The sequence below is a fragment of the Pristiophorus japonicus genome, chromosome 31, assembly GCF_044704955.1.
Source record: "Pristiophorus japonicus isolate sPriJap1 chromosome 31, sPriJap1.hap1, whole genome shotgun sequence".
Classification (NCBI taxonomy): Eukaryota; Metazoa; Chordata; class Chondrichthyes; family Pristiophoridae; genus Pristiophorus; species Pristiophorus japonicus.
In genome coordinates, this window is record NC_092007.1 from 11,758,979 (window position 1) to 11,830,641 (window position 71,663).

General features: G+C 48.6%; 3 protein-coding genes across 3 annotated transcripts; 1 reads left to right on the forward strand and 2 right to left on the reverse strand.

The window, feature by feature from the left end:
• The first annotated feature begins 642 nt into the window (after positions 1–642).
• LOC139240444 (lens fiber membrane intrinsic protein-like) lies at positions 643–60,077 on the forward strand. Its single transcript, XM_070868970.1, has 3 exons — positions 643–784; positions 1,423–1,557; positions 60,016–60,077. Exons 1-3 carry the CDS (start codon positions 661–663, stop codon positions 60,075–60,077), a joined length of 321 nt encoding a protein of 106 aa, XP_070725071.1. The 5' UTR covers positions 643–660.
• On the reverse strand, positions 16,590–17,594 carry LOC139240293 (chemerin-like receptor 1). The gene has a single exon (XM_070868756.1). It carries the CDS (start codon positions 17,592–17,594, stop codon positions 16,590–16,592), a length of 1,005 nt encoding a protein of 334 aa, XP_070724857.1.
• A 3,355-nt stretch (positions 60,078–63,432) lies between the features above and the next one.
• LOC139240349 (C3a anaphylatoxin chemotactic receptor-like) lies at positions 63,433–64,401 on the reverse strand. Its single transcript, XM_070868820.1, has one exon. It carries the CDS (start codon positions 64,399–64,401, stop codon positions 63,433–63,435), a length of 969 nt encoding a protein of 322 aa, XP_070724921.1.
• Between the last annotated feature and the right edge of the window lie 7,262 nt (positions 64,402–71,663).

Here is a 71,663-nt window from a genome sequence, read left to right on the forward strand (position 1 = left end):
AGAGTAAATTTCCCTCTATGCTGACCCATCAAACACTCCCAGGACCGGTGCAGCACGGGGTAAGATACAGAGTAAAGCTCCCTCTACACTGTCCCATCAAACACTCACAGGGCAAGTACAGCACTGGCAGATGGTGAAATGAATGAGTTATTTTGTTATATTTTGGTCTGTTCGCTGTCTACTCTCGTTTTCCTTTGCTCCTCTACTCACTATCTCACTCACCCTCTCTCAAATACATTGCCAGTCCCTTTCACTCTCTCTCTTTGTTTCTCTCTCTCTGTCTCTCTGCCTCCCTCTCTCTGAGACATTCTCTCCGTCTCTCCCTTTCTCTGTGTCTCTCTATCTTTCTCACTCTCTCTCTCTTACTCCCTCTTTCTCTTTTTCTATCTCTAGCTCTAACTATCTACCTTTCTCTCTATCTCTCTCTCTATCTCTCTCTGTATCTCTCTCTCTATTTCTCTCTGTCTGTATCTCTCTCTCTGCCTCTTTCTCTCGCTCTCCCTCCGTCTCTCTCTCTCTCTGTCTCTCTTTCTCTGTCTCCCTCCATCTCTCTCTCTGTATCTCTCTATCTGTCAGTCTCTCGCTCTGTCTCTCTCTGTTTCTCTCTCTATCTATCCCTCCCCCTCTCTTGCAGGTTACTGGAACGCTATCAGAGCCTTTATGATCCTGTCAGCGATGTCCTGTTTCTCGGGGCTGATCGCGGGAGTGCTCGCTTTCGCTCACTCCTACTTCTTCGAGAAGTTTAACCACACCTTCGCTGCAGGAATCCTCTTCTTCATCTCCAGTGAGTATCATTACTGGCGGGTCATCACTGGCTGCGGTGTGAGAGAGGGAGAGAGAAAGGGAGAGAGAGAGAGAGAGAGAAACAGACAGACAGAGAGAGTGAGACAGAGAGCGAGACAGAGAGAAAGAGATAGACAAGGCGAGAGAGAGGGAGAGAGAGAGAGGGAGACAGGGAGAGAGCGAGAGACAGAGAGACAGACACAGGAACAGACAGAGACAGAGAGAGCGAGCGAGACAAACAGAGCGAGAGATAGAGACAGTGAGAGAGAGAGAGAGAGACAGGGAGAGAGTGAGAGAGAGACAGAACGAGATAGACACAGACAGAGAGAGACAGAGAGAGACAGAGACAGAGAGATAGCGAGAGAGAGGAGACAGAGACAGACAGAGAGAGGGAGAGACAGAGACACAGAGAGGTATAGACGCAGAGAGAGAGAGAGACAGCGAGAGAGAGACATAGAGAGAGAGGGACAGCCCAGAGCAGCAGTGATTGATTGTATGGGTCGGTGGGGCGGTGTGTGTGAGCAAGTTGCACGGACTGGCACTGCGGTAACTTGTGGCGAATGGGGGGCCTGTGGGAGAAGGGATGCTGCGGGAAGTGTACGGGTTGTAACGCTCTGCTTTTCTCTCCATCCCGCCCAGCGTTCCTGGTGCTGTTGGCCATGGCTGTGTACACCGGGGTCACTGTCAACTTCCTGGGCAAGCGCTTTGGCGACTGGCGCTTCTCCTGGTCCTACATCCTGGGCTGGGTGGCCATGCTGCTCACCTTCTTCGCAGGTAAGGCGCGGGGCTCTGCCAGCACGGTGGGGAAGATCCCTCAGATCACTGCCCCATCAAATGTGAGCTTTTCCACTTTGGTCGGAAGGATTAAGAACATAAGCGCACAAGAAAAAAGAGCAGTAATAGGCCATGCTGCTCCTCGAGCCTGCTCCAACATTTAATACGATCATGGCTGATCCGGTCATGGACTCAGATCCACTTCTCTGCCCGCTCCCCATAATCTCTTAATTCCTTATCGGTCAATAAACTGTCTATCTCTGCCTTAAATCTAATCAATGTCCCAGCTTCCACAATTCTCTGGGGAAGCGAATTCCACAGATTTATTACCCTCTTAGAGTAGAAATTCCTCTTCATCTCAGTTGTAAATGGGGGGCACTGAGCACTGATCTGGTCTCCATATACCTGGGTTAGACCACACATGGAGCGTTCTGCACAGTCTGGTCTTTCTATATCTTGGTGAGACAACACTGGCAGCACTGTGCACGGTTCTGGTCTCCATATACGTGGGTTAGACCACACTTGCAGCACTGTGCACAGTTCTGGTCTCCATGTACCTGGATTAGACCAGACTAGGAGCACTGTGCACAGTTCTGGTCTCCATATACCTGGGTTAGCCCTCACTTGGAGCACTGTGCACAGTACTGGTCTCCATATACCTGGATTAGACCACACTTGGAGCACCGTGCACAGTTCTGGTCTCCAAATACCTGGGTTAGACCACATGTGGAGCACTGTGCACAGTTCTGGTCTCCATATACCTGGGTTAGACCACACTTGGAGCACCGTGCACAGTTCTGGTCTCCATATACTTGGGTTAGACCACACCTGGAGCACTGCGCACAGTTCTGGTCTCCACATACCTGGGTTAGACCACACTTAGAGAACCGTGCACAGTTCTGGTCTCCATATACCTTGGTTAATTTACATTTGGAGCACTGTGCACAGTTCTGGTCTCCACATACCTGGGTTAGACCAGACTTGGAGCACCGTGCACAGTTCTGGTCTCCATATACCTGGGTTAGACCGCACTTGGAGCACTGTGCACAGTTCTGGTCTCCATATACCTGGGTGAGACCACACTTGGAGCATCGTGCACAGTTCTGGTCTCCATATACTTGGGTTAGACCACACCTGGAGCACCGTGCACAGTTCTGGTCTCCATATACCTGGATTAGACCACACTTGCAGCACTGTGCACAGTTCTGGTCTCCACATACCTGGGTTAGACCACACTTAGAGCACCGTGCACAGTTCTGGTCTCCATATACCTTGGTTAATTTACATTTGGAGCACTGTGCACAGTTCTGGTCTCCGTATACCTGAGTTAAACCACACTTGGAGCACTGTGCACAGTTCTGGTCTCCATATACCTTGGTTAGACCGAACTTGGAGCACTGTGCACAGTTGTGGTCTCCATATACCTGGGTTAGACCACACTTGGAGCACCGTGCACATTTACGATATCCATATTACAAAAAGGAGAAAGTGCAAAAGAGGATTTACGAGGATGATACCTGAACTGAGAGGTTATAACTTTCAGGAAATGCAGCACAGGCTGGTGTTCGGTAAAAAGTGAAGGCTGTGGGCTGAGCTGATAGACATCTTATGAAAGAGATTATGAAAGGGTTAGATAGGGTAGGCGTAGAGAAGATGTTTCCACTTGTGGGGGAGACCAGAACTAGAGCCATCAATATACGACAGTCACTAATAAATCCAATGGGGAATTCAGGAGAAACTTCTTTACCCAGAGAGGGGTGAGAATGTAGAACTCGCTCCCACAGGGTAGGGTCGATTCGAATAGCAGAGATACATTTAAGGGGAAGCTGGATAAACACATGAGGGAGAAAGGAATAGAAGGATATGGTGATGGGGGAAATGGAGAGGGGAGGGAGGGGGCTGGTGTGGAGCATAAACCCCGGCACGGAGCGGTGGGGCCCAATGGCCTGCTTCTGTGCTGTAAATAATTTGTAGATCGACCTTTATCCCGAACTGGCCGAATGATCAGCAATGACATAAACCTCCTCTTTTCTGAGTGGAAACAACAGGTCTTGCAATGCTTCTGTACTTTGTAGAATTAAGACACTTGTGGCGAGAGAGGAGGATGTCACAACGCACAGCCAGCTCCGACAAATAGCAACGTGGTAAATGAGAAGATCATTTTTATTGTTGATGCAGTTTGAGGGATAAATATTGGAGAACTCACTTCTGCTCTTCTTCAAAATAATAGCCATGGGATCTTTTACATTCCACCTGAGAGGGCAGAAAAGGCCACATGTTTAATGTCTCATCTGAAAGACAGCACTTCGACGAGTGCAACGCTCCCTCAGTCCCGCCGCTCTGACAGTGTGGTGCTCGCTCTGCACTCGCCCTCCAACACAGCAGTCCTCCTTAGTACTGCGCCTCCGACAGTGTGGCACTCCCTCAGTACTGCCCCTCTGACAGTGCGGCACTCCCTCATAACTGCCCTCTGACACTGCAGTGCTCCTTCAGCACAACCCCTCCGACAGTGCAGAGCTCCTTCATGACTGCCCTTCCGATAGAGTAGCGCGCTCTCAGTACTGCCCCTCCTGAAGTGTGGTGATCTCTCAACACTGCCCTTTAGTTTTACCCTAGATTGTTGTGCACAAGTCACTGCAGTGGGAATCAAACCCACGACCTTCTGACTCGAAGGCGGGAGTGCTGCCCACCGAGCCAAGGTTGACAGGGGACAAGTAGCAGAATGGATCGCAAGCTGGCTGCAAAACAGGAAACAGAGAGTAGAGGTTAAGGGTAAGTTATTCAGACAGGCGGAAGGTGGAAAGTGTTGTTCCACAAGGATCGGTGCTGGGACCACTGCTGTTCACCATTTACACAAAGGATTTGGACTCGGGAATTGGAAGTACAATGTAACAATTTGTGGACAAAACCAAATTGGGGTTTGCAGATAACACAAGGGAAGAAGGAGACAACATACAAGAAGAGATTGATCAATTTGCTGAATGGGCGGGTAATTGGCAAATGAAGGTCAATAGCGATAAGTATGAGATCAGGAGGCCACATACTGTTTGGATTATAAGAGTCTAAATGGGATAGAGGGACTGAGGGGCCTGGGAGGTACAGATTCACAAATCACTAAAAGTAGCGACACAGTTTAATAGGACCACAAAAAGCAAACCAACAGTCGTGTTCAATTCTTGAGGGATAGAATTCAAAAGCAGACAGTTTATGTTAAGTTTGCAGCCAACCTCGTTAGACCACACTTGGAGCACTGTGCACAGTTCTGGTCTCCAAATACCTTGGTTAGACCACATTTAGAAACATAGAAACGTAGAAAATAGGTGCAGGAGTAGGCCATTCGACCCTTTGAGCCTGCACCGCCATTCAATGAGTTCATGGCTGAACATGCAACTTCAGTACCCCATTCCTGCTTTCTCACCATACCCCTTGATCCCTCTAGTAGTAAGGACTACATCGAACTCCTTTTTGAATATATTTAGTGAATTGGCCTCAACAACTTTTGTGGTAGAGAATTCCACAGGTTCACCACTCTCTGGGTGAAGATGTTTCTCCTCATCTCGGTCCTAAATGGCTTACCCCTTATCCTTAGACTGTGACCCCTGGTTCTGGACTTCCCCAACATTGGGAATATTCTTCCTGCATCTAACCTGTATAAACCCGTCAGAATTTTAAACGTTTCTATGAGATCCCCTCTCATTCTTCTGAACTCCAGTGAACACAAGCCCAGTTGATCCAGTTTTTCTTGATAGGTCAGTCCCGCCATCCCGGGAATCAGTCTGGTGAACATTCGCTGCTCTCCCTCAATAGCAAGAATGTCCTTCCTCAAGTTAGGAGACCAAAACTGTACACAATACTCCAGGTGTGGCCTCACCAAGGCCCTGTACAACTCTAGTAACATCTCCCTGACCCTGTACTCAAATCCCCTCGCTATGAAGGCCAACATGCCATTTGCTTTCTTAACCGCCTGCTGTACCTGCATGCCAACCTTCAATGACTGATGTACCATGACATCCAGGTCTCGTTGCATCTCCCCTTTTCCTAATCTGTCACCATTCAGATAATAGTCTGTCTCTCTGTTTTTACCAACGAAGTGGATAACCTCACATTTATCCACATTATACTTCATCTGCCATGCATATACCCACTCATCTAACCTATCCAAGTCACTCTGCAGCCTCATAGCATCCTCCTCGCAGCTCGCACTGCCACCCAACTTAGCGTCATCCGCAAATTTGGAGATACTACATTTAATCCCCTCGTCCAAATCATTAATATACAATGTAAACAGCTGGGGCCCCAGCACAGAAACTTGCGGTACCCCACTAGTCGCTGCCTGCCATTCTGAAAAGTACCCATTTACTCCTACTCTTTGCTTCCTGTCTGACAACCAGTTCTCAATCCATGTCAGCACACTACCCCCAATCCCATGTGCTTTAACTTAGCACATTAATCTCTTGTGTGGGACCTTGTCGAAAGCCTTCTGAAAGTCCAAATATACCACATCAACTGTTCTCCCTTGTCCACTCCACTGGAAACATCCTCAAAAAATTCCAGAAGATTTGTCAAGCATGATTTCTCTTTCACAAAACCATGCTGACTTGGACCTCTTTCCAAATGCACTGCTATGACATCCTTAATAATTGATTCCATCATTTTACCCACGACCGATGTCAGGCTGACCGGTCTATAATTCCCTGTTTTCTCTCTCCCTCCTTTTTTAAAAAGTGGGGTTACATTGGCTACCCTCCACTCGATAGGAACTGATCTAGAGTAAATGGAATGTTGGAAAATGACTGTCAATGCATTCGCTATTTCCAAGGCCACCTCTTAAGTATTCTGGGATGCAGTCCATCAGGCCCTGGGGATTTATCGGCCTTCAATCCCATCGATTTCCCCAACACAATTTCCCGACTAATAAGGATTTCCTTCAGTTCTTCCTTCTTACTAGACCCTCTGACCCCTTTTATATCCGGAAGGTTGTTTGTGTCCTCCTTAGTGAATACCGAACCAAAGTACTTGTTCAATTGGTCTGCCATTTCTTTGTTCCCCGTTATGACTTCCCCTGATTCTGACTGCAGGGGACCTACGTTTGTCTTTACTCACCTTTTTCTCTTTACATTTCTCAAGAAATGTTTGCAATCCGTCTTAATGTTCCCTGCATGCTTCCTCTCATACACTATTTTCCCTGCGCTAATCAAACCCTTTGTCCTCCTCTGCTGAGTTCTAAATTTCTCCCAGTCCCCAAGTTCACTGCTATTTCTGGCCAATTTGTATGCCACTTCCTTGGCTTTAATACTATCCCTGATTTCCCTTGATAGCCACGGTTGAGCTCCCTTCCATTTTTTATTTTTATGCCAGACAGGGATGTACAATTGTTGTAGTTCATCCATGCGGTCCCGAAATGCCTGCCATTGCTCATCAACAATCAACCCCTTAAGTATCATTCGCCAATCTATCCTAGCCAATTCACGCTTCATACCTTCAAAGTTACCCTTCTTTAAGTTCTGGACCATGGTCTCTGTATTAACTGTTTCATTCTCCATCTTAATGCAGAATTCCACCATATTATGGTCACTCTTCCCCAAGGGGCCTCGTACAACGAGATTGCTAATGAATCATCTCTCATTACACAACACCCAGTCTTAGATGGTCTCCCCCCAGTTGGTTCCTCGACATATTGGTCTAGAAAACCATCCCTTATGCACTCCAGGAAATCCTCCTCCACCGTATTGCTTCCAGTTTGGTTTGCCCAATCTATGTGCATATTAAAGTCACCCATTATAACTGCTGCACCTTTATTGCATGCACCCCTAATTCCCTGTTTGATGCCCTCCACAACATTACTACTACTGTTTGGAGGTCTGTACACAACTCCCACTAACGTTTTTTGCCCTTTGGTGTTCTGCAGCTCTACCCATATAGATTCTACATCATCCAAGCTAATGTCCTTCCTAACTATTGCATTAATCTCCTCTTTAACCAGCAATCCTACCCCACCTCCTTTTCCTTTTATTCTCTCCTTCCTGAATGTTGAATACCCATGGATGTTGAGTTCCCAGCCCTGATCATCCTGGAGCCATGTCTCTTCAATCCCAATCACATCATATCTGTTAACATCTATTTGCACAGTTAATTCATCGATCTTATTACGGATATTCCTTGCATTAAGACAAATCCTTCAGGCTTGTTTTTTTTAACACCCTTTGTCCTGTTAGAATTATGATGTAGTGTGCCCTTTTTGTTTCTTGCCTTTGTTTACTCGGCCTTCCCTATTGCTTTTTACCTTTCTACCATCTGTTTCTGACTCCATATTACTTCGCCCTATCTCGCTGCATAGGTTCCCATCCCCCTGCCATATTAGTTTAAACACTCCCGAACTGCATGAGCAAATGTTACCCCTAGGACATCAGTTCCAGTCCTGCCCAAGTGCAGACCGTCCCTTTTGTACAGGTCCCACTTCCCCCAGAACTGGTTCCAATGTCACAGGAATTTGAATCCCTCCCTCTTGCACCACTGCTCAAGCCACGTATTTGTTATAACTATCCTGCTCCCTCTACTCTGATTAGCACGTGGCACTGGTAGCAATCCAGAGATTACTACCTTTGAGGTCCTACTTTTTAATTTAACTCGTAGCTCCCTAAATTCAGCTTGTCGGACCTCTTCCCGCTTCTTAGCTATATTATTGGTACCTACATGTACCATGACAACTGGCTGTTCACCCTCCCTCTCCAGAATGATCTGCAGCCGCTCCGAGACATACTTGACCCTTGCACCAGGGAGGCAACATAACATCCTGGAGTCTCGGTTGCAGCCGCAGAAACTCCTATCTATTCCCCTTACAATAGAGTCCCCTATCACTATAGGTCTCCAACTCTTTTTTACACCCTTCTTTGCAGCAGAGCCAGCCATGGTGCCATGAACTTGGCTGCTGCTGCCCTCCCCTGATGAGTCATCCTCCTCAACAGTACCGAAAGCAGTGTACCGGTTTTGCAGGGGGATGACCGCAGGGGACCCCTGCACTACCTTCATTGCACTGCTCTTCCTGCTGGTCTTCCATTCCCGAGCAGGCTGTGGACCCTTCACCTGCGGTAAGACCAACTCACTACACATGCTATTCACGTCATTCTCAGCATTGTGGATGCTCCAGAGTAAGTCCACCCTCAGCTCCAACTCCGCAACGCAGTCTGTCAGGAGCTGGAGGCGGATACACTTCCCGCACACATAGTCGTCAGGGACACCAGAAGTGTCCCTGAGTTCCCACATGGTACAGGAGGAGCATATCACGTGACCGAGCTCTCCTGTCATGATTTAACCCCTAGATAAACTTAATTTGGCAACAACAATGCTGAAGTTTACTCACTGTTATAGACGATAAAAAAGAAATACTATTTTCCAATCACCAGCCAATCACTTACCCCTTTGGCTGTGACTTGGAGCATTGTACACAGTTCTGGTCTCTATATTGTAAAAATGGTCTGAAATGCTGCAGTGTCGCTTCAGTACTGCCCCTCCGACAGCGCAATACGGCGCTCCCTCAGTACTGCCCCTCCGACAGTGCGGCGCGCCCTCAGTACTGTCCCTCCGACAATGCGGCACTCTCTCAGTACTGCCCCTCCCACAGTACGGTGTTCCCTCAGTACTGCCCCTCCTAGAGTACGGCACTCCCTCAGTACTGTCCCTCCGACAGTGCGGCACTCGCTCAGTACTGCCCCTCCAACAGTGTGGCACTCCCTCAGTACTGCCCCTACGACAGTGCGGCACTCCCTCAGTACTGTCCCTCCAACAGTGCGGCACTCCCTCAGTACTGCCTCTCCGACAGTGCGGCGCTCCCTCAATACTGCCCCTCCAGCAGTGCGGAACTCCCTCTGTACTGCCCCTCCGACAGTGCCGCGCTCCCTCAGTACTTCCGTTCCAACCATGCGCCACTCCCTTAGTACTGACGCTCGGACAGTGCAGCGCTCCCTCAGTACTGCCCCTCCGATGTTATGAGGCTCCGTCAGTACTGCCCCTCCGACAGTTCGCCACTCCTGCAGTAGTGACCCTCGGACAGTGCGAAGCTCCCTCAGTAATTCCATTCCGACAGTGGAGCGTTCCCTCAGTACTGCCCCTCCGACAGTGCAGTACTCTCTCAGCACTGCCCCTGCAACAGTGCAGCGCTCCCTCAGAGTTTGGGATGTCCTGAGGTGGTTAAAGGCACTAACCAATTCCACAACCAACGGATCGGATTAAAGCTCTGCAGTCCTGCCACATCCAGTCGTGAATGGTGGTGGAGCATTAACCAACTAACAGGAGGAGGAGGCTCCATGAATGTTCCCAGCCTCAAAGATGGCGGAGCCCGGCACATGAATGCAAAAGACAAGCTTGAAGCATTTACAAGCACCGTCAGCTAGAAGTGACGAGTGGGTGATGCACATCGACCTCCGCCTGAGGTCCCCACCATCACAAAAGTCTATCTTCATCCAACTCGCTTCACTCCACGTGATGTCAAGAAGCGTCTGAGCGCACTCGACAGAGCAAAGGGTCTGGGCCCCGACAACATCCCGGCTGTCTTGCTGAAGACTTGTGTTCCAGACCTAGCCACGCTGCTCGCCACGCCATTCTAGCACAGCTCCAACACTGGAATCTACCCGACAATGTGGAAAACTGCCCAGGCAGGTCCTGTCCACAAACAGCAGGACAAATCCAATCGGGCCAAATATCGCCCCATCAGTCTACTGCCCATCATCAGCAAAGTGATGGAAGCTGTCACCAACAGTGCACTTACTCACTAATAAACGACTCTTTTTTTAACGACAGGCTTTCGAGCAAAGGAAAAATTCTTCAACTCCCCAACCATTCACTGCCAGTAAGTTTCACTACAAACGCACATTATCCACACTCACAGGAATTCCAGAATTCTTTCAAGCGTCTTTCACTCAGTGAAATCCTGTGGTGTTTTTTTATACATTTCTTGACGCAATACTGACAGCTCTCAGTGTTGGTTTCAACTTCTCCTTTACTCTCGGTCCCTTTAAAACCTGCTTCGAAATAACCCTATTGTTCCCACTAATTAATTTCTCCTCCGAGCTCTGTCTGTTCTGAACTGTATCTCTGTGCTGTTTCCTTTAACGCCTAAATTCCCCACGGACCGTGCGTTCTTACACCCTCTTTCCATTTCCTTCTGAAACTTTACATAGAAATATAGAGACATACAAAATAGGTGCAGGAGTAGGCCATTCGGCCCTTCGAGCCTGCACCACCATTCAATATGATCATGGCTGATCATGCAACTTCAGTACCCTTTCCTGCTTTCTCTCCATACCTCTTGATCCCTTTAGCCATAAGGACCATATCTAACTCCCCCTTGAATATATCCAATAAATTGGCCTCAACAACTCTCTGCGACAGGGAATTCCACAGGTTAACAACTCTCTGAATGAAGAGGTTTCTCCTCATCTCAGTCCTAAATGGCTTACACCCTTATCCTTAGACTATGGCCCCTGGTTCTGGACTTCCCCAACATCAGGGACATTCTTGCTGCATCCAACCTGTCCAGTCCCGTCAGAATTTTATATGTTTCTATGAGATCCCCTCTCATCCTCCAAAACTCCAGTGAATATAAGCCTAGGCGATCCAGTCTCTCCTCATATGTCAGTTACGCCATCCCGGGAATCAGTCTGGTGAGCCTTCGCTGCACTCCCTCAATATCAAGAACGTCCTTCCTCAGAGTAGGAGACCAAAACTGAACATAACACTCAAGGTGTGGCCTCACCAAGGCCCTGTACAATTGCAGTAAGACCTCCCTGCTCCGATACTCAAATCCTCTCACTATGAATGCCAACAGACCATTTGCCTTCTTCAGCGCCTGCTGTACCTGCATGACAACATTCAACGACTGATGTACCGTGACACCCAGGTCTCATTGCACCTCCCCGTTTCCTACTCTGCCATCATTCAGATAATATTCTGCCTTCTTGTCTTTGCCACCAAAGTGGATAACCACACATTTATCTGCATTATGCTGCATCTGCCACTCGTTTGCACACTCACCTAACCTGTCCAATTCACCCTGCAGCCTTTTAGCGTCCTCCTCACAGCTCACACCGCCAGCCAGCTTCGTGTCATCTGCAAACTTGGAGATATTACAGTCAACCCCTTCATCCAAATCATTAATGTATATTGTATATAGCTGGGGTCCCAGCACTGAGCCCTGCTTCACCCGACTAGTCACTGCCTGCCATTCTGAAAAGGACCCGTTAATCCCGACTCTCTGCTTCCTTCTGAAACATTTCCTCCAGCTTTTTCTTACTTTCCTTCAACTCCACTCACTGCTCCTTCCTTCTCTCTTTCTGTCTGTCCCTCTAACATCAGGGGTGTCAAACATACGACCCGTGGGCCAGACTGCGCCCCCCCAACCCCTTCCTCCGGCCAGTCACATGCTGTACACTGTGCCGGCTGCTTGATTATTTCTCGGTCCCACTGCTCCCATTAATGACACTTCACTTTCTGTGTCAATTACTGCTTGACACAAAGTGCTCAGCGACTAGAGAGTGTCTCCTGGGGACTGGGGAACCGACTCGGATTCGGCTCAACCCAAAAATGCACAAAGTTACTTTCACTGCTGCTGTCCAGGTTAACAGAAGGGACGGAAGCAGCAGTGGTTTTAAACCATTACTGACAAACCAGGTTATAAGGCAAAGGATCAATCCAGTCTGCTTCTCGGCGGGGCTAACTCGCAGCCAGCTTCACTCTCTGTCTGTCGCTGTGTCCCTCACTCTATCCCTCTGCGTGAATAAATTTAAGACAGAAATAGACAGTTACTGAACAGTAAAGGGATAAGGGGGCGGGCAGAGAAGTGGAGCTGAGTCCATGATCAGATTAGCCATGATCGTATTGAATGGCGGAGCAGGCTCGAGGGGCCGTGTCGCCTACTCCTGTTCAGATTTCTTAGGTTCTCATGTATTTTCTTATTCATGGAATAACCTTTTAAATCTGGTGATGGCCCATCAAGTAAGTGAGGCTGCAGTTAAAGCTCGCTGTGTGGTTTATACAGCCGATGTTCAGTAAATGAATCCCGTAGTATTATGCTTTTCACTTTCATAGGCCCACCTGTGCGGCCTGTGGGGGGTGCATTTGAATCCAAACCGGCCCACAACCCCATTGAGTTTGACACCCGGAAGTCGGTTTATCACTGCTTCTTCCTCGCTAGTACTTCTTGCCATATCTGGTTCCATCTCCCTCTGTAAATTAATCTTTGTACCAGCGTTGATCTTAACTCACAACTGACTCAGTCCGACACAGGGGACCTTGTCTCGTATCCAACCCCCAAAACCGTATCAGCGCCGTCGACAAACACCCGTGCACACCCCTCTCTATGGGGCAACATTTCAGTCACACGCCTTGTAATTGGCTCATCCAGACTTCTTGACACTGTTTGTCTATTACAAGTCCCTGTCATTCAGGCACCAAATCTGTCAGACTTATCTTCACACAACAGGTTTTAGTCTGTAAGGTTTATGTTTGTTTTCTCTACACTTTGCAGGGTTCGGACTTGTAAGTCAAAAACAAAACAGACACAGGGTGTTTCTTTTCACACACCTATCCAGGGGTTATTTTTACTTAGAATAATCTAAATAAATACAAGCAATCACGATAGTATTAAATGCACAATCATTTTTAATTTTTAACCCGCTCTCACCAATCACATTGAACTATTAACAGTTAAACATTGCCTATTTCCTAATTGATTACAAAGCAAAGACTCTCACATGAGTTAACTCCAGCCTTAGTCAGTGATTGGAAATTAACCACCATGATTGACTTCGTAACTGACCAGGTCACCACTCACATTGACCGCAGCGCTGACCTCATGTATTACAGCCATCCTTTAATAGTTTTCTAGAGGTATTCCCACCGTGTATGTAATTGTCTAGGTCTAAAACAAAGGGATAGTCTTTCACCATGAATAGGTCTTTCATTCTCTTCTCTTCACAGTTCCCAGACATTGCCTGTGAGAACTGTCTCTTTGCAGCTGTGAGATGTTAAAACAGATGAGAAAGACTTTTGAATTTGCAAAGCCTTTTGGGTCACAAAAAATCAGTCAACGCATGTTTTCAGCCACCTTGGAGCAGTTTGCAAGCAAAGTTATTAGCATAAAATGAGCCCAAAAATGCTGTAGTCTTACAGATGCTGCAGGTTAGCTGCATTAAATCTCTGTCTGATATATTCCAGTACTTTTTAAATGCAATGAGGGTTTCTGCCTCTGCCGGCCTTTCAGGCAGTGAGTTTCAAACCCCAACCAGCCTCCGGGCGAAGAAACGTCACCTCAAATCCCCACAACATAGGCCGAGTAATTACAGGCCTGTCAGCCTAACCACAGTTGTAAGAAAATAATAGGAAAAAATCCAGAAACATGGGATAAATCTGCATTTGGAAAGGCAAGGATTAATTAGGGAGGGTCAGCATGGATTTGTTGAGGGATGTTTGACGAACCTGAATGAATTTTTTGAAGAGATAACCAAGAGGGTCAATAAAGGTTGTGCGTATGAAGTAGTATTTTTGGACTTTAGCAAGGCATTTGATAAGATCCCACCTGTAGACTGGTCATTAAGGTCAAAGCCCATGGGATACAGGGCAAAGTGGCACGTTGGATCTAAAATTGGCTTGGAGGTAGGATGCAAAGGGTAATGATTGATGGATGTTTTTGTGACTGGAAGGATGTTGCCAGTGTGGTTCCGCATGGCTCAGTACTGGATCCCTTGCTTTCGATGGTGTATATCAATGAATTAGATTTGAATATAGAGAGTATGATTAGAAGTTTGCAGGCAATGAAATGGCTGTGTCGGTGATAATGAAGAGGAAAGTCATGGGCTGCAGGAGGATATCAATCCACTGGTCAGGTGGGCAGAGCAGTGGCAAATGGAATTTAATTCAGAAAAGTGTGAGATGATGCATTTTGGGAGGGCTAATAAGGAACGTGTATACACATTAAGTGGTAGGCCACTTTATAGTGTAGATGAACAAAGGGATGTTGTGGTACTTGTCCACAGATCCCTGAAAGTTGCAGGCCAGGTGGATAAGGTGGTTGAGAAGGTATACGGAAAGTTTGCCTTTACTGGCCGAGGTGTAGAATATAAGAGCAGGGAGGTTATGCTTAAATTGCATAATACCTTGGTTCGGCCACAGCTGGAGTACTGCCTGCAGTTCTGGTCGCCGTATTGTAGGAAGGACGTGATTGCACTAGAGAGGGTGCAGAGGAGATTTACTAGGATGCTGCCTGGAATGGAGAATCTTAGTTATGAGGACAGATTGGATAGGCTGGGTTTGTTCCAATTGGAACAGAGGAGGTTGAGAGGAGACCTCATTGAGGTGTACAAAATATTGAGGGGCCTGGAGATAGTGGATAGTAAGGGTCTATTTCCATTGGTGGAGGGGGCTCGTACGAGGGGGCATAGTTTTAAGGTGGTTGGTGGAAGAATTAGAGGGGATTTGAGGAGGGGCTTCTTTATGCAGAGGGTTGTGGGGATCTGGAACTCGCTGCCTGGAAGAGTGGTGGATGCAGAAACCCTCACCACTTTTAAGAGATGGTTGAATGGTCACTTGAAGTGCAGTAATCTGCAGGGTTACGGACCTAGAGCTGGTAATTGGGATTAGACTGGATGACCTTATGTTGGACGGAGCAGATATAACGGTAAGTACTGCAGGGAATAGAATACGGCCAGGGTGATCTCCTCGACTAGTGTCGATCGCCTGGATGGGTCAGAGAGGAACTTTCCCAGATTTTTCCTCCCTAAATTGGCCTGGGTTTTTATCAGGTTTTTGCCTCTCCCAGGAGATCACATGGCTCCGGTTGGGGTGGAGTGTAGAATGTTTCAGTTTAAGGGGTGTCGCAGTTGTGTGGGGCAGGCTGGTTGGGCTGGGTGCTCTTTGCCTTTCCGTCATTGTTCATGGGTTTATATGTAACCTTCAGGGCTGCTGACCAGGGAACATGCGACTCTTTGTCGGCCGGCGCGGACACGATGGGACGAAATGGCCTCCTTCTGCGCTGATCATTTCTATGTTTCTAAACCTCCTACCAATTAGTTTACAATATGCAGTAATGAGTTGCACGAAGGAATTGAATATAATATCTCCAACTTTGCAGATGACACTAAGCTGGGTGGCAGTGTGAGCTGTGAGGAGGATGCTCGGAGGCTGCAGGGTGACTTGGACAGGTTAGGTGAGTGGGCAAATATATGGCAGATGCAGTATAATGTGGATAAATGTGAGGTTATCCACTTTGTTGGCAAAACCACAAAGGCAGAATATTATCTGAATGGTGACAGATTAGTAAAATGAGGTGCAACGAGACCAGGGTGTCATGGTACATCAGTCATTGATGGTAGGTAAGCAGATACAGTAGGCGGTAAAGAAAGCAAATGGCATGCTGGCCATAATAGCGAGAGGATTTGAGTATAGGAGCAGGTAGGTCTCACTGCAGTTGTACAGGGCCTTGCTAAGACCACACCTTGAATATTGCGTGCAGTTTTAGTCTCCTAATCTGAAAACGACACTCCTGCTATTGAGGGAGTGCAGCAAAGATTCATCAGACTGATTCCCGGGATGACAGGACTGACATATGAGGAGAGACTGGATCGACTAGGCTTATATTCACTGGAATTTAGAAAAATGAGAGGGCATCTCATAGAAATATTTAAAATTTTGATGGGACTGGACAGGTTAGACGCAGGATGAATGTTCCCGATGTTGGGGAAGTCCAGAACCAGGGGTCACAGTCGAAGGATAAGGGGTAAGCCATTTAGGACCGAGATGAGGAGAAACTTCTTCACTCACAGAATTGTGAACCTGTGGAATTCTCTACCACAGAAAGTTGTTGAGGCCAGTTCAGTCGATATATTTAAGAGGGAGTTAGTTGCGGCCCTTACAGCTAAGGGGATCAAGGGGTATAGAGAGAAAGCAGGAATGGGGTACTGAAGTTGGATGATCATCCTTGATCATATTGAATGGTGGTGCAGGCTCGAAGGGCCGAATGGCCGATTTCCTGCTCCTATTTTCTATGTTTCTATGTTTGTATGTATTGATTCCCTCTGGTTCTTGTCCCGTTGAAGCGACTTCTTGAGCATGTCCCTGAAGTCCTGCCACATGAAGATGTAGAGGACGGGGTTGATGCAGCTGTTGACACAGGCCAGGCTGCAGCTGAACGGGCCTCCTATGACCAGCAGCGACCGTCGCAACTCGCTCTGCGGGTGGAGCAGCAGCGCGAGGACAGAAACGACGTGGTAGGGCGCCCAGCACAGGAGGAAGGCCAGGATGATGGCGGCCATGATCCTGAAGGGTTTGCCGCTGCTGGGCGCCAAGCGGTGATGCCTCAGCTGCAGTCGGATTATGGCGTAGCTGGTGGCGATGACCAGGAACGGAAGAAGGAACGCGCTGAGGAAGCGCACCAGTGTCAGCGCTCTGTACCGTGGGTATCTTGGGCTCCCCGACCACTTGCCGTCCAGCAGGTAGTCGTCGGAGCACACCATCCGGTTGTCCTGGGGCACCAATCGTTGGAAGGCGAACGATGGCGCACTAAAGAAGGTGGCCGCCACCCACACCCCCAGGCTGAGCAGGGTGGCCAGCCGTGGGCCGCGGTGGTTCCGGGACCAGACGGGCAGCACCACCGAGATGCAGCGGTCCAGGCTGATGGTGGCCAGCATAAATATGCTAGCGTACAGACACAGCACCAACGCCCCATAGCTGAGCTTGCAGAGCAGCCAGCCAAAGGGCCAGTGGTTGTCCAGGGCGATGTTCGCGGTGAAGAGAGGGAGCAGCAGAGAGAAGATGAAGTCGGCCACGGCGAGGCTCAGCAACCAGACGGTGTAGGCCGTTCTCTTCAGCTTGAAGCCGGTGGCCCAGATGACCAGCCCGTTGCCCAATACGCCCAGGATGCAGGTGACGATGTAGATCGCCACAACACAGGCGCGTATCCCTCGCCGCAAACTGGAGTTGTCTACGGTCGCCGGGACATCGGTCGGAACATCGCTGGAGTTGACCGACTGAAGATGCTCGGGATCCATTTCAGATGTCGCACCTGAAGAGAAGGACACAGAGAGAGAGAGAGAGAGAGGGAGGGAGCGGGAGGGTGAGAGAGTGAGAAAGAGGGAGCAAGAGAGAGAGAGCGAGAGAGAGAGAGAGAGAGAGAGGGAGTGAGAGCGGGAGAGAGAGAGGGAGCAAGAGAGAGAGAGAGAGAAAGCAACAGCGAGAGAGAGATAGAGAGAGTATGCAAGTTAGAGAGAGAGGGAGGAAGCGGGAGATAGAGTGAGAAAGAGTGAGCAAGAGAGAGAGAGAGAGAGAGAGAGAGAGAGAGGGAGTGAGAGCGGGAGAGAGAGAGGGAGCAAGAGAGAGAGAGAAAGCAAGAGCGAGAGAGAGATAGAGAGTGAGAGCACGTTAGAGAGAGAGGGAGGGAGCAGGAGAGAGACAGAGAGAAAGAGGGAGCACGAGAGAGAGCGCGTGAGAACGGGAGCGAGAGAGAGCGAGTGGGAGTGAGAGTGGGAGAGAAAGAGCAAGAGAGAATGAGAGAGAGAAAGCAAGAGTGAGAGAGAGAGAGAGCAAGAGAGAGAGCGAGTGGGAGAGCGGGAGAGACAGATAGAGAGATGGAGCAAGAGAGAGAGGGAGATTGGGAGAGAGAGAGAGAGAGAGTGAGAGAGAGAGAGAGACAGGGAGTAAGAGGGAGAGAGAGAAAGAGAAGGAAGCATCCATCAGAGTTAACACCAGTACTGCAATCTCGGAGATTGGCATAATTTTCCACCTCCGGAACATCATCCGTCTCCTCCCCTGTCTCAGTCCAATTTTTGTTGAAACCCTCGCCCGTGCCTTTGTCATCTCCAGACATATGTATTGCAACGAACCCCTGGCCAACGTCCCTGATCTTATGCCCATCCAAAGCTCCCATCTTTTAACTCACACCAAGTTCCGTTCACCCACGCCCCTCTTCCCGCCCCCCCCACCACCACCCCCTGCCATTTTGCTTGCTGACCTACATCGGCTCTCGCTCCAGCAGTGCCTCGATTTTCAAATTCTCATCTTTCTTTTCAAAGTCCTCCGTGGCCTCCTCGTCCCCTCCCTCGCTATATCTGTAAATTCCTCCAGACCCTACAATCCTCCGAGATCTCTGCGCCCCTCCAATTTTGGCTGGTTGCGCATCCCCCCCCCCCCCTACAATATGTGTGCCTTTGCGTCGGCTCACAGGTTTGTAGAGCAGTTGCATTGGGAGTGTCTTAGTCAGTCACGTCATGTTCACAAGACTCAATAAAGCCCCATCCAGTGGGGTTTGTGGTGTCCACAATAAGGCACATGGTTGTGAGCCTGCTGGATGAAATTTTAACGTGTAATGTGAACTTTTAATAAATCAACTAGTTCTTAAAAGCAACTGAGTTCCTAGGAATTCCTAAGCAAACAACCCATGAGCCCATGGACAGTGTTGAACTAACAAATAGAGCTTGTGGAAAGCCATTTTTAATCATTGAAAAGCAATTCAAGTTGATTGAGTGAAAACAGCTGTTCAGTTAAGAAGGCAATATAAATGTGACAACGGGTTATTTAAGTAATTTGGGAGCCTTTGACAGGTAATGGAATTGGCAAAATCTTAAAGTTAAAGATTACAAATCTTTTTTTAGAACTAATGACATCAGTGAAGTCTCAGCAGGTGTGGCTGAATCGCAAATATGCAATCAATCAGTTCGGTCGAAGAAGAAAGCTATTCTTCCAGTCATGATTGGTGCAGAGACTTATGCTATCTTAGTGAACACTTTATTGCCAAAGGAAAATTATCTCTACACTGCGATTTTGGATAATGCTGTATGAAATAAATTTATATCTGGACTAATGGATGAACGCATCCAATCAAAATTGTTAGTTATGGATGATCTCTCTTTGGAGAATGCTTTCAAGATAGCCACCTCTATGGCAGAGAAAAATATTAAGGGATTTCACCCATTACCAGCAGTAGTAGCAGTTCACAGTCACCGAGTTGGACACACATAGGAGAGGGTGAACCGTCGTCTCAGGGAGGGTTCTGAAACCAAGGCAACTCGATGTCATAGGTGTAATGGCAAGCATACAACACTGTGGGTTCAAGTGGGCAAGATGCTCGTGGTGCCAAATATGGTAACACTTTGTAGCAGCAGGTAAATACAACGATAATCAAAGCCTTCACTGAGTGGAAACCAATCAGAACAGTGTAGATTTTGCAGCATATGCAGTGAAGGGCAAGGCAGTACATTCCTCATGTCGGGATTTCAGAACCATTGTAATGATTAATAATCGTTGGATTAATATGACAAAAGACACAGCGGCTGATTTCAGGGGAATTTCTCTACCATCCGGTGGAGCGGGGGTTGGGGGGGGGGGTGGAGTTGGGCTTCAGTTGGGAAGACTATGAGGAAACGCGAGCTAACTAGACATAATATTGTTAACTGGGCCGATCAAGATCTTAGGAAAAATGCTAACATGTGGATGGATGTAAGGTTTCCAGGGACATTCAAGAGGACACAGGAAGATAGAAGTCAGGAATCCCAGACTATATACCCAAAAAGCAGAAATTGTACTGGACGATCTCCGGCATCAAACAAGAATATGGAAAATGGGCCTAGCCGGCCTACAGCAAATAAATGGCAGTCGGAGCAGGAGGAAGTTAAAAGCTTATAGCAACATATTCAGGCTCAGAAGTCGAATTCGTAAAATTGTAATCATGATAAGTAATCTTTTGAAATATTCTGCATATATCTTGCTTCTAAAAAGGGGAAGCAGTGAGTATGCTCACATGTTTGTCGGGCTGTTGAGTTGGGAGTGGCTTATGCAGTCACGTGATGTTCACAAAACTCAATAAAACCGCAGCCCGTTGGGTTCGGGGGATCCACGATGGGGCAGGTGGTTGTGAGCCCGGTGGATGAGACAGGCTGTAAACCATGGCCGTGCCTTCAGCTGCCTTAGCCCAAAGCTCTGAAATTCTCTCCCTAAACCTCTCCACCTCTCTCTCCTCCTTTAAGACGCTCTTTAAAAACCGACCTCTTTGACCCAGCTTTTGGTCACCTGTCCCTAATATCTACTTATGTGACTCTGGGTTAAATTGTGTCTGATAACGCTCCTGCGAAGAGCTTTGAGAAGTTGCACTACATTAAAGGTGCAAGAAAATAAAACAGTTAATATTAAGATGCATTGAAGGAAGCTGCATCTGTTCTGCCATCACCCGCGAATGTGTTCACGTGACCTCGCGGGCCATATGAATATCTCCACCCACTAATGGCAAATACAGCTCTCCCTCACTACTGCCCTTCCAACAGTGTGGTGCTCCCTCAGTACTGCCCCTCCGACAGTGCAGCACGCACTCAGTACTGCCCCGCCGACAGTGCGGCACTCCCTCAATATGTACCAACAGACAGTGAGGCACTCCCTCAGTACTGACCCACCGACAATGCAGCACTCACTCAGTAGTGCCCCTCCGACATTGATAACTCTCTCATTCCAGGAATCAACCTGGTACCCTATCGATCCCCATGGCAATCCTTAAAGTCGATGATGATCTGTAGAATTGCCTGTGTCTGCTGGGCTCCTGTTGCAAGTACAAGACGAAGAGTGACCGAGGGACTCTGCTTGTCTGACCTGCTGGTTCGAATTCGGAGAGTTCTGCCTTCAGATATTCCCTTCCTCTCCTATACAGACCAACCCATTTCCTTTCTCTGATGACAACCGATCACATGATTCGTGAGGAGATGGTGTCAGATCTTGTCTCGGCACAGTACAAACAGCAACTTGGTAGATATTTACCGATCAGATTGGAGGCTGCAATTTAGCAGCATTGAATCTTTGTCCGATACAACTGGTGTGATGTTTATGGATAAATATTGGCCGCAGAACATGGGAGAGAACTCCCCTGTTCTCCATCCAATAATGGCCGTGGGATCTTTTACATCCACACAAGAGAACAGAATGGGCGTTGGTATAAAGTCTCATGTGAAGGACGGTCCCTTCATTTTCGGAAGGATGGAATTCAAAAGCAAAGAAGTTATGTTAAATTTGCAGCCAACCTTCGTTGGACACACTTGGCGCAGTGTGCGCTGTTCTGGGTCCATATACCTGGATTAGACCACACTTGGAGCAATGTGCACAGTTCTGGTCACCATATACCTGGGTTGGATCACATTTGGAGCACTGTGCACAGTTCTGATCTCCATATACATGGGTTACAGCAGACATGGAGTACCGTGCACGAGTTTTGGTCTCCATAAATCGTGGTTAGACCACACTTGAAGCACTGTGCACAGTTCTGGTCTCCATCTACCTGGGTTAGACCACCCTTGAGCACTGTGCACAGCTCTGGTCACCATATACCTTGGTATGTCCACATTTGGAGCACTGTTCACAGTTCTGGTCTCCATATACCGTGATTAGACCACACTTGGAGCACTGTGCACAGTTCCAGTCTCCATATTGCAAACAGGAGAAGGTGAAAAAAAGATTTACAAGGACGATACCAGAACTGGGATGTTATAACTATCACTAATGGCTGGTATTCTTTGCTCTAGAAACGAAAAGCTGAGGGGTGACCTGATGGAGGTGTTTACGATTATGAAAGGGTTCGATCGGGTAGACGTAGAGAAGATGTTTCCACTTGTGGCGGAGACCAGAACTAGGGGCCATCAATATACGACAGTCACTAATAAATCCAATGGGGAATTCAGGAGAAACTTCTTCACCCAGAGAGGTGTGAGAATGTGGCAATCACTCCCACAGGGGGAGGGGTTGAGTCGAATAGCAGAGATACATTTAAGGGGACGCTGGAAAAACACATGAGGGAGAAAGAAATAGAAGGATATGGTGATGGGGTGAGATGGAGAGGGGAGGGAGGAGGCTGGTGTGGAGCATAAGCCCCGGCACGGAGCGGTGGGGCCCAATGGCCTGTTTCTGAGCTGCAAATACTTTGTAGTTGGACTTTAATTTGCAACTGACCCAATGACTGCCAATAATGTAAACATCCTCTTTTCTGACTGGAATCAACAGGTTTTGCAATGCTTCTGTACTTTGAGGAATTAAGACACTTGTTGCGAGAGAGGAGGATGCCACAATGCACAGCCAGCTCCTACAAACAGCAACGTGGGGAAATGAGCAGCTCATTTTTTTTTTGTTGATGTTTGAGGGATAATATATTGGAGAACTCCCCTCTGTTCTTGTTCAAAATAATGGCCGTGGGATCTTTACATTCCACCTGTGAGGGCGGATGGGGCCCAGCATTAATGTCTCATTTGAAAGATTCTACCTTCGAAATGGCGACGCTGTCTCACTAAAGACCCTCCGACATTGCGATGGTCACTCAGTACCTCCCTCATAATTATGACCATAAAAATGCAAACCAAGAACTGGAGATCATTTCGGGAAGTATGGAATTCGAAAGCAAATAAGTTCTGTTAGATTTTCTGCCAACGTCGGTGAGACCGAACTCGGAGCGCTGTGCAGAGTTCTGGTCTCCATAAACCTTGGTTAGACCACACGTGGAGCACTGTGTACAGTTCTGGTCTCCATAAGCCTTGGTTAGACCACACTTGGAGCACTGTGCACAGTTCTGGTCTCCATATACATGGGTTAGATCACACTTGGAGCATTGTGTACAGTTCTGGTCTCCATATACCTGGGTTAGACCACACTTGAAACACTGTGCACAGTTCTGGTCTCCATATACCTGGGTTCGACCATACTTGAAACACTGTGCACAGTTCTGGTCTCCATATACCTGGGTTAGACCACATTTGGAGCACTGTGCACAGTTCTCGTCTCCATATACCTTGGTTAGACCACACTTGGAGCATAGTGGACAGTTCTGGCCTCCATGTGCCTTAGTTAGACCACACTTGGAGCATTGTGCCCAGTTCTGCTCTCCATATAACTGGGTTAGACCACACTTGGAGCACGGTGCACAGTTCTGGTCTCCATATACCTGGGTCAGACGACACTTGGAGCACTGTGCACAGTTCTAGTCTCCATATACCTTGGTTAGACCACACTTGGAGCATACTGCACAGTTCTGGTCTCCATGTACCTTAGTTAGACCACTCTTGGAGCATTGTGCACAGTTCTGGTCTCCATATACCTGGGTTAGACCACACTTGGAGCATTGTGCACAGTTCTGGTCTTCATATACCTTGGTTCGACCACACTTGGAGCATTGTGTACAGTTCTGGTCAACAAGTGCCTCGGTTAGACCACACTTGGAGCAAGTTGCACAGTTCCAGTCTCTATATACCTGGGTTAGATCACACTTGGAGCACTGTGCACAGTTCTGGTCTCCATATACCGTGGTTCGACCACGCGTCGAGCATTGTGCACAGTTCTGGTCACCATTAACCGGGGTTGGGCCACACTTGGAGCACTGCGCACACTTCAGCTCTCCATATACCGTGGTTAGACCACACTTGGAGTACCGTGCACAGTTCAGGTCTCCATATACCGTGGTTAGACCACACTTGGAGCACTGTGCACAGTTCAGGTCTCCATATACCGTGATTAGACCACACTTGGAGCACAGTGCACAGTTCCGCTCACCATATTACAAACAGGAGAAGGTGAAAAAAAGATTTACAAGGACGATACCAGAACTGAGAAGTTATAACTATCAGGAAAGGCTGGGGCTCATTTCTCTAGAAAAGAAAAGGCTGAGGGGTGAGCTGATGGAGGTGTTTAAGATTATGAAAGGGTTCGATAGGGTGGACGTGGAGAAGATGTTTCCACTTGTGGGGGAGACCAGAATTAGGGGCCATCAATATACGACAGTCACTAATAAATCCAATGGGGAATTCAGGAGAAATTTATTTACCCAGAGAGGGGTGAGAATGTGAAAATCACTCCCACAGGGAGGGGTTGAGGCTAATAGCAGAGATACATTTGAGGGGACGATGGATAAACACAGGAGGAAGAAAGGAATAGAAGGATATGGTGATGGGTTGAGATGGAGGCAGGATTGAGGAGTCTGGTGTGGAGCATAAACCCCAGCACGGAGCGGTGGGGCCCAATGTCTTGTTTCTGGACTGTAAATACTTTGTAGATGGACTTTAATCTCCAACTGGCCCAATGACCGGCAATTATATAAACGTCCTCTTTTCTGAGTGGAATCAATAGGTTTTGCAATGCTTCTGTACTTTGAGGAATTAAGACACATGTGGCTAGAGCGGAGGATGCCACAATGCACAGCCAGCTCCTACAAACTACAACGTGGGTAAATGAGCAGCTCATTTTTCATTTGTTGATGTTTGAGGGATAAATATTGGAGAACTACCCTCTGTTCTTCTTCAAAATAATGGCCGTGGGATCTTTACATTCCACCTGTAAGGGCAAACGGGGCTCAGGTTTAATGTCTTATTTGAAAGATTCCACCTTCGAAATTGCGACGCTGTCTCACTCAAGACCCTCCTACAGTGTGGCCCTCCCTGAGAATTGTCCCTCCGACAGTGCGATGGCCCCTCAGTACCGCCCTCATAATTATGACCATAAAAATGCAAACCAAGCACCGGGGATCATCTCGAGAAGTATGGAATTCGAAAGCCAATAAGTTCTGTTAGATTTGCTGCCAACGTCGGTGAGACCAAACTCGGAGCACTGTGCACTGTTCTGGTCTCCATATACCTTGGTTAGACCACACTTGGAGCACTGTGTACAGTTTTGGTCTCCATATACGTGGGTAAGACCAGACTTGGAGCATTGTGCACAGTTCTGGTCTCCATATACATGGGTTAGACCACACTTGAAGCACTGTGTACAGTTCTGGTCTCCATATACCTGGGTTAGACCATACTTGAAGCACTGTGCACAGTTCTGGTCTCCATATACCTGTGTTAGACCACACTTGGAGCACTGTGCACAGTTCTGGTCTCCTTGTACCTTAGTTAGACCACACTTGGAGCATTGTGTACAGTTCTGGTCTCCATCTACCTTAGTTAGACCACACTTGGAGCACTGTGCACAGTTCTGGTCTCCATATACCTTGGTATGTCCATACTTGGAGCACCGTGCACAGTTCCGGTCTCCATATTACAAACAGGAGAAGGTATAACAGGTTTTACAAGGACGATACCAGAACTGAGAGGTTATAACTATCAGGAAAGGCTGGTGTTCATTTCTCTAGAAAAGAGAAGGCTGAGTGGTGACCTGATGGAGGTGTGTAGATTATGAAAGGTTCCGATAGGGGTCGAAATGGAGAAGATGTTTCACTTGTGGAGGGAGACCAGAACTAGTGGTCATCAATATACGACAGTCGGTAATAAATCCAATGTGGAATTCAGGAGTAACTTCTTTACCAGGAGAGTGGTGAGAATGTGGAACGCTCTCCCACAGGGAGGGGTTGTGGCGAATAGCAGAAACACATTTAAGGGGAAGCGGGATAAACACATGAGGGAGAAAGGAATAGAAGGATATGGTGATGGGGTGAGATGGAGAGGGGAGGGAGGAGGCTGGTGTGGAGCATAAACCCCGTCATGGAGCGGTTGGCCCCAATGGCCTGTTTCTGGGCTGTAAATACTTTGTAGATCGAACTTAATCCCGAACTGGCCGAATGATCAGAATTATATAAACTTCCTCTTTTCTGAGTGGAAACAACAGGTCTTGCAATGCTTCTGTACTTTATAGAATTAAGACACTTGTGGCGAGTGAGGAGGATATCACAACGCACAGCCAGCTCCTACAAACAGCAACGTGGTAAATGAGCAGATTCTTTTTTTTTGGTTGAAGTTGTTTGAGGGATAAATATTGGAGAATACCCCTCTGCTCTTTTTTTGAAATAATGCCTGTGGAATCTTTTAAATCCCACCTGAGAGGAAAGACGGCGCCTCGGGTTTAATGTCCTCTCTGAAAGACGGCACCTCCGACAGTACAGTGCTCCCTCAGTACTGCGCATCCGACTATTCGATGCACTCTCAGTACCACTGCTCCGACAGTACAGCACACCCTCAGTACTGTTCCTGTGATAGGGCGGTGCTCCCTCAGTACTGCCCCTCCGACAGTGAGGTGCTCTCTCAGTACTGCCCCTCTGACAGTGAGGTGCGCCCTCGGTACTGACCCTCTGACAATGTGGCACTCCCTCAGTTCTGCACTGGGGTATCAGCCGAAATTTTTGTTCTCAAGTCTCTGGAGTGGCACTCAAACCCACAACATTCTGACACGGATGCGAGAGTGCTGCCCACTGAGCCACCGTTGACAGGGGACAAGTAGCAGAATGGATCGCAAGCTGGCTGCAAAACAGGAAACAGGGAGTAGGGGTTAAGGGTAAGTTATTCAGCGTGGCGGAAGGTGGAAAGTGTTGTTCTGCAAGGACCAGTGCTGGGACCACTGCTGTTCACCATTTACACAAAGGATTTGGACTCGGGAATCAGAAGCACAATGTCACAATTTGCGGACAACACATAATTGGGGTTTGTAGCTAACACAAGGGAAGAAGGCAACGACATACAAGATAACATTGATAAACTTGCAGAATGGGCAGGTATTTGGCAAATGAACGTCAATAGCGATAAGTTGAGATAAGGAGGCCATATACTGTTTGGATTATAAGAGTCTAAATGGGGTACATGAACTGAGAGATCTGGGGGTTTCAGATTCACACATCACTAACTGTAGCGACACCGGTTAATAAGGCCATAAAACCCAAACCAAACACTTATTGTTCATTTAAGGAAGGATAGAATTCACAAGCAGAGCGTTTATGTTAAATTAGCAACCAACCTCGGTTGAACCACACTTGGAGCCCGTGTTCAGTTCTGCTCTCCACATACCTTAGTGAGTCCACACTTAGAGCACAGTACACAGCTCTGCTCCCCATGTACTTTGGTTAGATGTAAGGGGTTTTCTCAGGGAGTGTTGTTGTGCCTTGGGTGTCTCTCTCTGGGCTTCTGCCCTCACAGCTTATGCCTGGCCTGTGAGGTACCCTGAGTGCTGCAAGAGCACCCCTGGAGAGACTGTGTCCACAGCTGATGAAGGGGGTTTTGAGAGTCGTTCGTCCCCACAGCTAATGCATAGCCTTTGAGGCACCTGAGAGTGTCAAACACACCTAACCCCTGCTTCCCTAGCCTGTGACACACAGTTGAGCATTTTCGAGGCGCTCCTAGCTTCCCTTACACTGTTCTGATATAAGACTCACGATCAGGCGATGTAATACAATAGAACTGAGACAAGGTGATTCTAAGAGGAACTTTAGGCTTCCAATTTATTTGACAAGGTGAATCTCAACAAACAGCAATACACCAACAAAACAATCGCTCTAAATCCCACTAAACGGACACAACGAAAATCTTCACACAAGTTTAGCAGTACAATGCCCAACGTCCCACCTTTCCTGGCCTAACTGAGTTGGGAGTTCCGGGGACAAGAGGTTATACTCACTACTGTGCCTTCTGCAGTCTGGGTTTGTTTCATTTATATTCGGTGTCTTCGGAATCTAGTTTTCTTCAGTGTCGAGAATCTTACTGGTTGTGGTTGTTGGATGACGCGGGCAGGGAAAATCACCACCACCCTATGTCAGAAACCCTTTTTTTATAGCCAGATTATCCAGTCTGCCTCTCCTGCTGAAGTCGATTCTTCTCATTGGTGGATTTGTGATTTTGAAAAATGCAGCAGTTTTCGATTATTGCTGGTTTTTTCCACTGATGTTAACCTACTCAAGGTTTGAGTGGGTGTTGATTGCATTGACTTCCTGTAGCCATTGTATAGGCCCTTGGGTTGTTTTGGGTTCCCTGGTTTCTAAATGTCTGCATAACTATCCTTCAATTCAGTTTTCGTAACCTACTCAAGGTTTGAGTAGGTGTTAGTTGGTTTGCCCTCCTGTAGCCAAACCTTTCATGGTGTAAACATGAGGAAGACAATAGTCCGATAATGGCTGTGAGTCAGTCCCAGTTTTCGAGCAAGTGCTCTCCCATTGGCTGGAAAACCCCATGCTTCGGGCTGACTCTCTCTCACCATTGGTCCCCCCGGTGTCCTCCCCCGTCCAATCACTGCTCTGCCAAGGTCAAACTGTTATCGGTTTCAATTCAAAGCACAGACTGATCCCACAGCCCTTTTCCTTCTGGGTAAAATGAGGGGGTTTTCGTCCTCCCCTACATAATCCCCCATCTGACAGTCAGACATCACTCGAGTGTTTCAAAGTTCAGGGTGGTGAGAAAATCCTAGGTCTCCCAAATTGCCCAACTTTCCCCAGTTTAACTCTAAACTGATCCCGTCGATATATATCGTAATTCCTTTTAACGCGGTACAAAACATAGAAATCCAACAGGTTACAATATACGACAGGAACATACATATATGTACTTAAGGTCACAGCAGTAATTGTACATTGAGTCTCATTTCAGTCTCAACTGTAAAACAAAGAAACCTGCCCTGCAAACTCCCCAGGAGCCATGTGTGAAAATGTAGTCATCCCTGGAAATAACAAAACCGCCTAAGTGTCGCGGTCAAGCTTTGTTTACACACCTTGAGCGTTTAGCAACGGCTCTCCTGGCTGTGTCGTAGCCTGAGGAACTGCGTTCTTTTTCTTTTTCTCCTGAGCTTACAGCTTGTAGCTAGCAGATAAGCTACAATCAGGAGTTGGCCGATTACTAAAGCATGCGATCCCACCCGGATCCATGCAGGTATGTCTGCCCGTATTCCCAAATCCCACCATGCTGGGGGTTTAATCTGGGCAATCTCCCCTGCTAGAATTTCAGTTTTCTGCTCCATGGTGTAAAAATGTTTTTAAGACAAATCCACTGCCTGGAGGAGGGCTGTAAGTTTCGCAGGTAGTGGGGCAATGGGATAGCCAAACTGGTCGACATATTGTTGTAGATGGCTGAGGCTGTTTTGTACCGTGAGGTGAATCGTGGAAGGTTCAGAGATGGGTGTGATTCTGGTGTGTGCCACTTAAACCTGTGCCCTGGGTTTAAAGCAAAAGCTGCTGTACGGTATTGGACACCACCTTCCCGGTCCGTGTTCCTACCGTTGGGCACTGTGGTGACACAATATGTCCCATCGACTACATATGCTACCTGTGGAGGCATGTGGTTAGGGGCCATTACCTCCATTGTGCAATTAATGGGCTCTGCCCCAGCAGTGCTGAACCCGCATTGTGGCCTTGCAAAAGCATTCAAGTGCTGGGGAGTACCTGTGCTCCCCGGCTCCGACAACCCGAGAGGTCTGTACCTGTCACAGTGTACTCCCACATTGTGACACAAGTTGGGACTTCTTGGAATCGAACATGCAGCCCTCCACGAATGACTCCCACATTCTCCACTCGGTACAGGGGTGCTGGTCGTGGGGACGCCCCCACCACGGGCATCTGACCACCACACCCATGATGGTATGGTTTGACTTTCCACAGTCCACAGGTACCTGGTAGGCTTCCGACGCTCCACGAAGTTGGCAAGCACTCAAAACATTATCATAAGGGTGCAGTGCTGCTAAGTGCCGGTTGCTGATCCAGGAGGGGACCTGTCCCTGTCTCAGATCCTCGAGGTTACTCCATCTCTCTCCCAGCAACCAGGCCCCATAGGGTATGCACACCTCATTTTGGGCGGCTTGATCGGAGGCGTTTCTATCCTCCCGAATCAAGGCGTTTACAGCCCTGGCCTGCGCCTCCAATTGAGAGATAATCTCCTTTTAGTGAACTGTCATTGCCACCTCTTCGTCGACCACTCAGCTGACCGTACCCTGGGAACCAAGATGCCCTCGCTGAGGGGCTCGAATAGTCCCCCTTAATGAGTCTTGTGCTGCCCTCCAAGGCCCTCCCGAGCCCCGCATAATCGGTGGGAGACCCTTGCTCGCGCAAAAGAGCACCCTCCCTGTTGTCTTTCGCCTTCTCGGTCTGGGGCGGGGAGCTAAGTAAACAGGGGACCACGGCGCCCTGGGCTGTGGCACTCTGTTACTCCTCCTTACTGTCGGTGCAGAGTCCCACGTTATGGGCTGCAATGCTATCTCCTCCACCTCTTGGGCTAACCCCAGCTGATCCAACATGGGAGGTTCAGCTTCCCCTTGAACCTTGCTAATGGTAGAGCCTTTCTCCCTACTTCTGTTAGCGGGCTGGGAACCTTTACTCAGTGGTGGGATAGCCTGAAAGGAGCAGTGAACCAGCCCCGGCTTTCGAGCTTCAGGACCCGTTACCTCCTCCGGAGCCTCCAAATCCACCGGGGCCTGTTCCTCCCCCAGTGCCTGATTCCCTTCCCTCGCTCGTCCCCTCTGTTTTTTACCTCTTTTGGGGTCAAACAATTTACACTGATTAATGTGATACCACTTCAGCCGGCGAGGCAATTGAACCGCATAGATCATAGGGCTAGCCTTGTCGACTATGTTGTATGGTCCCATATACAGTGGTTCAAATACCCCGACCCGGGCGAAGCTTCTCACCATCACCTGGTCGTCCACCTCCCAATCATGGTGACTACGGGGTTCCAGCAGCAGCCGATTGGCACGGTGCTGTTTACCCATGTTGTTGGCCGCCTGCCAGTGAATCTGTTGAAGCTGTTCAAACAGATTCCTGACGAAGCGGTCCTGGTTCACCTCTCGAAGCTGCCCTTCGGTGAGAACCGGCGCCAAAACATGCACTGGGGTTCTCATGATCCGGCCCGTCATCAGCTCATGGGGTGAGTACCCTGTACTCTTTGACTGACTGGCCCGGATTCCCATGAGGACCAACAGTAAGACCTCCACCCACTTGTTCGGTGAGTCTCCCTTCTCCTTGCGCAGCCTTTCCTTTAGGGTCCGGTTCAGGCGTTCTACGGGGCCTGAGGACTGAGGGTTGTAGGCGACATGCCATTTGGCTCTTATCCCCAGCACCTTTAGGGTGGCCTGCATCACCTGGCCGGTGAAGTGGCTTCCCCGGTCGGACTCCACGATTTGAGGTAGACCCCACCGAGAGAACACCTCCCTCACCAGGATTTTTGCAGTCCCCATCGTGTTAGCTGTTCGGCAAGGGAAGGCTTCCACCCACTTGGAATACACATCCACCAGGACGAGGCAGTATTTAAAAACCGCCCTGGGCGGCCGGTAGGGGTCCGATGTCGTCGATCTGGATCGACTGCCATGGTCCCTCTACCCGCCTGACGTGTCCCATAGACACCTTCCTTTTTTGAGGGTCTGGGTTGTTTGCAGCGCAAACCAGACAGCCTGCACAGAAGTCGCGGACGTCTTCCCGGAGGTCTGGCCACCACCCTGCCTTTTCTACCCGTTGCCAGGTAGATTCCGGCCCAGGGTGCCCCGTACCTGCACCCTCATGGGCCAGCTGAAGGAATTCCCTCTGGTGTTGTGGTGGCATTACCCATTTGTCCCCTTTAAACAACATGCCTTCCCGCACAGCCATATCTGCAGCACTGTATGGGCCCTCCGCCTTTCCCCCCTTTTTGATAGCAGCCAAGGCAGCCTTCAGGATCGGATCCTGCATCTGGACTACTTTAAGGTCCGGAGCCGGAGCCGCCCCTACGCTCCCTTGTGTCCCTGGCTTGCTTCTTGCTGCTGCTATCCTGCCTGTCTCGTATGGGTCCCATGGGCGACCTGTGCGAGCACCTTCCCTTGCTAGCAGGTCTGCCTGCTGGTTACCTTCCCCCCGTGGCTCAGTTTTGGAGTGGGCCTTTACATTATGGATATATACATCCCCGGTTTCTCCCACTGCAGCCACGATCTTTTCCAGCAGGGGTTTCGTCACAAGGGGCTTCCCATCCGCAGATGTGTACCCCCGGCGTGACCAAATCGCCAGATACCGTGTACAAGAATTGCAAGTGAACATGCTGTCCGAGCAAATCGTGTATGGGGTAGGGAATTCCTCGGGGTGTGTGACCACATACATCACCACCGAGTGTTCCGCCTGCTGGGCGCTCAGGGTGCATGGGAGTTTAAGAGCCAAGGCAATTCCTGCCTTGGGATCGCAAACTCCGCAGCCCATGAGTCCTGTACCCGCAGACACTGAACTGGAGCCATCAACGTAGATCTCTCGGCCTGTGGGGTGTATCCCTGCCCGAAATCGAAAGTTGATGTCCCATACACCCTCCACAGAGCATCTATGCGGCTGCCCTGGATAGATTAAATTTGATGCGAGCCTGGGCTCGCAGAGGCCCATGACCTTTAAAGTCATTTGGGAGAACAGGAGGGTCCAGCGAGTGATTCTAGCACTGCTCACTGATTCGTCCTTAATCCTCCCGTCCAATAGCATCTGCGTCGGGGTATGATGGGTGAGGAGTGTAATGGGGGATATTCCGGTAAAGATCTGAGCTCTCTTTACTGCCCAGTGGGTGGCGAGCAAGTGCCTCTCACAGTTAGAGTATCCCTTTTCTACCTCCGTGAGGACCCTGGAGGAGTACACCACTGGTCTCAGCTGACCGTTTCGCTCCTGGAGCAACACTGCACTTAAGCTGTCGCCACTGGCTGCCACCTCCAAGAAGAATTCCCTCCCCGCCTCCATCAATTATCCCTAGGGCTGGTGCTACCTGCAGGTCTCTCTTAAGACGGACAAATGCTGCCTCACAGCACTCGTCCCATTCCCACTTGAGCCCCTTATGTAGGAGTCTGAGCAGAGGGGCGGCAGTGGTTGCATAGTGCTCGATGAAGTCCCTACAGTAGCCAGTGAGTCCCAGGAAAGAACTTACCCCCGACAAATCCCTAGGGACAGGGAGTTCCTGCACTGCCTTTCTTCTAGCCTCATCAATGGCCATTTCTCCTGCCCTTATCGTCAGGCCCAGGAAAATGTTCCCTCTCCTATACCTATCTGGGCTTTCTTGGTGTTACCTTTGAAACCCCCTTCCTTCAGTAAGACAAGCAGTTCGGCCAGCAGTGGACCGTGTTGCTCACTGCTGTCTGTGAACAACAACAGGTCGTCCACATACTGGACCAGCTGGTGTGGCTGGCTGAAGCCTTTTAAGCAGTTCGCCATGCATTGGTGAAAGATGCTGGGACTATTATGAAAGCCCTGTGGGAGGCAGCTCCATGTATACTGCTGTTCCCGGAAGGTGAAGGCAAACTTGTACTGGTCTTCCCTCCGTACAGGGATAGACCAGAACACGTTGGATATGTCCAACGCTGTGAACATGGTTGCGGATGCAGGGATTTCGCCTATCAGATCCGCAACCGCCGCTACTGTGGGAGCACAAGCTGGGATGTTTTTATTGAGCACCCTATAATCCACCGTAGCCCTCCAAGAATTATCCGGTTTCCTAACTGGCCAAAGCGGGGAGTTGACATGGGTGGCTATGGGTCTCAAAACACCCTGCTTCAAGTCTGCTTCTGCCTCTCGGGGAAAGCCATACTGCTTTTGCGGGCGGGACATGGGATCCCCATCTATTCTAACCTCCACTCCTGTGACTCTCCCACAATCGTGTTTATGGGTGGCAATTGTTGCAAGATTTGCTTGCACATAGGCCCGGTACTCGGCCGCGGTGTTACCGACCAGAACCTCCAGGTCGTAACCTCCTTTTGGCTTCATTGTGCACAGAGTCCCTTTACCCTGTTTCTTTTCAATAACCATGACTTCTCCCTCTACTCCCTTGACCACTGTGCCACGTAGACAGTGATTCCTTAAGTCTACTAGGATCTGGCGAGCGATGATGAAATCAGCCCCCAAGATCCCTTTTCCCACCTGCTCCCAGTTCATCAGGATGCACTTCCATTGTGTTTGGAGTGCTGCTAAACGAACTGCGAGCGGGACTGAAAAAAACCCAGCCTTCTCATTACCTGTGAACCCAACCAGTTGATATGGCACCCCGTTTGATAGAGGTGAGGTTGCGGGGTCCTCCGAATGGACTATCGTGCTGGAAGCACCAGTGTCCAAAAGGTAAGCACCCAATAAACCCTCAACCTCCATCTTGACCCAGGGTCGTCCCCAGGTGTCGTATTCTAGTGGGCACAGGCATGCAGGCTAGGTCTGGGCTAGTAACGGCCTCTGTACTGGCAGGGTTGCTGGTGCTTCCCTGCCTGTTGCCGTGGCTACCTTCCCAGTCCCCTCCAGTGCTGTCCTCACTGCAGCTACTATCTCATCAAGGGATGGTGAGGAGCTCCCTCCACTTCCCCCACTCTGGGCGGCTCCGAAAGAACTTCTCCCCCCATATCTCTTTACTGGGCTCCTGCAATCCCTTTTAAAATGCCCCGCTTTCCCGCACCCGTAGCACACTCCCTCCTTATCAATCGAGCGGCCACCTTCCTGGTGCCATTCCCTTTTGGGCATCGAGTTGGGTGTTACTGCATTTACCCGACCTTTGGAGGTTTTCTCCTCCTCCCCTCCTCCATTCCGTTGGACCAGTGCCAGTTGCCTGACCACTGCTTCCTCGGTGAGGTTTGGGTCCCGGGAATCGAACCACAGATCTGCCCTGGCCTTGAGCGGGGGCAAGCTGTTGGCCACCAGCATCCTCAGCCAGCAGCCAGTCTGTACCGCGGAAAGATTCGCCCGGTCGAGGAGCTCCCCACAGGCTGCGTGGTATACCACCCACAGCCTGTCCGCAAACGCCTGCGGGGTTTCCCCTGCCAGCTGCCTTGTCCTTTCGACCCGTTCGAAAGGACTGCCGTCATCGGAGCCCATAGCCTCAAGGACGGCCCTCTGGACCTCAGCAAATGTACGCTGTCCCCTCCGGCATTCTGCCGGTAGGGCCTGGTACAATTTGCTGTCCAGAGAGAAGAGCAGCAGCTTGGCTGTCTCTTCCTCGTTGCACCCATTAATTTCCCCTGCCTGCATCACCTCCATGAAGTGGATAGTTGGGTCCCCACTGCGAGTGAGTTTGGCCAAATGGGCCACCATGGGCCTGAGCGATTGAACTCAGTGGGGAATAATAAAGTCGCTCTCCAGCGCTTCCCGACCTTGGCCACCTGCCTGTGGAGGACCGTACTTGCGCTGCCTGACCGGGCACATCCGCCCTTGTTCAGGATCTTTCTGCGCTGGTCCCTCTACCTCTGGCTGTCCCACCAAACCCGGTGCTGGGGGCAGGACCAATGTGGCCCTACAGACAGTGCCTGGTTGCCTGATCCAGTCCTTAACTGACCCTCGGCTGGAGCCTCACATCCCTGCTGCCAAACGGGACACATTGGTCCTGCCCCCAACCCTGCGTTTGCTACTAACTGCGTGCCCCGCTCCTCCTGGTACCCCACCGGACAAACCACCGGTGCCTCAGGAAGTGGTCGGGCGTCTCTTTCCTTTGGATTCTCCTCTACCCCCCATTACTCTCCTTTGTCCTCTGTGGACCCTCCCGGTCCTATCAGGGCGACCATCCCTTTTGCCTGGGATAGAGCATGGCTGAGAGTTTTAATCCTCTCCTGGCAGGGACCGTGATCTACAAACTCACTGCTACTGGCCACTTTATAGGCTGCCTGTACATCTTTTAATTTATTCTCTAGTTCCCAAATTTTCTGGGTGTTCCGAGAGTTCTGTTCCCGGAGGGACCCCTCACTACCCTTGGCCGCAGTGACCTGACACTGAAGATAGTCCCGGCTATTTCGGAAGGTCTCCTCCAACTGCCGGTTCCTTTGCTGCTCCTCAGCTAATTCGGCCAGCAGGTTGTCCCCAACCGCAGCCCGGATAGCAGAGAGCTCCTCTGATTTCTTAAGACTCTGTTCCAAGTCCTTCACCTGCTGTCGAGCTTTCGTACTTGGTGGGTGAAGCAGTTAAGCCAGATGGCCTTTTCCACCCTGTGGTTGTGGTCCTTCCCTGCTGAGCACTGAGCAGCAGCATCCACTGGGCGTTCTGCCGGAGTGAGGGCTTGCACCCAAGGTTTGGTGAGGTTCACCTTGCCAAAAATGTATGAGGAAATTCTCTCCTCCATTTTAGTTCCCTCTCTTATCACCTCATCTGTTATATTAACATCTCCTGTTTGCTTATGTCCTTTCGTGGTCGCCATGTTCGGTAAGGGGTTTTCTCAGGGAGTGTTGTTGTGCCTTGGGTGTCTCTCTCTGAGCTTCTGCCCTCACGGCTTATGCCTGGCCTGTGAAGTACCCTGAGTGTTGCAAGAGCACCCCTGGAGAGACTGTGTCCACAGCTTATGAAGGGGGTTTTGAGATTCGTGCGTCCCCACAGCTTATGCCTAGCCTGTGAGGCACCTGTCAGTGTCAAACACTCTTAAACACTTCTTCCCTAGCCTGTGATACACAGTTGAGCGTTTTCGAGGCGCTCCTAGCTTCCCTTACACTGTTCTGACATAAGACTCACGATCAGGAGATGTAATACAATAGAACTGAGACAAGGTGATTCCAAGAGGAACTTTAGGTTTCCAATTTATTTGACAAGGTGTATCTCAACAAACAGCAATACACCAACAAAACAATCCCTCTAAATCCCACTAAACAGACACAACGAATATCTTTACACAAGTTTAGCAGTACAATGCCCAACCTCGCCACCTTTCCTGGCCTAACTGAGTTGGGAGTTCCGGGGACCAGAGGTTATACTCACTACTGTGCCTTCTGCAGTCTGGGTTTGTTTCTTCTATATTCGGTGTCTTCGGACTCTGGTTTTCTTCAATGTCGGGAATCTTGCTGGTTGTGGATGTTGGATGACGTGGGAAGGGAAAATCACCACCCCACTACGTCAGAAACCCCTTTTTTATAGTCAGATTATCCAGTCCGCCTCTCCTGCTGAAGTCGATTCTTCTCATTGGTGGACTTCGTGATTTTGAAAAATGCAGCAGTTTTAGATTATTGCGGGTTTTTTCCACTGATGTTAACCTACTCAAGGTTTGAGTGGGTGTTGATTGCATTGGCTTCCTGTAGCCATTGTATAGGCCCTTGGGTTGTTTTGGCTTCCCTGGTTTCTAAATGTCTGCATAACTATCCTTCAATTCAGTTTTCGTAACCTATTCAAGGTTTGAGTAGGTGTTAGTTGGGTTGGCCTCCTGTAGCCAAACCTTCCATAGTGTAAACATGGGGAAGACAATAGTCCGATAATGGCTGTGAGTCAGTCCCAGTTTTCGAGCAAGTGCTCTCCCATTGGCTTGAAAGCCCCATGCTTCGGGCTGACTCTGTCTCACCTTTGGTCCCCTGCGGTGTCCTCCCACGTCCAATCACTGCTCTGCCAAGGTCAAACTGTTATCGGTTTCAATTCACAGCGCAGACTGATCCCACAGCCCTTTTCCTTCTGGGTAAAATGAGGGGGTTTTCGTCCTACCCTACATAGACCACACTTGTTGCACTTTGCACAATTCCGGTCTTTATATCGTAAAAATGAGATAGAGGCACTGGAGAAGGTGCTAAAAAATTACAAGGATGTTACATGAACTGAAGGAAAGGCGGGGCCTCATTTCTCTCGAAAAGAGAAGGCTGAGGGATGAACTGATCGAGGCCTTCAAAATTCTGAAAGGTTTCGATAGGGTAGACGTAGAGACGACGTTTCCACTTGTGGAGGAGACCTGAACTAGGGGCCATCAGTATACGACAATCACTAATGAATCCAATGGGAATTCAGGAGAAACTTCTTTACCCAGAGAGTGGTGAGAATGTGGAACTCGTTCCCACAGGGAGGGGTTGAGGCGAATAGCAGAGATACATTTAAGGAGAAGCTGGATAAACACATGAGGGAGAAAGGAATAGAAGGATATGGTGATGGGGTGAGATTGGGAGGTGAGGGAGGAGGCTGGTGTCGAATATAAACTCCGGCACGGAGTGTTGGGACCCAATGGCCTGTTTTTGGGTTGTAAATACTTTGTAGATTGACATTAATCTCCAACTGGCCCAATGATCAGCAATGATATAAACTTCTTCTTTTCTGAGTGGAAACAACAGGTCTTGCAATGCTTCTGTACTTTGTGGAATTAAGACACTTGTGGTGAGTGAGGAGGGTGTCACAACGCACAGCCAGCTCCTACAAACAGCAAGGTGGTAAATGAGCAGCTAATTTTCCTTTTAGTTGATGTTGTTTGAGGGATAAATATTGGTGAACTCCCCTCTGCTCTTCTTCAAAATAATGGCCGTGGGATCTTTTACATGCCACCTGAGAGGGCAGACGTTGCCTCGGATTTAATGTCTCATCTGAAAGATTCCAACTTCGAAATTGCAACGCGTCCTCAGTACAGACCCTCCGACAGTGCGGCCCTCCCTCACTACTGTTCCTCTGACAGTGCGATGATCCCTCAGGACTTCCCTCATAATTATGTTCATAAAAATGCAAACCAAGCAACGGAGTTCATTTCGGGAAGAATGGAATTAAAAAGCATATACGTTATGTTAAATTTGCAGCCAACCTCGGTGAGACCAAACGTATAGCACTGTGCACAGTTCTGGTCTCCATCTACCTGGGTTAGACCACACTTGGAGCACTGTGCACAGTTCTGGTCTCCATATACCTGGGTTAGACCACACTTGGAGCATTGTGCACAGTTCTGGTCTCCATATACCTCAGTTGGACCACATTTGCAGCATTGAGCACAGTTCTGCTCTCCATAACCCGTGGTTAGCCCACACTTTGAGCACTGTTCTCAGTTCTGGTCTCTAGCTACCTCGGTTAGACCACATTCCGAGCACTGTGCATAGTTCTGGTCTCCATAAACCGTGGTTAGACAACACTTGCAACACTGTGCACAGTTCTAGTCTCCAGATAACTCAGTTAGGCCATACTTGGAGAATCGTGCACAGTTCTGGTCTCCATATACCGTGGTTAGACCACACTTGCAACACTGTGCACAGTTCTGGTCTCCATATACTTTGGTTAGACCACACTTGGAGCACTGTGCACAGTCACAGTCTCCATATTACAAAAAAGAGAAGCTGCAAAAAAAGATTTACAAGGATAATACTAGAACTGAGGGGATATAACTATCAGGAAAGGATGCATAGGCTGGGGTTCTGGAAAAACAGAAGGCTGAAGGGTAACCTGATGCAGGTCTTATGGAAGAGAGATTATGAAAGGGTTCGATTGGTAGACGTAGAGAAGATGTTTCCAATTGTGGGGGAGACCAGAACTAAGCCATAAATATACGACAGTCACTAATAAATCCAATGGGGAATTCAAGAGAAACTTCTTTACCCAGAGAGGGGTGAGAATGTGGAACTCGCTCACACAGGGAGGGGTTGAGCGGAATAGCGGAGATATATTTAAGGCAAAGCTGGATAAACACATGAGGGAGAAAGGAATAGAAGGATATGGTGATGGGGTGAGATGGAGAGGGGAGGGAGGAGGCTGGTGTGGAGCATAAACCCCGGCATGGAGCGGTTGTGCCCAATGGCCTGGTTCTGGGCTGTAAATATTTTGTAGATTGACCTTAATCTCCAACTGGCCCAATGATCAGCAATGATATAATCTTTTTCTTCTCTAAGTGGAAACAACAGGTCTTGCAACATGCCTTCGTAGAATTAAGACACTTGTTGCGAGAGAGGAGGATGCCAAAATGCACAAACAACTCCCACAAACAGCATCGTGATAAACGAGCTGATCATGTTTTTTTTTAATTGATTTTGTTTGAGGGATAAATATTGGAGAACTCCCCTGGCTTTTCTATGAAATAATGGCCATGGGTTCATTTACATTCCATCTGAGAGAGCAGACGGGGCCTCGGGTTTAATGTCTCATCTGAAAAATTAAACCTTCGAAACTTCGACCCTCCCTCAGTACAAACCTTCCAACAGTGTAGCGCTCCCTCAGAAATTCTACCCACCCGACAGTGCGGCGCTCTCTCAGTGCTGCCCCTCTGACATTGCGGCACTCCCTTAGTACTGCCCATGAAAAGTATGGCTATAAAAATGCAATCCAGGCACTGGGGGTCATTTCGGGAAGGAATGAATTCAAAAGTAAAGAAGTTTTGTTAAATTTGCAGCCAACCATGTTTAAACCAAACTTGAAGCACTGTGCACTGTTCTGGTGTCCATATTCCTTGGATAAACCACACTTGGAGCACTGTGTACAGTTCTGGTCTCCATATACCTCTGTTAGGCTAAACGAGCAGCACTGTTTACATTTTTGGTCTTCATATACCTTGGTTAGGACACACGTGGAGCACTGTGCATAGTACTGGTCTCCATAAACATGCCTTAGACCACACGTGGAGCACTGTGCATAGTACTGGTCTCCATAAACATGCCTTAGACCACACGTGGAGCACTGTGCAAAGTTTTGAGTCCAAACTGCCAACACTGTGCACTGTTCTGTCCTAGCGGGAATATTTGCTTGTGCTGTTTGGGAGGGTTTGAACGAATATGGCAGGAGGATGGGAATCTCTGCAGGGAGAGAGAGGAAAGCAAAAAGTGGGCAGAAGCACAAGGTAGAAAGGAGATGAGGAAAAGTGGAGGGCAGAGAACTCAAAGGCAAAAATCAAAAAGGGCCACATTACAACTTAATTCTAAAAGCAAAGTGTGTTAAAACAACTAGGCTGAAGTCTTTGTGTCTCAATGCGAGGAACATTCGTAATAAGGTGGATGAATTAACTGTGCAGAATGCTGTTGACGGATATGATGTAATTGGGATTATAGAAACATAGAAACATAGAAAATAGGTGCAGGAGTAGGCCATTCGGCCCTTCTAGCCTGCACCGCCATTCAATGAGTTCATGGCTGAACATGTTATGGAGATATGGCTCCAGGATGACCAAAGCTGGGAACTCAACATCCAGGGGTATTCAATATTCTGGAAGGATAGACAGAAAGGAAAGGAGGTCTGGTAGTGTTGCTAGTTAAAGAGCAGTCTAATACACTATATTAAGGACGGACATTAGCTTGGATGATGTGGAATCTGTATGGGTAGAACTGCGGAGCACCAAAGGGCAGAAAACACTAGTGGGAGATGTGTACAGACCACCAAACAGTAGTAGTGAGGTTGAGTAGTGAGGTTGGGGATAGCATCAAAACAGGAAATTAGGGATGCGTGCAGTTATCATGGGTGACTTTAATGTAAATATTGATTGGGCTAATCAAACTGGTGGCAATATGGTGCACGAGGATTTCCTGGATTGTATAAAGGATGGTTTTCTAGACCAATATGAGAAGGAACCAAATATATTGCTGACCATCCTGAACTGGGTGTTGTGTAATGAGAGAGGATTAATTAGTGATCTTGTTGTGCGAGGCACTTTGGGGAAGAGTGACCACAATATGGTAGAATTCTTCATTAAGTTCGAGAGTGACTCAGGTAATTCAGAGACGAGGCTCCTGAACTTAAGGAAAGGTAACTTCGATGGTATGAGGCGTGAATTTTCTAGGATAGACTGGCGAATGATACTTAAAGGGTTGATGGTGGATAGGCAATGGCAGACACTTAAAGACCAAATGGATGAATTTCAACAATTGTACATCCCTGTCTGGCATAAAAATAAAACGGCATAAAAATAAAAAGGCAGCAAACCTGAGGACTGGGAGAAATTTAGAAATCAGCAGAGGAGGACAAGGGTTCAATTAGGAGGGGGGAAATGGAGTATGAGAGGAAGCTTACAGGGAACATAAAAACTGACTGCAAAATCTTCTATATATAGGTGAAGAGAAAAAGATTCGTGAAGACAAATGTAGGTCCCTTGCAGTCAGAATCAAGTGAATATGTAAAGGGGAACAAAGAAATGGCAGACCAATTGCACAAAAACTTTGGTTCTGTCTGCACTAAGGAAGACACAAATAATCTCCCAGAAATACTCGGGGATCGGGGGTCTAGCGAGAAAGGGGAACTGAAGGAAATCCTTATTAGTCAGGAAATAGTTTTTGGGAAATTGATGGGATTGAAGGCCGATAAATCCCATCGACCTGGTTGTCTGCATCCCAGCAAACTTAATGAAGTGGCCCTCAAAATAATGGATGCATTGGTGGTCATTTGCCAACATTCTTTAGATTCTGGATCAGTTCCTATGGATTGGAGGATAGCTAATGTAACCCCACTTTTTAAAAAAGGAGGGAGAGAGAAAACCGGGAATTAGAGACCAGTTAGCCTGACATCAGTATTGGGGAAATGTTGGAATCAATTATTGAAGCTGTGATAGCAGCGCATTTGGAAAGCAGTGACAGGATCTGTCCAAGTCAGCATGGATTGATGAAAGGGAAATCATGCTTGACAAATCTTCTCGAATTTATTGAGAATGTAACAAGTAGAGTGGACAAGGGAGAATCAGTGAATGTGGTGTATTTGGACTTTCAAAAGGCTTCTTACAAGGACCCACACAAGCGATTAGTGTGCAAAATTAAAACACATATTATTTGGGGTAATGTATTGATGTTGATAGAGAACTGGTTGCCAGACAGCAAGCAAAGAGTAGGAATAAACGGGTCCTTTTCAGAGTGGCAGGCAGTGACTACTGGGGTAGCGCAAGGTTCAGTGCTGGGACCCCAACTATTTACAATACACATTAATGAGTAAGACGAAGGAATTGATTGTAATATCTCCAAGTTTGCAGATGATACTAAGCTGGGTGGCAGTGTGAGCTGTGAGGAGGATGCTAAGTGGCTGCAGGGTGATTTGGACAGGTTAGGTGAGTGGGCAAATGCATGGCAGATGCAGTATAATGTAGATAATGTGAGGTTACCCACTTTGGTGGCAAAAACTGGAAGGCAGAATATCATCTGAATGGTGGAAGATTAGGAAAAGGGGAGGTGCAACGAGACCTGGGTGTCATGGTACATCAGTCATTGAAAGTTGGCATGCAGGTGCAGCAGGCGATGAAGAAGGCTAATAGCATGTTGGCCTGCAAAGTGAGGTGATGTGAGTATCGCAGCAGGGAGGATTTATTGCAGTTGTACAGGGCCTTGGTTAGGCCTCAGTTGAATATTGTGTACAGTTTTGGTCTCCTAATCTGAGGAAGGACATTCTTACTACTCAGGGAGTGCAGCGAAGGTTCAAACGACTGATTCCCGGGATGGCATGAATGACATATGAAGAAAGACTAGGCTTATATTCACTGGAACTTAGAAGAATAAAAGGGGATCTCACAGAAAGATTTAAAAAATCTGTTGTTATTGGACAGGCTAGATGCAGGAAGAATGTTCCCCATGTTGGGAAAGTCCAGAACCAGGGTTCACAGTCTAAAGATAATGGGTAAGTCATTTAGGTGACATGAGGAGAAAATTCTTCACGTAGAGAATTGTGAACCTGTGGATTTCTCTCCCACAGATAGTTGTTGAGGCCAGTTCTTTAAATATATTCAAAGGGAGTTAGCTGTGGATAAAGGGATCAAGGGATATTGAGAGAAAGCAGGAATTGGACACTGAAGTTGCATGATCAGCCATGATGATATTGAATGGTGGTGCAGGCTCGAAGGGCCGAATGGCCTAATCCTGCACCTATTTTCTATGTTTCTACGTTTCTATGTTCTGCGATCCATATGCCTTGGTTCGACCATACACGGAGAACTGTGCACGGTTCTGGAATCCATATACCTTGTTTAGACCACACTTGGAACACTTTGCACAGTTCTGGTCTCCATATACATTGGTTAGACCACACTATCAGCATTGTGCACATTTCTCTTCTCCATATACCGTGGTTAGACCACACTTGGAGCATCGTGCACATTTATGGTACCATATTACAAAAATCAGTAAGTGCTAAAGAGGATTTACAAAGATGATACCTGAACTGAGAGGTTATAACTTTCAGGAAAGACAGGGTCTCATTACTCGAGGAAGGAGACAGCTGAGGGGTGACCTGATAGAGGCCTTCAAGATTATGAAATAATTGGAGAAGTTAGACGTAGAGAATATGTTTGGAGACGAGAACTAGGGTCCATCAATATATGACAGTCACTAATAAATCCAATGGGAAATTCAGGAGAAACTTCTTTACCCAGAGAGGGGTGAGAATGTGCAACTCGCTCCCACAGGGAGGGGTTGAGGCCAATAGCAAAGATACATTTAAGGAGAAGCTTGATAAACACATGAGGGAGAAAGGAATAGAAGGATATGGTGATGGGGTGAGATGAAGAGGGGAGGGAGGGGGCTGGTGTGGAGCATAAACCCCGGCACGGAGCGGTGGGGCCCTATGGCTTGTTTCTGGGCTGTAAATACTTTGTAGATTGACCGTAATCTCCAACTGGCCCAATGATCAGCAATGATATAAACTTCCTTTTTTCTGAGTGGAAACAACAGGTCTTTCAGAATGGCAGGCAGTGACTAGTGGGGTACCGCAATGTTCTGTGCTGGGGGCCCAGCTGTTTACACTGCACAGTAATGATTTAGACGAGGGGATTAAATGTAGTATCTCCAAATTTGCGGATGACACTAAGTTGGGTGGCAGTGTGAGCTGCGAGGAGGATGCTATGAGGCTGCAGAGTGACTTGGATAGGTTAGGTGAGTGGGCAAATGCATGGCAGATGAAGTATTGTGGATAAATGTGAAGTTATCCACTTTGGTGGTAAAAGCAGAGAGACAGACTATTATATGAATGGTGACAGATTAGTAAAAGGGGAGGTGCAACGAGACCTGGGTGTCATGGTACATCAGTCATTGAAGGTTGGCATGCAGGTACAGCAGGCGGTTAAGAAAGCAAATGGCATGTTGTCCTTCATAGCGAGGGGAATTGAGTACAGGGGCAGGGAGGTGTTACTACAGTTGTATAGGGCCTTGGTGAGGCCACACCTGGAGAATTGTGTACAGTTTTGGTCTCCTAGCTTGAGGAAGGACATTCTTGCTATTGAGGGAGTGCAGTGAAGGTTCACCAGACTGATTCCCGGGATGGCGGGACTGACATATCAGAAAGACTGGATCAACTGGGCTTGTATTCACTGGAGTTCAGAAGAATGAGAGGGGATCTCATAGAAACGTTTAAAAGTCTGATGGGTTTAGACAGGTTAGATGCAGGAAGAATGTTCCCATTGTTGGGGAAGTCCAGAACCAGGGGTCACAGTCTAAGGACAAGGGATAAGCCATTTACGAATGAGATGAGGAGAAACCTCTTCACCCAGAGAGTGGTGAACCTGTGGAATTCTCTACCACAGAATGTTGTTGAGGCCAATTCACTAAATATATTCAAAAAGGAGTTAGATGTCGTCCTTACGACCATGGGGATCAAGGGGTATGGCGAGAAAGCAGGAATGAGGTACTGAAGTTGCATGTCCAGCCATGAACTCATTGAATGGTGGTGCAGGCTTGAAGGGCCGAATGGCCTACTCCTGCAGCTATTTTCGATGTTTCTATGTTTCTATGTTTCTATGTCTTGCAATGCTTCTGTACTTTGTAGAATGAAGACACTTGTGGCGAGCGAGGAGGATGCCACGACGCACAGCCAGCTCCTACAAACAGCAACGTGGTAAATGTGGAGATCATTTTCTTTTGTTGATGCTGTTTGAGGGATAAATATTGGAGAACTCCCCTCTGCCATTCTTCAAAATAATGGCTGTGGAATTAGTTACATTCCACCTGAGAGGGAAAACGTTTAATGTCTCTTTTAAATGACGGAATCATCGACAGTGCAGTGCTCCCTCAGTACTGTTCCTCCGACAGTGCGGCGCTCCCTCAGTATTGCCTTTCCAAAAGTGCAGCGTTCCCTTAGTACTGCCCCTCCGACAGTGTCGCGCTGCCAAGGTACTGCCGTCTGACAGTGCGGCACTCCCTCAGTTTTATACTGATGTATTAGCCTAGATTTTGGTGCTCAAGTCTCTGGAGTTGGCCTCAAACACACGACCATCTTATTCGGACGTGAGAGTCCTGCCCACTGAACCATGGTTGACAGGGGACAATTAGCAGAATGGATCGCAAGCTGGCTGCAAAACTGTAAACAGAGAGTAGGGGTTAACGGTAAGTTACTCAGCCTGGCGGAAGGTGGAAAGTGTTGTTCCACAAGGATTGGTGCTGGGACCCCTGCTGTTCACCATTTACGCAAAGGATTCGGACTCGAGAATCGGAAGTACAATATCACAATTTGCGGACAACACCAAATTGGGTTTTGTCGCAAACACAAGTGAAGAAGGCAACAACATACAAGAAGACATTGATAAACATGCAGACTGGGCATGTGATTGGCAAATTAACTTCAAAATCGATAAGTACCAAACACTGGGGTTTATTTCCAGACGGATAGAGTTCAAAAGCAGAGAGTTTATGTTAAATTTGCAGCCAACCTCGGTTAGACCACACTTGCAGCACTGCATACAGTTCTGGTGATCATATATCTGGTTTAGACCATACTTGGAGCACTGTGCACAGTTCTAGTCTCCATATACCTAGGTTAGACCACACTTGGAGCACTGTGCAGAGTTCCGGTCTCCATATACCTGGTTTAGACCACACTTGCAGCACCATGCACAGTTCTGGTCTCCATATACCTGATGTAGACCACACTTGCAACACTGTGCACAGTTCTGGTGTCCATATACCTCGGTTAGACCACACTTGGAGCACTGTGCACAGTTCTGGTTTCCAGATACCTGGGTTAGACCACACGTGGAGCACCGTGAACAGTTCTGCTCTCCAGATACCTGGGTTAGACCACACTTGGAGCACTGTTAACAGTTCTGGTCTCCGGATACCTGGATTAGACCACACTTTGAGCACTGTGCACATTTCTGGTCTCCAGATACCTGGGTTAGACCACACTTGCAGCACTGCATACAGTTCTGGTGATCATATATCTGGTTTAGACCATACTTGGAGCACTGTGCACAGTTCTGGTCTCCATATACCTAGGTTAGACCACACTTGGAGCACTGTGCACAGTTCTGTTGTCCATATACCTGGGTTAGACCACACTTGGAGCACTGTGCAGAGTTCCGGTCTCCATATACCTGGTTTAGACCACACTTGCAGCACTGTGCACAGTTCTGGTCTCCATATACCTGATGTAGACCACACTTGCAACACTGTGCGCAGTTCTGGTGTCCATATACCTCGGTTAGACCACACCTGGTGCACTGTGCACAGTTCTGGTTTCCAGATACCTGGGTTAGACCACACGTGGAGCACCGTGCACAGTTCTGCTCTCCAGATACCTGGGTTAGACCACACTTGAAGCACTGTTAACAGTTCTGGTCTCCGGATACCTGGATTAGACCACACTTTGAGCACTGTGCACATTTCTGGTCTCCAGATACCTGGGTTAGACCACACTTGGAGCACTGTGGACAGTGCTGGACTTTACATTGAAAAATGATATAGAGGCACTGGATAAGGTGCTAATTGGCGTTTGGAGGTTACAGAATAATAACAATATATTTTATTTATCCACCGTCTTTAATGTAGTAAAACTTCCCAAGCCGCTTCACAGTATTGTTACAGACAAATTGATAAATTTTACACCAAGCCACAGAAGAAATTAAGGCAAATGATCAAAAGCGTGTTTAAAGACGGAGTTTGTAACGAGGATCTTAAAGGAGGAACGAGAGGTAGCGATGTATAAAGGTATAGTGAGGGAGTTCCAGAGCTTGGGGCCCAGGCAGCTGAAGGCACGGCCACCAATGGTGGAGTGATGGAAATCGGGAGATGCACAAGAGGCCAGAATTGGAGGAGCATAGAGATCTGAGAGGGTTGTAGGGCCGGAGGAGGTTACAGAGATAGGTAGGGGTGTAGAGGCTGGAGGAGGTTACAGAGATAGGGAGGGGTGTAGGGGCTGGAAATGTTTAAGAGATATGGATGGGTGTTGTGGCTAGAGGACGTTAGAGAGATAGGGATGGGTGTGTGAACTGGAGAAGTTAAAAGAGATAGCGAACCGTGAGGGGGATTGAAATTACAGAGAAGTTACGATCTGTCGTAGGGGCTGGAGAAGGTTACAGAGATAGGGAGAGGTGTGGGGCTGGAGGAGATTACAGTGATAGGGAGGGGTGTAGGGGCTGGAGGACGTTACAGAGATAGGGAGGGGTGTAGGGGTTGGAGGACGTTACAGAGTTAGAGAATGGTTTAGGGGCTGGAGGAGGTTACAGAGATAGGGAGTGGTGTAGGGGCTGGTGCAGGTTACCGACATAGTGAGGTGTGTAAGCGCTGGAGGAGGTTAGAGCGATAGAGAGAGGTGTTTGGGCTGGGCGGCTTTACAGAGATAGGGAGGGGTGTAGGGGCTATAGGATGTTACAGAGATAGGGAGGTGTGTAGGGCTGGAGGAGATTGCAGAGATAGGAAGTAGTGCAAGGGCTGGGGGAGGTTACTGAAATCTGGGAGGAATGTAGGAGCTGGGCAGATTACAGAGATAGGGAGGCGTTTAGGGTCTGGAGGAGGTTACAGAGATAGGGAGGGGTGTAGGGGCTGGAAGAGGTCACAGAGATATGGAGGGGTGTATGGGCTAGAGGAGGTTGGAGATAAAGAGAGGAGTGTATGGGCTGGATGAGGTTACAGAGAAAAGAAAGCGTGTAGGGGCTGGAGGAGGTTACAGAGATCGCGAGTGGTGTGGGGGTTGGAGGAGGTTGCAGAGATAGGGAGGGATGTAGAGGCTGGAAGAGGTTACAGAGATATGGAGGGGTGTATGGGCTAGAGGAGGTTGGAGATAAAGAGAGGAGTGTATGGGCTGGATGAGGTTACAGAGAAAAGAAAGCGTGTAGGGGCAGGAAGTAGTTACAGAGATAATGAGGGGTGTAGGGGTTGATAAATTTACATATTTCAGTCGCGTTGTCTGCGCTGGAGGAGATTACAGAGACAGGGAGATGTGTAGAGACTGGAGGAGGCTACAGAGATAGGGAGGGTTGCCGGGGCTTGAGGTGTTTAGTAAGTTCAGGAGGTGTTTAGCCGCTGGACGGGGTTACAGAGATAGGGCAGGGTGTAGGGGCTGGAGGATATTAGAGAGATGGGAAGGGGTGTCGAGTTTGGAGTGGGTTCTTGAGATAGCGAGGCGTGTCGAGGCTGAACGAGGTTACAGTGATAGGGAGGCATGTCGGGGCTGGAGGAGGTTAGTGAGATAGCGAACGTTGGAAGGGTATGGGAGCATCCCGAGTTAGGGACGGATGTAAAGGCTGGAGAGGTTACAGAGATAGGGAAACGTGTAGGGACTGGAGGAGGTTGCAGAGATCGGGAGGGGTGTAGTCTGGAGAATGTTACAGAGATAGGGAGGGGTTTAGGGGCTGGAGGAGGTTACAGAGATAGTGAGGGGTGTAGTGGCTAGAGGAGGATACAGAATGAGGGAGGGGCGTAGGGTCCAGAGGAGATTACAATGATCGGGAGGGGTGTAGGGGCTGGAGGAGGTTACGGAGTTAGGGAGGGGTGTAGTCTGGAGGATGTTACAGAGATAGGGAGGGATGTAGGGGCTGGAGGAGGTTACAGATATAGGGAGGGATGTAGTCTGGAGGATGTTACAGAGATAGGGATGGGTGTACGTGCTGGAGGAGGTGACAGAGATAGTGAGAGGGTGCAGAGTCTAGAGGGGTTACAAAGAGAGTGAGTGGTGTAGGGGCGGGAGGAGCTTGCAGTGAAAGGGAGGGATGTAGAGGCTGCAGGCGGTTACAGAGATAGGGAGGGATGTAGAGGCTGGAGGAGGTTACAGAGGTGGGATGGGTGTAGGGAGCTGGAGGAGTTTACAGAGATAGGGAGTGGTGTCGGACCTGGAGGAGGTTACAGAGATAGGGAGGGGTGTAGGGGCTGGAGGAGGTTACAGAGATAGGGAGGGGTGTATGGAGCTGGAGGAGGTTACAGAGATAGGGAGTGGTGAAGGGGCTGGAGACGTTACAGAGATAGGGAGGTGTTTAGGTGCTGGAGGAGGTTACAGAGATAGGGAGGGGTTTAGGGGCTGGAAGGTGTTACAGAGCTAGGGAGGGGTGCAGGGGCTGGAGGAGTTTACAGAGATAGGGAAGTGTGTCCAAACTGGAGGAGGTTACAGGGCTAGGGAGATGTGAAGAGGCTGGAGGAGGTCCCAGAGAAAGTGAGGTGTGTCGGTGCTGGAGCAGGTTCCAGAGATAGGGAGACGTATCTTGGCTGGAGGAGGTTACAGAGATAGGGAGGTATGTACTGTTTGGAGGATGTTACACACATAGCGAGGGGTGTAGGGGCTGTAGGAGGTTACAGAGGTAGGGAGAGATGAAGGGATTGGAGCTGATTGTAGAGTTTGTGGAGGCGTGTAGGGGCTGTAGGAGGTTTTAGAGAGAGAAGGAGGGGGCTAGCGGCTGGAGGAAGTCACATAGATAGGGAGGGATGTAAGTGCTAGAGGACGTTACAGCTTAAGGGACGGGTGTAGGGGCTGGAGAAGGTTACAGAGATAGGGAGGGCTGTAGGGGCTGGAGGCGGTTACAGACATAGGGAGGAGTATCGGCGCTGGCGGAGTTACCGGGATAGGGAGGGTAGTAGCAGCTGGAAGGGGTTACAGAGATAGGGCGGGGTGTAGTGGCTGAAGGATGTTACAGAGATAGGGAGGGGTGTCAGCGCTGGAGGAGATTCCAGGGATAGGGAGGGGAAAAGTCGCTTGAGGGAGTTAGAGAAACAGGGAGGTGTGTAGGGGCTGGAGGAGGTTACTGAGATAGAGAGGTGTGTAAGGGCTGCAGGAGTTTTGAGGGATAGGGACGGATGTAGGTGCTGGAGGAGGTTACAGGGATAGCGAGAGTTATAGGAGCTGGTGGGTGGGGCCTACTTGCTTAATGTATAAGGTGCCTGACTTCGAAATTAAACGCTGATATTATGAGAAGATTGTAGGTTCAAACCTGGCCGCGGTCATTTTCAGCAAAAGAGTTGTCGGAGATGAAGGAGGTTACATAGATAGGGAGGTGTGTAGCGGCTGGAGGAGTTTGCAGCGATAGGGAGGAATGTCGGTGCCTGAGAGATTACATAGATAGCGGGTGATGTCGGGGCTGGAGGAGGTTATAGAGTTAGGGAGGGGTGTAGGGGCTGGAGGAGGTTACAGAGATAGGGAGGGGTGTAGCGGCTAGAGGATATTACAGAGATAGGGAGGGGTGTGCTGCCTGGAGGATGTTACAGAAATAGGGCGGGGTCTGCAGACTGAGGAGTTTAAAGAGAAAGCGAATGGAGAAGTGGATTGAAATTAAGGAGAAGTTACGAAAGGTCGTCGGCGCTGAAACATGTTGCAGTGATAGGGAGGGTGTAAGGGCAGGGGCAGTTTGCACAGATAGGGAGGGGTGTAGGGGCAGGAGGAGCTTTCAGAGATAGCGAGAGGTGTGGGGGTTTGAGGAGGTTGCAGAGAGACAGACGTGTGTAGGGGCTGGAGGTAGTTACAGAGATAATGAGGGGTGTAGGGGTTGATGAATTTACATATTTCAGTCGCGTAGTAGGCGCTGGAGCAGATTACAGAGATAGGGAGGTTTGTAGAGGCTGGAGGAGGCTACAGAGATAGGGAGGGTTTCCGGGGCTTGACGAGTTTAATAAGTTCGGGAGGTGTTTAGCCGCTGGACGGGGTTACAGAGATAGGGGAGGGAGTAGGGGCTGGGTGACATTAGAGAGATGGGGAGGGGTTTCGGGGATGGATTGGGATATAGCGATAGCGAACCGTGAAAGGGGAATGGGAGGATCCCGAGATAGGGAGTGGTGTAGGGGCTGGAGACGTTATAGAGATAGGAAGGGGTTGAGTTGCTGGAGGAGGTTACAGAGATAGGGAGGTGTGTAGGGGCTGGAAGGTGTTACAGAGCTAGGGAGGGGTGTAGGTGCTGGAGGAGTTTACAGAGATAGGGAAGTGTGTCCAAGCTGGAGGAGGTTACAGGGATAGGGAGGTGTGAAGAGCCTGGAGGAGGTCCCAGAGAAAGTGAGGTGTGTCGGAGCTGGAGCAGGTTCCAGAGATAGGGAGACGCATCTTGGCTGGAGGAGGATACAGAGATCGGGAGACGTGTCGGGGCTGGAGAAGGTTCCAGAGATGGGGAGGGGTTTGTACTGGAGGTGGTTACTGAGATATGGAGCGGTGTAGGGGCAGGAGGAGTTTTCAGTGATATGGAGGGATGTCGGGGCTGGAGGAGTTTAAAATGTTCGCGAGGTGTTTAGCGGATGGAGGGGCTTACAGAGTTAGGGCAGGGTGTTGGGTCTGGAGGAAGTTAGAGAGATGGGGAGTGATGTCGAGTTTGGAGTGGGTTCTTGAGATAGCGAGGCGTGTCGAGGCTGAACGAGGTTACAGTGATAGGGAGGCATGTCGGGGCTGGAGGAGGTTAGAGAGATAGCGAACGTTGGAAGGGTATGGGAGCATCCCGAGTTAGGAACGGATGTAGAGGCTGGAGAGGTTACAGAGATAAGGAAACGTAGAGGGGCTGGAGGAGGTTGCAGAGATCGGGAGGGGTGTAGTCTGGAGAATGTTACAGAGATAGGGAGGGGTTTAGGGGCTGGAGGAGATTACAGAGATAGTGAGGGGTGTAGGGGCTAGAGGAGGATACAGAAAGAGGGAGGGGCGTAGGGTCTAGAGGAGATTACAGAGATCGGGAGGGGTGTAGTGGCTGGAGCAGGTTACGGAGATAGGGAGGGGTGTAGTCTGGAGGATGTTGCAGAGATAGGGAGGGGTATAGGGGCTGGAGGAGGTTACAGAGATAGGGAGGGATGTAGTCTGGAGGATGTTACAAAGATAGGGAGGGGTTTAGGGGCTGGAGGAGGTTACAGAGATAGGGATGGGTGTAGGGAGCTGGAGGAGGTTACAGAGATAGGGAGTGTAGTCGGAGCTGGAGGAGCTTACAGAGATAGGGAGGAATGTAGGGGCTGGAGGAGGTTACAGAGATAGGGATGTGTGTAGGGAGCTGGAGGGGGTTACAGAGATAGGGAGTGGTGTAGGGGCTGAAGACGTTACAGAGATAGGGAGGGGATTAGGTGCTGGAGGAGGTTACAGAGAAAGGGAGGGGTGTAGGGGCTGGAAGGTATTACAGAGCTAGGGAGGGGTGTAGGGGCTGGAGGAGTTTACAGAGATAGGGAAGTGTGTCCAAGCTGGAGGAGGTTACAGGGATAGGGAGGCGTGAAGAGGCTGGAGGAGATCCCAGAGAAAGTGAGGTGTGTCGGAGCTGGAGCAGGTTCCAGAGATAGGGAGACGTCTCTTGGCTGGAGGAGGATACAGAGATCGGGAGACGTGTCGGGGCAGGAGAAGGTTACAGAGATGGGGAGGGTTTGTGCTGGAGGTGGTTACTGAGATATGGAGCGGTGTAGGGGCAGGAGGAGTTTACAGTGATATGGAGGGATGTCGGGGATGGAGGAGTTTAAAATGTTCGCGAGGTGTTTAGCGGATGGAGGGAGTTACAGAGATAGGGCAAGGTGTTGGGGCTGGAGGAAGTTAGAGAGATGGGAAGTGATGTCGAGTTTGGAGTGGTTTATTGAGATAGCGAGGCGTGTCGAGGCTGAACGAGGTTACATAGATAGGGAGGGGTGCAGGGAGCTGGAGAACGTTACAGAGATAGGGAGACATGTCGGGCTGGAGAAGGTTAGAGAGATAGCGAGCGTTGAAAGGGTATGCGAGCATCCCGAGTTAGGGACGGATGTCGAGGCTGGAGAGGTGACAGAGATAGGGAAACGTGTAGGGGCTGGAGCAGGTTGCAGAGATCTGGAGGTGTGTACCCTGGAGAATATTACAGAGATAGGGAGGGGTTTAGGGGCTGGAGGATGTTACAGAGATAGGGAGGGGTGTAGGGGCTAGAGGAGGATACAGAAAGAAGGAGGGGCGTAGGGTCTAGAGGAGATTACAGAGATCGGGAGGGGTGTAGGGGCTCGAGGAGGTTATGCAGATAGGGAGGGGTGTAGTCTGCAGGATGTTACAGAGATAGGGAGGGGTGTAGGGGCTGGAGGAGGTTACATAGAAACATAGAAAATAGGTGCAGGAGTAGGCCATTCGGCCCTTCTAGCCTGCACCGCCATTCAATGAGTTCATGGCTGATCATGCAACTTCAGTACCCCATTCCTGCTTTCTCACCATACCCCTTGATTCCCCTAGTAGTAAGGACTTCATCTAACTCCTTTTTGAATATATTTAGTGAATTGGCCTCAACAACTTTCTGTGGTAGAGAATTCCATAGGTTCACCATTCTCTGGGTGAAGAAATTCCTCCTCATCTCGGTCCTAAATGGCTTCCCCCTGAGCCTTAGACTGTGTCCCTTGGTTCTGGACTTCCACAACATTGGGAACATTCTTCCTGCATCTAACCTGTCCAACCCCGTCAGAATTTTAAACGTTTCTATGAGGTCCCCTCTCATTCTTCTGAACTCCAGTGAATACAAGCCCAGTTGATCCAGTCTTTCTTGATAGGTCAGTCCCGCCATCCCGGGAATCAGTCTGGTGAACCTTCGCTGCACTCCCTCAATAGCAAGAATGTCCTTCCTCAGGTTAGGAGACCATAACTGTACACAATACTCCAAGTGTGGCCTCACCAAGGCCCTGTACAATTGTAGCAACACCTCCCTGCCCTTGTAGTCAAATCCCCTCGCTATGAAGGCCAACATGCCATTTGCTTTCTTAACCGCCTGCTGTACCTGCATGCCAACCTTCAATGACTGATGTACCATGACACTCAGGTCTCTTTGCACCTCCCCTTTTTCTAATCTGTCACCATTCAGATAATAGTCTGTCTCTCTGTTTTTACCACCAAAGTGGATAACCTCACATTTATCCACATTATACTTCATCTGCCATGCATTTGCCCACTCACCTAACCTATCCAAGTCGCTCTGCAGCCTCATAGAATCCTCCTTGCAGCTCACACTGCCACCCAACTTAGTGTCATCCGCAAATTTGGAGATACTACATTTAATTCCCTCGTCTAAATCATTAATGTACAGTGTAAACAGCTGGGGCCCCAGCATAGAACCTTGCGGTACCCCACTAGTCACTGTCTGCCATTCTGAAAAGTCCCCATTTACTCCTACTCTTTGCTTCCTGTCTGACAACCAGTTCTCAATCCATGTCAGCACACTACCCCCAATCCCAAGTGCTTTAACTTTGCACATTAATCTCTTGTGTGGGACCTTGTCGAAAGCCTTTAGTCCAAATATACCACATCAACTGGTTCTCCCTTGTCCACTCTACTGGAAACATCCACAAAAAATTCCAGAAGGTTTGTCAAGCATGATTTCCCTTTCACAAATCCATGCTGACTTGGACCTATCATATTACCTCTTTCCAAATGCACTGCTATGACATCCTTAATAATTGATTCCATCATTTTACCCACTACCGATGTCAGGCTGACCGGTCTGTAATTCCCTGTTTTCTTTCTCCCTCCTTTTTTAAAAAGTGGGGTTACATTGGCTACCCTCCACTCCATAGGAACTGATCCAGAGTCAATGGAATGTTGGAAAATGACTGTCAATGCATCCACTATTTCCAAGGCCACCTCCTTAAGTACTCTGGGATGCAGTCCATCAGGCCCTGGGGATCTATCGGCCTTCAATCCCATCAATTTCCCCAACACAATTTCCCGACTAATAAGGATTTCCCTCAGTTCCTCCTCCTTAATAGACCCTCCGACCCCTTTTATATCCGGAAGGTTGTTTGTGTCCTCCTCAGTGAATACCGAACCAAAGTACTTGTTCAATTGGTCCGCCATTTCTTTGTTCCCCGTTATGACTTCCCCTGATTCTGACTGCAGGGGACCTACGTTTGTCTTTACTAACCTTTTTCTCTTTACATATCTATAGAAACTTTTGCAATCCGTCTTAATGTTCCCTGCAAGTTTCTTCTCGTACTCCATTTTCCCTGCCCTAATCAAACCCTTTGTCCTCCTCTGCTGAGTTCTAAATTTCTCCCAGTCCCCGGGTTCACTGCTATTTCTGGCCAATTTGTATGCCACTTCCTTGGCTTTAATGCTATCCCTGATTTCCCTTGATAGCCACGGTTGAGCCACCTTCCCTTTTTTATTTTTACGACAGACAGGAATGTACAGTTGTTGTAGTTCATCCATGCGGTCTCTAAATGTCTGCCATTGCCCATCCACAGTCAACCCCTTCAGTATCATTCGCCAATCTATCCTAGCCAATTCACGCCTCCTACCTTCAAAGTTACCCTTCTTTAAGTTCTGGACCATGGTCTCTGAATTAACTATTTCCTTCTCCATCCTAATGCCGAATTCCACCATATTATGGTCACTCTTCCCCAAGGGGCCTTGCACAACGAGATTGCTAATTAATCCTCTCTCATTACACAACACCCAGTCTAAGATGGCCTCCCCCCTAGTTGGTTCCTCGACATATTGGTCTAAAAAACCATCCCTTATGCACTCCAGGAAATACTCCTCTACCGTATTGCTTCCAGTTTGGTTAACCCAATCTATGTGCATATTAAAGTCACCCATTATAACTGCTGCACCTTTATTGCACGCACCCCTAATTTCATGTTTGATGCCCTCCCCAACATCACTACTACTGTTTGGAGGTCTGTACACAACTCCCACTAACGTTTTTTGTCCTTTGGTATTCTGCAGCTCTACCCATATAGATTCCACATCATCCAAGCTAATGTCCTTCCGAACTATTGCCTTAATTTGCTCCTTAACCAGCAATGCTACCACACCTCCTTTTCCTTTTATTCTATCTTTCCTGAATGTTGAATACCCCTGGATGTTGAGTTCCCAGCCCTGATCATCCTGGAGCCACGTCTCCGTAATCCCAATCACATCATATTTGTTAACATCTATTTGCACAGTTAATTCATCCACTTTATTGCGGATACTCCTTGCATTAAGACACAAAGCCTTCAGGCTTGTTCTTTTAACACCCTTTGTCCTTTTAGAATTTTGCTGTACAGTGGCCCTTTTTGTTCTTTGCCTTGGGTTTCTCTGCCCTCCACTTTTCCTCATCTCCTTTCTGTCTTTTGCTTTTGCCTCCTTTTTGTTTCCCTCTGTCTCCCTGCATTGGTTCACATCCCCCTGCCATATCAGTTTAAATCCTCCCCAACAGCACTAGCAAACACTCCCCCTAGGACATTGGTTCTGGTCCTGCCCAGGTGCAGACCGTTCGGTTTGTACTGGTCCCACCTCCCCCAAAACCGGTTCCAATGCACCAGGAATTTGAATCCCTCCCTGTTGCACCACTGCTCAAGCCACGTATTCATCTGCGCTATCCTGCGATTCCTACTCTGACTATCACGTGGCACTGGTAGCAATCCCGAGATTACTACTTTTGAGGTCCTACTTTTTAATTTAGCTCCTAGCTACTTAAATTCGTTTCGTAGGACCTCATCCCTTTTTTTACCTGTGTTGTTGGTACCAATGTGCACCACGACAACTGGCTGTTCTCCCTCCCTTTTTAGAATGTCCTGCACCCGCTCCGAGACATCCTTGACCCTTGCACCAGGGAGGCAACATACCATCCTGGAGTTTCGGTTGCGGCCGCAGAAACGCCTATCTATTCCCCTCACCATTGAATCCCCAATCACTATTGCTCTCCCACTCTTTTTCCTGCCCTTCTGTGCAGCAGAGCCAGCCATGGTGCCATGAACTTGGCTGCTGCTGCCCTCCCCTGATGAGTCATCCCCCTCAACAGTACCCAAAGCAGTGTATCTGTTTTGCAGTGGATGACCACAGGGGACTCCTGCACTACCTTCCTTGCACTGCTCTTCCTGTTGGTCTTCCATTCCCTATCTGGCTGTGGACCCTTTCCCTACGGTACGACCAACTCGCTACACGTGATACTCACGTCATTCTCAGCATCGTGGATGCTCCAGAGTAAATCCACTCTCAGCTCCAACTCCGCAACGCGGACCGTCAGGAGCTTGAGGTGGACACACTTCCTGCAAATATAGTCGTCAGGGACACTGGTGTCGTCCCTGAGTTCCCACATGGTACAGGAGGAGCATAACACCCGACCGAGCTCTCCTGCCATGATTTAACCCTTAGATACACTTAAATTGGCAACAACAATGTTAAAAGTTACTCACTGATATAGAAGAGAAAAAAGAAAAACTACTCACCAATCACTAACCAATCACTTACCCTCTTGGCTGTGACGTCACCTTTTGATTTCTTTCTACTTCTTTTTTGCCTTCTCCCTGTAGCTGCACAAGCACGCCTTTTATAGGCCTCTCCACGCACCTCCTCGACGGTGTCCCGACACTGGGCCCCGGACTCCCTGCTGTGCCTTTTATAGGCCTCTCCACGCACCTCCTCGACGCTGCTCCCGACTGCCGCCGACGCTGGGCCCCGGACTCCCTGCTGTGCCTTTTATAGGCCTCACCACCTCCTCGACGCTGTCCCGACACTGGGCCCCGGACTCCCTGCTGTGCCTTTTATAGGCCTCACCACCTCCTCGACGCTGTCCCGACACTGGGCCCCGGACTCCCTGCTGTGCCTTTTATAGGCCTCACCACCTCCTCGACGCTGTCCCGACACTGGGCCCCGGACTCCCTGCTGTGCCTTTTATAGGCCTCACCAACGGACCTCTTCATCGCTGCACCCAACTGCCGCCGACGCTGGGCCCCGGACTCCCTGCTGTGCCTTTTATAGGCCTCTCCACGCACCCCCTCGACGCTGTACCCGACTGCCGCCGACACTGGGCCCCGGACTCCCTGCTGTGCCTTTTATAGGCCTCTCCACGCACCTCCTCGACGCTGCTCCCGACTGCCGCCGACGCTGGGCCCCGGACTCCCTGCTGTGCCTTTTATAGGATTCTCGACGCACCTGCTCGACGCTGCTCCCGACTGCCGCCGACGCTGGGCCCCGGACTCCCTGCTGTGCCTTTTATAGGCCTCTCCACGCACCTCCTCGACGCTGCTCCCGACTGCCGCCGACACTGGGCCCCGGACTCCCTGCTGTGCCTTTTATAGGCCTCTCCACGCACCTCCTCGACGCTGCGCCCGACTGCCGCCGACGCTGGGACCCGGACTCCCTGCTGTGCCTTTTATAGGCCTCTCCACGCACCTCCTCGACGCTGCTCCCGACTGCCGCCGACGCAGAGGTAGGGAGCGATGTAGTCTGGAGGATCTTACAGAGATAGGGAGGGGTGTAGGTGCTGGAGGAGGTTACAGAGATAGGGAGATGGTGCAGAGTCGAGAGGGGTTACAAAGAGAGTGAGTGATGTAGGGGCGGGAGGAGCTTACAATGAAAGGGAGGGATGTAGAGGCTGCAGGAGGTTAGAGAGATAGGGAGGGGTGTAGAGGCTGGAGGAGGTTACAGAGATAGGGATGGGTGTAGGGGCTGGAGGAGGTTACAGAGATCGGGAGGTGTGTAGGGAGCTGGAGGAGGTTACAGAGATAGGGAGTGGTGTCGGAGCTGGAGGAGGTTACAGAGATAGGGAGGGGTGTAGGGGCTGGAGGAGGTTACAGAGATCGGGAGGTGTGTAGGGAGCTGGAGGAGGTTACAGAGATAGGGAGTGGTGTAGGGGCTGGCGGAGGTTACAGAGAAAGGGAGGGGTGTAGGGGCTGGAGGATGTTACAGAGATAGGGAGGGGTGTAGGGGCTGGAGGATGTTACAGAGATAGGGAGGGTGTAGGGCTGGAGGAGGTTACAGAGATAGGGAATGGTGTCAGGGCTGGAGGAGGTTACAGAGATAGTGAGGGGACAAGGAGGGATGTGTAATCGAGGATGAGAATTTTAAAATCGAGGTGTTACCGGACCGGGACCAATGTCGGTCAGCGAGCACAGAGGGCAGTGGGTGTGCGGGACTAGGGGCGAGTTACGACACGGGGGCATCGGGGTTTTGGACGAGCTGATGGTTACGGAAGGGGGAAGGTGGGAGACCGGCCAGGAGAGCATTGGGAATAGTCGGAGTCTGGCGGTTACAAAGGCAGGGATGATTATCAGCAGCCCATCGATACCAGACTGATCTCCCTTTTCCAGGAATATTCTGCATGTGCGCATACCGGATGGATGAGTGCCGGAGAATGTTGGGACCGCGCTAGAGGGGAATTATCTGGCTGGGACAGACCGGATTCTCCGGGAGCACGGCCGGGAACTGACAGAGCATTATCGGATTCTGGCAATCGGCGTTGGACCCTTCTGATGGAAAAGCTTTCTCCTCCCGGTGTATATGAAGTTGGAGGTTAAACCTCCGGGTAGACAGAATGACTGGAGCGGGAATGGAAACTTTCTGCAAACTCTGTACTCCCAACAAATGATTAAACCTCTCTCAAACCCCACACACATGGTGATATGGATCATTATCAGCACCCAGCAGGTTTATCACACTGAGGCTGGCCCCATCCCTCTCGCTCCCACCTCCATTTCTCAGTCTTTGCCTTCATTTTCTCTCCTCATCTCCCTCCATGCCTCTCTCTCTATCTTGTTCTCTCTCTCTCTTTCTCTCTGTCTCTCTTTCTCTCTCTCTCGCTCTCTGTTTCTCTCTTTCTGTCTCTCTCTATTTGTCGCTCTCTTTCTCTCTTTTTGTCTCTCTCTGTCTGTCTATCTGTCTCTCTGTCTCTCTCTCTCTCTCTCTATCCCTCTGACTTTCTCTCTCTCTCTCGTACACCTTATCTTTCTCTCTCTCCTTCTCTCTCGTTCTCTCTCTCGTACATCCCCTCTCTCTCTCACACACACACACACACACACACACTCTCTCTCTCTTTCTCGTACACTGATCACCCCCTCACCCCCCGCCCCCGCCTTCTCTCTGTCTCTTTTCTCTCTCTCTCTATCTCTCTCTCTCTCGGCAAATTAATGGGAGTACATGCGGACAATTCCCCTGGATCTGATGACCTGCCTCTTAGTGTCTTTAAAAAATGTGGCTGCAGAGATCGTGGATTCTTTGGTTGTAATCTAGCAATATTCCCTGAATTCTGGAGAGGTCCCAGCGGATTGGAAAACCGCAAATGTAACGCACCTATTAAAGAAAGTAGGCAATCAAAAAGATGGAAACTATAGACCAGTTGGCGTAACATCTGTCGATGGTAAAATAGTGGAGTCCATTATTAACAAAGTAGCAGCAGTACATTTGGAAAATGATAATACAGTTAAGCAGTCAGCGTGGTTTCATGAAAGTGAAGTCATGTTTGACAAATTTGCTGGAGTTCTTTGAGGATGTAACGAGCAGAATGGAAAAGGGGGGACCAGTTGATGTGTTGTATTTGGATTTCCAGAAGGCATTCGATAAGGTGCCACATAAAACGTTATTGCACAAGATAAAAGTTCATAAGTTTGGGGGTAATATATAAAAATGGATAGAGGATTGGCTAACTAACAGAGACCAGAGAGTTGGGATAAATGGGTCATTTTCAGGTCGGCAAACAGTAACTCGTGGGTTGGCGCAGGGATCAGTGCTGGGTCCTCAACTATTTACAATTTATTTTAATGACTTGGATGAAGGGACCTCGTGTAATGTAGCCAAGTTTGCTGCTGATACAAAGGTGGGTGGGAAAGCAAGTTGGGAGGAGAATGAAAGGAATCTGCAAAGGGATATAGACAGGCTAAGTGAGTGGCCAAACATTTTGCCGCTGGAGTATAATCTTGGAAAATGTGAGGTTATCCACTTTGGTACGAAAAATTAAAAAATAAATTATTATTTAAATCGGGAGAGCTTCCAAAAAGTTGCAGTGCAGAGGTATCTGGGAAGTCCTTGTGCATGAAACACAAAGTTAACATGCAGGTACAGCAAGTAATCAAGAAGGCACATGGAATGTTGGCCTTTCCTACAAGAGGGATGGAGTATAAAAGTAGGGAAGTCCTGCTACAACTGTACAGGATATTAGTGAGGCCACACCTAGAGTACGGCGTACAGTTTTGGTCTCCTTATTTAACGAGTTATATACTTGTATTGGAGGCAGTTCAGATGAGCTTCACTCGGTTGAGTCCTGAGATGAAGCGGTTGACTTTTGAAGAAAGGTTGAGTAGGTTGGGGTTTAGAAGAATGAAAGGTAATCTTATTGTAACATATAAGATGCTGAGGGGGCTCGAGAATGTAGAAGCTAGAGATGATGATTCGTCCCCATGGGGGAATCTCGAACTAGGCGGCATAGTTTCTGAATAAGGGGTCGCCCATTAAAAACTGGGATGAGGAGGAATTTCTTCTCTCAGATGATTGTAAATCTAGACAATTCTTTGCTCCAGAGAGCTGTAGAGGCTGGGTCATTGAATATATTTATGTTGGAGATAGACAGATTTTTGAGCATGGGGAGCGGGGAGAGAAGTGGAGTTGAGGCCAAGATCAGATCAGCCATGATTGTATTGAATGGCGGAGCAGGCTCAAGGGGCCAAATGGCCGACTCCTGCTCCTATTTCTTATGTTCTTACGTTCTTATTATTTCTTCATTCAGGACGGAGAAGTGTAATTTAGAGCTCCCCCTGGTGGACTATTGCGGCAATGCAACTCCTGATGCATAACAAGAAAAGGGTCATGTCAAAAGTCACATGATGCCAGTTTCCAGCAAGCGCCATCTTGTGCAATGCTTATGTTAGTGATGTCATAAAGAACATATCGCAGTTTTAGCCTGTAAAATCTATACCTTTTCTTTCGAATTTGCAGGGTTCGGACCTGTGAGACAAAAACAACACAGACACAGGATGTTTCTTTTCTCACCCCGATCCAGGAGTTATTTTTACTTAGAATAATCAAAAGAAATACAAGCAATCACAATAGCATCAAATGCACAATAATTTCTAATTATTAAGCCGCCCAACCAATCGCATAAAGTATTTAACAGTTAAAAATTGCTTATAACCTGAATGAATACAATACAAAGAATCTAACACATGAATTAACTCCAGCCTTAGTCATCGATTGGAAATTAACCCCCTGATTCCCTCGGTAACTGACCAGATACCACTCACATTGACTGCAGCACTGACCTCACGTGTTACCGCCATCCTTTGCTAGTTTTCTGGACGTTTGTCCACCGTGTATGTAATTGTCTGGTCTAAAACAAAGGGATAGCCTTTCACCATGAATAGGTCTTTCATTCTCTTCTCTTCACAGTTCTGAGACAAAGCCTGTGAGAACTGTCACTTTGCAGCTGTGAGATGTTAAAACACACCAGAACATATTTTAAATTCGAAAAAGTCTTCGGAGTCAACAAAAACTGGGCAACCCATGTTTTCAGCCATCCTGGAGCAGTTTGCAAGCACATTTATTAGTAGAAAATGAGACAAAAAATGTTGTGTCTTGCAGAGGCTGCAGTTTCGCAGCACTGAATCTCTGTCAGATACATTTAGTACTTTTTAAATGCAGTGAGGGTTTCTGTCTCTGCCACCCTTTCAGGCAGTGAGTTTCAAACCCCAACCACCCTCTTGGTGGAGAAACGCCCCCACAAATTCCCTCTAAACCTCCTACAAATTATTTTGCATTGATTCCCCCTGGTTGTTCACCCGTTGAAGCGACTTCTTGAGCAAGTCCCTGAAGTCTTGCCACATGAAGATGTAGAGGACGGGGTTGATGCAGCTGTTGAAGTAGGCCAGGCTGTAGCTGAGCCACATACCCACGCTGAGCGCCAGGGGCAATGGCTCGCTGCGTGGCTGGAGCAGGACGAGGATAGAACAGATGTTGTAGGGCGCCCAGCACAGGAGGAAGGCCAGGATGATGGCGGCCATGACCCTGAATGGCTTGCCACCGCTGGGAACCAAGCGGCCCCACCTCAGCCGCAGACCGATCATGGTGTAGCTGGCAGCGATGACCAGGAATGGGAGGAGGAATGCACTGAGGAAGAACTTGAGGATCAGCGCTTGGTACCAGGCTTCAGGAATGAACATGGTGTCGCACAGCGTGCGGTTGCCCTGCAATACCAATTGATGCAAAACGAAAGCTGGTGCGCTCAGGAAGGCTGCCACCACCCACACCCCCAGGCTGAGCAGGGAGGCCAGCCGTGGGCCGCGGTGGTTCCGGGACCAGACGGGAAGCACCAACGAGAAGCAGCGGTCCACGCTGATGGCAATCAGCGTGAAGATGCTGGCGTGCACACAGAGGGACAGCATCCAGAAGTGAAGCTTGCAGAGCAGCCAGCCGAAGGGCCAGTGGTGGTCCAGGGCAAGTTCGGTGATGGAGAGCGGGAGCAGCAGAGAGAAGGTGAAGTCGGCCACGGCGAGGCTCAGCAACCAGACGGTGTAGGCCGTTCTCTTCAGCTTGAAGCCGGTGGCCCAGATGACCAGCCCGTTGCCCAACACGCCCAGGATGCAGGTGACGACATAGATCACAATAGCGCTGACTTGCATCGCTCGACTAATGCTGGAGTCGTTCCCAGTCACCGGGACATTGTGCGGAACCTCACTGGAGTTGGTCAGCTGAAGATCCTCGGGCTCCATTTCAGATGTCCCACCTGAATAATTGGAGAGAGACAGAGAGAGAGGGAATGAGAGAGAGAGGGAGCGAGAGAGAGAGAGAGGGGGAGAGCAGGATAGAGAGAGAGAGAGGAAGCAAAGTGAGAGAGAGAGAGAAGAATCCGTCTCTGTTGACCCAAGTACTGCAATCACGAAGTTTGGCATGATAATTCCATCTCCGTTAGATCGCCCACCTCCACCTCGTCTCAGTCTATCTGCTGCTGAAACAATCGTCCCTGCCTTTGTTACATCTAGACATGTCCAGTCCAATGCATTTCTGGCTAGCTTCCCTAATCGTAAGCTCATCCAAAACTCCCACCTTTTAACTCACACCGAGTCTCATTCACCCATCACCCCACTGTTGTTCGCTGACCTACATTGGCTTTCGTCCCGATAATGCCTCCTAACCCCTCGCTATTACTGAAAGCACCTCCAACCCCTATAACGCTCCGAGATCTCTGCACTTCTCCAACTCTGGCCTCTTGCACATCCTCCCCTGCAATCTATGCACCTATCAGAATTCTCACAGGTCGGTAGAGCTGTTGCATTGGGACTGGCTTCGCCAGTCAAGTGATGTGCACAAGACTGAATAAAATCCCAGCCCGTTGGGTTCGGGGGATCCACGATGGGGCAGCTGGTTGTGAGCTTGGTAGGCGAACTGGTAATTTGTAGTCTGATTGTTAAAACTTTTGCCAATAAAACAACTAGTGATTAATACAAATGAGTCCCTACGAATTCTTAAGCAAAGAACCCATGAATGGTATTGAACTAACAAACAGAGGTTAAGGACAGCCCTTTAGTGTCATTGAAAAGCAATTCAAGATTATTGAGAGAGATAACGGCTATTAAGTTAAGAAGGCAAAATAGATGTGACAACGAGTTATTTGAGTAATTTGGGAGCCTTTGACAGGAAGAAGGAGTCGTTTAGATCCGACAGTTAAAGATTACAAATGGTTTTTTACAATTAATGACATTAGTGACGTCTCAGCAGGTGTGGCTGAATCGCACTGTTCTGTCAGTTATGATTGGTGCAGAGAATCATAGCATCTTAGAGAATTTGTTAACCTCAAGAAAGTTTTAGGATGCCTCATTCACAGACACTGGAGAAACATTTTGATCCACACCGTTTAGAAATAGCAGAGAGCTATAAGTTCACAATGAGATGCCAACACTTGATGAAACCATCAGTGAACACTTTATTGCCAAAGGAAAATTATCTCTACACTGCGATTTTGGATAATGCTCTTTGAGATAAATTTCTATGTGGACTAACGGATGAACGCATCCAATCAAAATTGTTAGTTATGGATGATCTCACTTTGGAGAATGCTTGCAAGATAGCCACCTCTATGACAGAGAAAAATATTAAGGAATTTCACCCATTACCAGCAGTAGTAGCAGTTCACAGTCACCGAGGTGGACACACGTAAGAGAGGGTGAACCGTAGTCTCAGGGAGGGATATGAAACCAAGGCGACTCGATGTCATAGTTGTAATGGCGACCATACAACACTGTGGGTTCAAGTTGGAAAGAAGCTAGCGGTGCCAAGTAAGGCAACACTTTGTAGCGGCAGCTAAATACAACGATAATCAAAGACTTCACTGGGTGGAAACCGATCAGAACAGTGTAGATTTTGCAGCATATGCAGTGAAGGGCAAGGCAGTACATTCCTCATGTCGGGATTTCAGAACCGTTATAATGAGTTATAATCGTTGGATTAATATGACAAAAGACACAGCGGCTGATTTCAGGGGAATTTCTGTACCATCCAGTGGGGCGGGGGTGAGTTGGGCTTCAGTTGGGAAGGCTAGTGAGGAAACGCGAGCCAAAGAGACAGGATATTGATAACTGGGACGATCAAGATCTTAGGAAGAATGCTAACATGAGGACGGATGTAAGGTTTCCAGGGACATTCAAGAGGACACAGGAAGATAGAAGGCAGGAATCCCAGGCTATACACCCAAAAAGCAGAAATTCCCCAAGACAATCTCCAGCATCAAACAAGAATGTGGAAAATGGGCCTAGCCGGCCTACAGCAAAGAAATGGCAGTCGGAGCAGGAGGAAGCTAAAATCTTATAGCAACATATTCAGGCTGAGCAGTCGAATTTGTAAAATTGTAATCACGAAAAGTAATCTTTTGAAATATTGTGCAAATATCTTGCTTCTAAAAAGGGGAAGCAGTCAGTATGCTCACAGGTTTGTCGGGCTATTGAGTTGGGAGTGGCCTATGCAGTCAGTGATGATTTCAAAACTCAATAAAACCGCAGCACGTTGGGTTCGGAGGATCCACAATGGGGCAGGTTTTTGTGAGCCCGGTGGATGAGACAGGCTCTCAACCATGGCCGTGCCTTCAGCTGCTTTGGCCCAAAGCTCTGAAATTCTCTCCCTAAACCTCTCCACGTCTCTCTCCTCCTTTAAGGCGCGCTTTAAAAACCGACCTCTTTGACCCAGCTTTTGGTCACCTGTCCCTAATATCTACCTATGTGACTCGGGGTCAAATTGTGTCTGATAACGCTCCTGCGAAGCGCTTTGAGAAGTTGCACTACATTAAAGGCGCTATATAAATATAAACTGTTAATATTAAGATGCATTGAAGGAAGCTGCAGCTGTTCGACCATCACCTGCGCGTGTGTTCACGTGACCTCGCGGGCCATATGAATATCTCCACCCACCAATGGCAAATGCAGCTCTCCCTCACTACTGCCCTTCCGACAGTGTGGCGCTCCCTCAGTACTGCCCCTCCAACAGTGCAGCCCGCAGTCAGTACTGCCTCGCCGACAGTGCGGCACTTCCTCAATATGTACCACCTGACAGTGTGGCACTCCCTCAATATTTAAAACATGACTGTGCGGCAGTCCCTCAGCACTGTGCGTCCGACAGTGCAGCACTCACTCAGTAGTGCCCCTCCGACATTGATAACCCTCTCATCCCAGGACTCAACCTGGTACCCTATCGATCCCCATGGAAATCCTTAAAGTAGATGGTGATCTGTAGAATTACCTGTGTCTGCTGGGCTCCTGTTGCAAGTACAAGACGAAGAGTGACCGAGAGACTCTGCTTGTCTGACCTGCTGGTTCGAAGTCGGAGAGTTCTGCCTTCAGATATTCCCTTCCTCTCCTATACAGACCAACCCATTTCCTTTCTCTGACGACAACCGATCACATGATTCGTGAGGAGATGGTGTCAGATCTTGTCTCGGCACTGCACAAACAGCAACTCGGCAGATATTTACTGATCAGATTGGAGGCTGCAATTTAGCAGCATTGAATCTTTGTCCGATACAACTAGTGTGATGTTTATGGATAAATATTGGCCGCAGAACACGGGAGAGAACTCCCCTGTTCTTCATCCAATAATGGCCGTGGGATCTTTTACATCCACACAAGAGGACAGACGGGGCGTTGGTATAAAGTCTCATGTGAAGGACGGTCCCTTCATTTTGGGAAGGATGTAATTCAAAAGCAAAGAAGTTACGTTAAATTTGCAGCCAACCTTGGTTGGACACACTTGGAGCATTGTGCACAGTTCTGGTTTCCATATACCTGGATTAGACCACACTTAGAGCAATGTGCACAGTTCTGGTCTCCATACACCTGGGTTAGACCACACGTGGAGCACTGTGCACAGTTGTGGTCACCATATACCTTGGTATATCCACACTTGGAGCACTGTGCACATTTCTGGACTCCATATACCTGGGTTAGACCACACTTGGAGCATTGTGCACAGTTCTGGTCACCATATACCTGGGGGTTGGACCACATTTGGATCACTGTGCACAGTTCTGATCTCCATATACTTGGGTTAGAGCAGACATGGAGTACCGTGCACGAGTTTTGGTCTCCATAAACCGTGGTTAGTCCACACTTGGAACACTGTGCACAGTTCTGGTCTCCATATACCTGCGTTCGACCACACTTGGAGTACCGTGCACAGTTCTGGTCTCCATATACCTCAGTTGGACCACACTTGCAGCATTGAGCAAGTTCTGCTCTCCATAACCCATGGTTAGCCCACACTTTGAGCACTGTGCTCAGTTCTGGTCTCGAGCTACCTCGGTTAGACCACATTCCGAGCACTGTGCATAGTTTCTGGTCTCCATAAACCGTGGTTTGACAACACTTGGAGGACTGTGCAAAATTCTGGTCTCCAGATAACTCAGTTAGACCACTCTTGGAGCATCGTGCACAGTTCTGGTCTCCATATACCGTGGTTAGACCACACTTGCATCACTGTGCACAGTTCTGGTCTCCATATACTTCGGTTAGACCACAGTTGGAGCACTGTGCACAGTCACAGTCTCCATATTACAAATAATAGAAGCTGCAAAAAAAGATTTACAAGGATAATACTAGAACTGAGAGGATATAACTATCAGGAAAGGGTGCACAGACTGGGGTTCTGGGAAAAGAGAAGGCTGAAGGGTGACCTGATGCAGGTCTTATGGAAGAGAGATTATGAAAGGGTTCGATCGGGTAGACGTAGAGAAGATGTTTCCACTTGTGGGTGAGACCAGAACTAGGGGCCATCAATATACGACAGTCACTAATAAATCCAATGGGGAATTCAAGAGAATCTTCTTTACCAAGAGAGGGGTGAGAATGTGGAACTCTCTCCCACAGGGAGGGGTCGAGCGGAATAGCGGAGATATATTTAAGGCAAAGCTGGATAAACACATGAGGGAGAAAGGAATAGAAGGATATGGTGATGGGGTGAGATGGAGAGGGGAGGGAGGAGGCTGGTGTGGAGCGTTAACCCCGGCACGGAGCGGTTTTGCCCAATGGCCTGTTTCTGGGCTGTAAATACTTTGTAGATTGACCTTAATCTCCAACTGGCCCAATGATCAGCAATGATATAATCTTTTTCTTTTCTGAGTGGAAACAACAGGTCTTGCAACATGTCTTCGTAGAATTAAGACACTTGTTGCGAGAGAGGAGGATGCCAAAATGCACAAACAACTCCCACAAACAGCATCGTGATAAACGAGCTGATCATGTTTTTTTTAATTGATCTTGTTTGAGGGATAAATATTGGAGAACTCCCCTCTGCTTTTCTACGAAATAATGGCCGTGGGCTCAATTACATTCCATCTGTGAGAGCAGACGGGGCCTCGGGTTTAATGACCCATCTGAAAGATTAAACCTTCGAAACTTCGACGCTCCCTCAGTACAAACCCTCCAACAGTGTAGCGCTCCCTCAGAAATTCTACCCACCCGACAGAGCGGCGCTCCCTCAGTGCTGCCCCTCTGAAATTGCTGCACTCCCTTAGTACTTCCCCTGAAAAGTATGACCATAAAAATGCAAACCAGGCACTGGGGTTCATTTCGGGAAGAATGGAATTCAAAAGTAAAGAAGTTATGTTAAATTTGCAGCCAACCATGGTTAGACCAAACTTGAAACATTGTGCACTGTTCTGGTCTCCGTATTCCTTGGATAAACCACACTTCGAGCACTGTTTACAGTTCTGGTCTCCATATACCTCAGTGAGACCACACTTAGAGCACTGTGTACAGTTCTTCTCTCCATATACATCTGTTAGGCTAAACTAGCAGCACTGTTTACAGTTTCGGTCTCCATATACCTCGGTTAGGACACACGTGGAGCACTGTGCAAAGTTTTGAGACCAAACTGCCAACACTGTGCACTGTTCTGTCCTAGCGGGAATGTTTGCGTGTGCTGTTGGGGAGGGTTTGAATTAATATGGCAGGAGGATGGGAATCTCTGCAGGGAGACAGAGGAAAGTAAAAAGTGGCCAGAAGCACAAGGTAGAAAGGAGATAAGGAAAAGTAGAGGGCAGAGAACTCAAAGGCAAAAATCAAAAAGGGCCACATTACAACTTAATTCTAAAAGCAAAGAGTGTTAAAACAACTAGGCTGAAGTCTTTGTGTCTCAATGCGAGGAACATTCATAATAAGATGGATGAATTAACTGTGCAGAATGCTGTTGACGGATATGATGTAATTGGGATTATGGAGATATGGCTCCAGGATGACCAAAGCTGGGAACTCAACATCCAGGGGTATTCAATATTCTGGAAGGAGGTTGCGTAGTGTTGCTGGGTAAAGTGCAGACTAATACACTATATTGAGGAAGGACATTAGCTTGGATGATGTGGAATCTGTATGGGTAGAACTGCGGAGCACCAAAGGGCAGAAAACGCTAGTGGGAGATGTGTACAGACCACCAAACAGTAGTAGTGAGGTTGAGTATTGAGGTTGGGGATAGCATCAAAACAGGAAATTAGGGATGCGTGCAGTTATCATGGGTGACTTTAATCGAAATATTGATTGGGCTAATCAAACTGGTGGCAATATGGTGCAGGAGGATTTCCTGGAGTGTATAAGAGTTGGGTTTCCAGACCAATATGATAAGGAACCAAATAGAGTGCTGACCATCCTAGACTGGGTGATGTGTAATGAGAGAGGATGAATTAGCAATCTTATTGTGCGAGGCCCCTTGGGGAAGAGTGACCATAATATGGTAGAATTCTTCATTAATTTGGAGAGTGACTCAGGTAATTCAGAGACTAGGCTCCTGAACTTAAGGAAAGGTAACTTCGATGGTATGAGGCGTGAATTGTCTAGGATGGACTGGCGAATGATACTTAAAGGGTTGATGGTGGATAGGCAATGGCAGGCACTTAAAGAACACATGGATGAATTTCAACAATTATACATCCCTATCTGGCATAAAAATAAAATGGGGAAGATAGCTCATCCGTGGATAACAAGGGAAATTAGGGATAGTGTTAAATCCAAGGAAAAGGCTTATAAATTAGCCAGAAAAAGGCAGCAAACCTGGGGACTGGGAGAAATTTCGAAATCAGCAGAGGAGGACAAAGGGTTTAATTAGGAGGGGGGAAATGGAGTATGAGAGGAAGCTTACAGGGAACATAAAAACTGACAGCAAAAGCTTCTATATATAGGTGAAGAGAAAAAGATTAGTGAAGACAAATGTAGGTCCCTTGCAGTCAGAATCAGGTGAATATGTAATGGGGAACAAATAAATGGCAGACCAATTGCAAAAAAACTTGGTCCTGTCTGCACTAAGGAAGACACAAATAATCTCCCAGAAATACTAGGGGATGGGGGGTCTAGCGAGAAGGGGGAACTGAAGGAAATCCTTATTAGTCAGGAAATAGTGCTCTGGAAATTGATGGGACTGAAGGCCGGTAAATCCCATGGGCCTGGTAGTCTGCATCCCGGCATACTTAATAAAGTGGCCCTCAAAATAGTGGATACATTGG

Coding starts and splice junctions, on each gene's coding strand:
- LOC139240349 (XM_070868820.1), bottom strand. CDS start 64,401: ATGGAGCCCGAGGATCTTCAGCTGACCAACTCCAGTGAGGTTCCGCAC.
- LOC139240444 (XM_070868970.1), top strand. CDS start 661: ATGATCCTGTCAGCGATGTCCTGTTTCTCGGGGCTGATCGCGGGAGTG. Junction 785..1,422: donor AATCCTCTTCTTCATCTCCA/GTGAGTATCATT, acceptor CATCCCGCCCAG/CGTTCCTGGTGCTGTTGGCC. Junction 1,558..60,015: donor GCTGCTCACCTTCTTCGCAG/GTAAGGCGCGGG, acceptor TCCCTTTTCCAG/GAATATTCTGCATGTGCGCA.
- LOC139240293 (XM_070868756.1), bottom strand. CDS start 17,594: ATGGATCCCGAGCATCTTCAGTCGGTCAACTCCAGCGATGTTCCGACC.